Source organism: Elaeis guineensis, chromosome 11 (assembly GCF_000442705.2).
Source record: "Elaeis guineensis isolate ETL-2024a chromosome 11, EG11, whole genome shotgun sequence".
Lineage (NCBI taxonomy): Eukaryota > Viridiplantae > Streptophyta > Magnoliopsida > Arecales > Arecaceae > Elaeis > Elaeis guineensis.
Genome location: NC_026003.2, coordinates 17027746 through 17099834, shown reverse-complemented (window position 1 = coordinate 17099834; position 72089 = coordinate 17027746). Strand labels below are relative to the sequence as shown.

At 38.6% G+C, this 72089-nt stretch overlaps 1 long non-coding RNA gene and 2 other non-coding genes across 3 annotated transcripts in view; 1 reads left to right on the top strand and 2 right to left on the bottom strand.

The window, feature by feature from the left end:
* LOC140852615 (uncharacterized) overlaps window positions 1-52 on the bottom strand; it is a 1620-nt gene extending 1568 nt beyond the window's left edge. The window contains exon 1 of the long non-coding RNA XR_012135510.1: window positions 1-52. This exon is cut by the window's left edge and continues 111 nt beyond it. This is a non-coding gene — a long non-coding RNA (uncharacterized lncRNA).
* A 43363-nt stretch (window positions 53-43415) lies between these two features.
* Window positions 43416-43522, bottom strand: LOC140852717 (small nucleolar RNA R71). The gene has a single exon (XR_012135619.1). It is a non-coding gene; the product is annotated as a small nucleolar RNA R71 (small nucleolar RNA).
* A 6022-nt stretch (window positions 43523-49544) lies between these two features.
* LOC140852715 (small nucleolar RNA R71) lies at window positions 49545-49651 on the top strand. The gene has a single exon (XR_012135617.1). It is a non-coding gene; the product is annotated as a small nucleolar RNA R71 (small nucleolar RNA).
* Window positions 49652-72089: the final 22438 nt, after the last annotated feature.

Below are 72089 nucleotides of genomic sequence, written 5' to 3'. Positions count from 1 at the left end.
GAAAAGAGTTTAGCATCAATATGTAAGTATTTCATAAAATGAGTATAACAATAATAGAAATTGAGCAAATATAAGAAACGACATTTCATAAATAAAGATTACAAAGAACATAAGGATTAATATCCAACGATACAAAAGTTCATTACATCTTATGTTCATGCTCATGATATTGAAAGAATACAAACAACATAAGGATTAACAAGAAAATACATATAATACAAAGTTTCACTCGTTTTAAACTCATGTTCATACTCTGTTTGTTGGACATGAACGTCTGTCATATCTTTTTTGGCCACAAATCCAACACCTAGATCTATTGCCGACTTCTGTCCAATCCATTTCATTCCTAAGTTGTGAGGATCGTGGCCTTTCCTTCTATCGTAATCGTTGGCACTGTGGTACTATCAGCATTTCATTTGTTTGATGCGACCAATAATTAGCATGTAGGATTGGATGAAATTAATGACTGTAAGTGTGATGGTATTCATCCAAACTATAATAACCATAAACGTATTGTCAAAAATCAATCGACATATGAGCATAAGCAGCCATCAAGTGGGAGCACGACAAATGATAGCATTACCATTTTTGGCATGTACATGTACGGTCTGACAACCTTACCATCTGCGCATTTCAATTATAATCTTAAAAAATATATTTATTCATTTATAAATTTTTTTTTTACTAATACAATGAAAGTCTTGTATTAGGATTTCACCTGAGTGTTGTTGTCTTTGTTCATATAAGGTCCACGAAATTGCGTTTGCACTTGAAAGATCTCACTTGCTTTATCGAATCTTGTTACATTATGGGATGTGGCTTTGGATTGATTGGTAATCAATCGAGTTGTAGCAAAAGGAGTAAATCTTTCACCTCTATGTAATGCGTTCTTTGCTTGGGCACGTCTCCCATCAAAATATGATACAAGCCAGAAGAATATGAGTTATACCAATGAAGTTACCAGCAAGAAACGAGTATTTTTTAGCACTCCATTAAAGCATTTTGATAAATTTGTATTCATTATGCTGAATCTTTGGCCACCATCATGTGCAAGAGACCATTTGTCTACTAAAATTTCAGACAACCATTGGAATGCTTCTAAGTTCATTTTTTAAATTTTCTTCATGTATTTGTTAAACTTTCTAGGTTGTGTTTGCATACCAGTTCTCTTCAACAAATCTCTTAGTCTTGTATCCCAAAATCTGGTGTTAAAGTTGCCAGCAACATGGCATAGACAGTATACATGATGTGCATAGGGTGGCTGCCAACCAAGATGTTCATTTTGTGTATGTTGCCCAGCTATGCAACCCAAGAGGGAGAGGGTGAATTGGGTTTCTAAAAATTTTAAGCTTAACTTATGACTTATGAGAAGTGTTTGATAAAGCTAAATAAATAGGGAGAGTAGAATTAATTCAAGGCTAATAGCAAGAGCAAGAATGCAAGAGAATAATGAAGAGATAAAGAAGAGCAATTAGACACACACCAAACAAAAGAATTTATAGTGGTTCGGTGCCAACCTTGCACCTACATCCACTCTCCAAGCTCCTACTTGGGAATTTTAATCCACTAATCTTGTATTCAATCCGAATACAAACATCGAAAACTCTGACTCTAGCTATCCCAAGCTAGTCCACTTATTTCTCGGATACAAGCCAACCCAATACACTCCGATTCTAGGTTCGGATCAACCTTCTCTTATTTTGGAACCCTTCCAAAACAAAAACAATAACTCAAAATGAGAATAACAATCAATAGCACAAATAAGTACACAGAAAGCTCCTTTAATGAGCAAATATGACTTTAAATACACTTTACTCAAGAGAAGAAGACCCTTTTTGGATTTCCTCAAGGTGGTTGGAGACTTGAATGTGCACTTGAGGAGTTGGTGAGCTTGGATTAAAGGCTTCTTGAATGCTTTGAATGAGCTCTTGCTTAGGGCTGAAAAGTTAGCTTGAAATTCCTTTTTCAAAATCTCTCTACTTGAATGCTCTTCTTGATTCCCACATTTTTGTCCCTTTTATAGCTTTAAGAAATAGTGAAAATCATTCTAGACTGAAAAAGAGCCGTTAGACTGCATTAAATGAGCATTAAAAGTATTTAAAACGGGTTAAAAACTAGCAGTTGCGAAAAAATCCCATCACAGGGGTTGACTCATGAGTCGACTCATGCCTGGGGGTCGACTCATGGGTCGACCTCTGTGAAAAAACATCACAGAATCTAACGGGATCCGAGATTCTGTAAAACTGGCAAAAAGACCCGCAGAGGTCGACTCATGAGTCGACTCATGCCTTGGGGGTCGACTCATGGGTCGACTCACAGGGTGTGCCAAGTCTGTGCCGGCCAGAAATTTCAGCGTGCCAGTCATCTCATGTGCCATGAGTCGACTCATGGGTTGACTCATGATTTTCAATCATGCATACCTTTCAAAATACAAGTCTAAAATCAATAAAATTTTCACCATTGGATCACAAATTTTTTGTTCTATCATTTGATACTATCAAATCAGGATTTTGGTAAAATTACAATTTTGCCTCTGAAGAGCAATAAGACTTTATCCTATTATCAATCGTATTTTTGATATTTTAATTTCTCCCAATTCACTCATTTTATTTTTAAGTCTTTTATTTATCTTTCTTTTGATACTTTTGCTTAGCAATTTACTCATTATATTTTTAAGTCATTTAATAATCTTGCTTTTGATATTTTTCTTTAATTTCTCTCCCTTTTTGACATCATCAAACATTGTTAACTCCCCTCTTTTTTGAATACATTTTTTCTTTAGTATTTCTTCAAACTTCTTGTGCTAATCATTAATGTTTACTCCCCCTGAATACAGCAATCATAAAACAAAATATGCCATTGAGTACCATAGATATGAATTAGCAACAAAGAGAAGATATATAATCAAAAGATGATTGATACCATTACAAAGAGTAGATATATAATTAAAAGATGATTGATACCATAGTTGTTTCAATACATATTCCATAATATAAAAGTCAACCAATTAATATCATTACATGGCCCAAAAGATAGATCCTAGAAAGAACAACAGACAAGGCTAGCTACAAGGATCTAGTAGAGCTCATGACTAGATGGATCAGAATCAGATGTATCAGAGATGGGGTGAGGAGATGATGGATCACGACCAAGGACTCATCCTCTACCCCGTCTACCTCTGCCATGAGTGGAGGTGCTGGCATGAGTAGGTGGGCGAGATGATCCTGAAGGCTGAGAGGCCATAGACTGGACTGCAAGAGAGAGCCTGATGGAATCAAGAACGTTCAGAGCTCTCAAAATAGACTGAAGCAGTGTAGTGAACTGTGTAGAAGCATGCTCACTTGAGCCTCTGATCTCTCTCCTCAAGAAATCAAAACCACCCTCCAAAATACCTCTGAGTCTGCCAGCCTCCGCAGTTAGGTCTGTGACTTCAATAGTGCACTCCTGTAGCTGAGGATGGGCCAAAGCTAAGACTTGCCCCTGCAAGTCAAGTACTCTCCCAGTCAGTCTCAAAATGTAATCCTCGAGCTGCTGAATCCGAACTAACTGATCTGTGATCATCTGAAATACAATGGAGATATGGGAGATCAAGGTCTGATCAGATGCATCTAATGATGTGGATCCCGGTACAAATACAGAAGTGCTCCACTGACGAGAAAGCAATGAAGCCACACGCTGAGAAATCTGCTCAATCTGATCATCAGCCAATCTGAACTCTGAGGGAGGTGCTCTGCTGTCTGGCTGCTGAACTGGTGTGTGCCTCCTGGTGGACTCTGAAGGGCCAGCCTCTGGATCTGAAACAAATTGGATGTCTGGAGATGCTGCCCTGAAGTCATGGAGAGGTGATGAGGGACCTTCTTCCTCAGCTCTGTCCTCAATTCTGTCCTCAGCTCTCTCCTCAGCTCTTTCTTCTGTACCCTTGATCCAACCACCATCAATCCTAGTGAATCCCATGCGGTGCAGAGTGTGTTGGTTGATGGTGTCAGCGTGAGAAAGCCTAGAAGATGCCTCCCCCTCAAAACTGACTCCAAACCTCCTGAAAACCAGTGTGAGGGCCATACCAAAAGGCAGATGTGCCTTGGATCTATTCAGTGTTTCTCTCATGGCCTCAATCATTAAAGCAGAGAGGTTTAAGGGGGTTTGGGTGATCACATGAAACATTATACATATGTCTCGGTCAGAAAGGAGGTCATGTCTACCACTTCTTGGAAAGAAAAGCTTTGTCACTAATTGATGTAGAATTCTCATTTCAATTGACAATATCTTAGCTTCAAATTTATTTAGACTTCCCGAGTAGGTTCCTCCTAAAATTACATTGATCCCTTCTTCCTTCACTGGGAGTTCCATGTTAGAATATCCCTCACAGGGCAAATGCAGAATCTCTTCCAAAATAATAGGATCTAAGCAGATATCAATTTCCTTAACAGTAGAAGTTACTGTTCCATTGCCATAGTGCAGATTTAGATAAAACTCTCTAACGAAGTCTACATATATAACTTCCTTGAGAGAACAGTAAAATCTCCAACCTTGGTTTTTGATCTTTGACCCAAAGGAGAAACCTTCTTTTCCAAAGAATCTAAAGTCCACATTCTTGCCGGTTTCTACCTTTCTGTCAGAGAGAGAAATTTTGCTAGGGCTAAGAGGAGACTGAGAGGGATCCGGTGCAGACGCTGAAGCCAGAATGGGAGCAGAGGAGGTCTGAGAAGCTTGCCTTTTCCTGCGGACGCCTTCTTCCAGCTCACGGATTGATTTTCTTCTTTGAGGGAGTTTCATCTTTGGGGCCATTCTCACCACAAGAGCAAGCAAGGAGACTCGAAAGATCAAATGGGTGAGGAGAAGGAGGGTTATTAGAAGATGGAAAGGGATTTTGGCAGAGAGAAATCACGATTTTGAGAAGAACGGTGGAAGCTAGGGCACGCTCCAACTGCTTCAGTCAAGGGAGAAAGATGCGAAAAGCTCCTTTCCCAAGGGGTGATTTGAGGTGGAGAGGTGATGGGAGAATGATATTGGGCTAAATCCTTGGTTTTGGAGAGAACGAAGATGAGGACGATGAGTCTTGGAGGGAGGAAGACGAAGAAGAAGGAGGGGTCGGCTCATGAACGGACTTTAAGTTAAAAAGGAATGAACCCGTGGGATGTTGGCCAAGAATTTCAAGTATGCCATTGGGTCGACCCTAGGGGGTCGACTCATGATTCACAAAATTTCAGAAAAAATATGAATAAATTTCAAAAAAATTCAAAATTTTGGAAGAAAAATTTTTGCTCAATGACAAATTGTGAGAATGATAATCTTGAGCTTTTAGGTCCAAGAGAGATGATGAAAATTGAGCTCAAAGAAATTTTGACATCGATTCCTTGGAATTGGAGAACATTTAGGCAAATGGATCAAGAATTCCTAGATTTCTCCTAATTTCACAGAATCTATCCTCACTAAGGGCCTTTGTAAAGATATCAACTAATTAATTTTCAGTGCAAACATAGTTAAGAATTATATCTTTATTTTGAACATGTTTTCTTATAAAATGATGTCTTATTTCAATATGTTTAGATCTTGAATGTTGAATTGGATTTTTAGTAAGGTTTATGGCACTTGTGTTGTCACATCTTATGGGTGTTTCATTAAGTTTGATACCAAAGTCTTCGAGTTGTTGCTTAATCCACAAGATTTGAGCACAACAACTTCCGGCTGCAATGTATTCGGCCTCAGCCGTAGACAGTGCTACCGAATTTTGTTTCTTGCTAAACCAGGAGATTAGGTTAACTCCAAGAAATTGGCAAGTTTCACTAGTGCTTTTTTTGTCTAATCTACATCTAGCAAAATCAGCATCTGAATATCCTATTAAGTCAATTAATGAGTCCTTAGAGTACCATAATCCTAGAGTTTGAGTACCATTTAAATATCTAAGGATTCTTTTAACAGCATTCAAGTGAGACTCTTTAGGATTAGATTGAAATCTAGCACACAAACACTAAACATGATATCAGGCCTACTTGCAGTTAAATATAATAGAGAGCCAATCATACCTCTATAATATTTTAAGTCTACACATTTACCTTCTTCATCCTTGTCAAGCTTACATGAGGGGCTCATGGGTGTGCCAATTGGTTTGGAGTTCTTCATTCTAAATTTTTTGAGTAATTCCTTGGTGTACTTGCTTTGGGTGATGGAGATTTCTTCTTTTGTTTGTTTGATTTGGAGTCTGAGGAAGAAAGTAAGTTCTCCCATCATACTCATCTCGAACTCCCCCTGCATGAGCTTAGCAAAGTCTTGACAAAGAGATTCATTAGTAGACCCAAAAATAATATCATCAACATAAATTTGTATAACTAACATATCATTTTGATTTCTTTTAATAAAGAGGATTGTGTCTATATTACCTCTTGAAAAATTATTATTTAGTAAAAATTTGCTTAGCCTATCATACCAAGCCCTAGGTGCTTGTTTTAATCCATATAGAGCTTTATTTAATTTAAAAACATGATTAGAAAAAGCATGATTTTCAAAACCTGAGGGTTGTTCTACATAGACTTCTTCAGCAATATATCCATTCAAAAATATACTTTTGACATCCATTTGAAATAATTTAAATTTCATAAAGAAAGCATATGCAAGTAGAAGTCTAATAGCCTCTAATCTAGCAATAGGTGCAAAGGTCTCATCAAAATCAATTCCTTCTTCTTGATTATAACCTTTAGCAACCAATCTTGCTTTATTTCTTATTACATTTTCATGTTCATCTAATTTGTTCCTAAAGATCCATTTTGTGCCAATTATTGAATAATTTTTAGGTCTTGATACTAAAGTCCATACATTATTTCTTTCAAATTGATTAAGTTTCTCTTGCATTGTATTAATCCAATTATAATCATTTTCAGCTTCTTCAATAGTTTTTGGTTCAAGATGAGATACAAAAGTATAATGATTAAATACTTCTCTAAGTGAAGAACGAGTTTTTACCCCATACATAGGATCACCAATAATTAGCTCCTTAGGGTGATTGTGAACATACCTCCATTCTTTGGGTAGGTCATTTGTACCTTGAGGTTGTTTTTAATGTTCTTCACCTCCCTCATCTTGTTTGTCTTCATGTTCCTTATCCTCTTGAATTGTTGAATCTTTCAGAGTGATCTCTTTCATTCCTTCTATAAGAGGATCTGCATCATCAACACCTTCATTCTTCCTTGAAGGAAGATCGTTAGATTCATCAAAGACAACATGTATGGACTCCTCTACTACTAAAGTTCTTTTGTTAAAAACTCTAAAAGCTTTACGAGTGGAGGAGTAACCAAGAAAGATTGCTTCATCTGATTTTGCATCAAATTTTCCAAGTCTTTCTTTACCATTATTTAACATAAAACATCGGCAACCAAAAACATAAAAATAAGCAATATTAAGTTTTCTTTCTTTCCAAAGCTCATAGGGGGTTTTCTTTAAAATTTGTCTAATCAAAGCACGATTTAAAATGTAACATGCTGTGTTGATTGCTTCCGCCCAAAAATATCTTGGAAGGTTGCTTTCACAAAGCATGGTACGGGCTATTTCTTCTAAGGTTCTGTTTTTCCTTTCTACTAGCCCATTTTGTTGGGGTGTCCTAGGAGCAGAGAAGTTATGGCCAATTCCTTTTTCATCACAAAAATTTTCAAAGTCTTGATTTTCAAATTCAGTTCCATGATCGCTTCGAATATTTTGAATTGAAAATCCTTTCTCATTAGTGACTTTTCGGTAAAATTTAGTGAAAACATGAAAAATTTCATCTTTGTGTGCTAAAAAAAAAATCCAAGTAAAACGAGAGTAATCATCTATAATTACAAAACCATATCGTTTTCCTCCTAGACTTGTGGTTCTAGTAGGTCCAAATAAGTCCATATGCAAAAGCTCTAAAGGTCTAGAGGTTGAAACAATATTTTTGGATTTAAATGAAACTCTTGTTTATTTACCTAGTTGGCATGCATCACAAATTCTATCCTTTTCAAAATTCAATTTTGGCAAACCAAGAACTAATTCTTTCTTAATTAATTTTGAAAGAGAATGCATGCTAATGTGTGCAAGTCTGCGATGCCAAAGCCAACTAGTCTCATTAATTTTAGCATTCAAGGATACTAGGCATTGCATGTTTATTTTGGCTAAATCATTTAAATCTACCATATAAACATTACCATGTCTATGTCCAATAAATTTAATGCCATCATTAATAGGACTAGTTACAATGCAAACAGACGATTCAAAAACAACTTTATATCCTTTATCACAAAATTGACTAATGCTTAGTAAATTATGCTTTAAACCATCTACTAACAAAATATTTTCAATGTATTTGGAGGGAGTGATACTAATGTTACCTATACCGATGATCTTTCCTTTGCCATTGTCTCCAAAGGTGACCATCCCTCCATCCTTAGCATCAAGAGTGATGAATTGGGATTCATCACCAGTCATGTGTCTCGAGCATCCACTGTCAAGATACCATTTTCTGTTTCCTCCTTGGGATGCTAGACACACCTGCAAGCAAAAGTCAAGTTTTTGTTTTAGGTACCCAAGCTTTCTTGGGTCCTTTTTGGTTAGTCATAATGGTTCCTTTTGGAACCCATATTTTCTTTACAGTTGAGTTTGCAGACTTGTTAGAGAAGCAAGTGTATGACTTATGTCCGACTCTACCACATTTGAAGCAAGTAATATTAGAAGACTTGTTACTTAAAGAGTTTACATAAATATTTTTCAGATATTTTTATTTCTTCAAGGGGTTATAGCCAAGTCCAGCCTTATCATACACGGCTTTTTGATTATCAAGAATCATATTAAGTTTATTTGAACTCAAGGTGAATTTTTCTACTATTGGTTTTAGCTTGGCAATTTCATTCTTTAAACTTTGATTTTCTTGAAGCAGGGTGGATTTTTCAATTGAAATATTTTCATTTTGTTTCAATAAAGATTGATTTTTCAATTTTAGATCTTTGTTCTTCATCCCTAGTTTCTTTAATTCATCAACTAAATCATAAAAAGCTTCATGCTTAGCTCATGAGTCATCAATGATCCAAGAAGCTCTTTCAAGGGTAGAACGTTCAAGTCCTTAGCTTCTTGGATGGCAGTCACTTTGGCTTCCCAAGTTCTTGGTAAGGACCTGAGAATCTTTCTTACAAGCTCACTGTTAGTATAGGACTTACCAAGACTCTTTAAACCATTAATAATATCAGTAAAGCGAGTAAACATTCCAGTTATGGACTCATCATGCTCCATTTTAAACAATTCATATTTATGCACAAGCATGTTGATTTTAGACTCCTTTACTTGATTAGTTTCCTCATGGATTACTTCTAATCTATCCCATATTTCTTTAGCAAATGAGCAAGTAGAAATACGATTAAATTCGTTAGCATCAAGAGCACAATAAAGAACATTCATTGCTTTAGCATTTAATTGGGCCATCTTCTTATCAACCTCATCCCATTCTTTCTCGGGTTTGGCTGATTCCTCACCATCTATAATTTTAGTAGATGTGTGAGGACCGTTCACTATGATACTCCACATATCATAGTCGAGTGCTTGAATGAATATTTTCATCCGAGCTTTTCAATAGGTGTAATTAGACCCATTGAAAAGTGGAGGTCGGTTGGTGGATTGCCCCTCGGCTAGAGAAGTGCCGACATGAGTTGCCATAGATCTTTGGCTCTTTGATTGTTTAGATCAAAGAAGGGCTAGAGCACCGGGCTCTGATACCACTTGTTGCCCAGCTATGCAACCCAAGAGGGGGGGTGAATTGGGTTTCTAAAAATTTTAAGCTTAACTTATGACTTATGAGAAGTGTTTGACAAAGCTAAATAAATAGGGAGAGTAGAATTAATTCAAGGCTAATAGCAAGAGCAAGAATGCAAGAGAATAATGAAGAGATAAAGAAGAGCAATTAGACACACACCAAACAAAAGGATTTATAGTGGTTCGGTGCCAACCTTGCACCTACATCCACTCCCCAAACTCCTACTTGGAAATTTCAATCCACTAATTTTGTATTCAACCCGAATACAAACGTCGAAAACTCTGACTCTAGTTATCCCAAGCTAGTCCACTTGTTTCTCGGGTACAAGCCAATCCAATACACTCTGATTTTAGGTTCGGATCAACCTTCCCTTGTTTTGGAACCCTTCCAAAACAAAAACAATAACTCAAAATGAGAATAACAATCAATAGAACAAATAAGTACATAGAAAGCTCCTTTAATGAGCGAATATGACTTAAAATACACTTTACTCAAGAGAAGAAGATCCTTTTTGGATTTTCTCAAGGTGGTTGGAGACTTGAATGTGTACTTGAGGAGTTGGTGAGCTTAGATTAAAGGCTTCTTGAATGCTTTGAATGAGCTCTTGCTTAGGACTGAAAAGTTAGCTTGAAATTCCTTTTTCAAAATCTCTCTACTTGAATGCTCTTCTTGATTCCCACCTTTTTGTCCCTTTTATAGCTTTAAGAAATAGTAAAAATTATTCTAGACTGAAAAAGAGCCGTTAGACTGCATTAAATGAGTATTAAAAGTATTTAAAATGAATTAAAAACTAGCCGTTGCGAAAAAATTCCATCACAGGGGTCGACTCATGAGTCGACTCATGCCTGGGGGTCGACTCATGGGTCGACCTCTGTGGAAAAACATCACAGAATCGAACGAGATCCGAGGTTCTGTAAAACTGGCAAAAAGACCCGCAGAGGTCGACTCATGAGTCGATTTATGCCTTGGGGGTCGACTCACAGGGTGTGCCAAGTCTGTGCCGGCCAGGAATTTCAGCGTGCCAGTCATCTCATGTGCCATGAGTCGACTCATGGGTCGAGTCATGATTTTCAATCATGCATACCTTTCAAAATACAAGTCCAAAATCAATAAAATTTTCACCATTGAATCACAAATTTTTTGTTCTATCATTTGATACTATCAAATCAGGGTTTTGGTAAAATTACAATTTTGCCTCTGAAGAGCAATAAGATTTTTTCAAGTGAGAAATATTAGTACCCCTTCAACTGCTTTGTAATCATCAAAATCAATCTAAGGAGCAACAGTATAGCAGCTAATATACCTGCATACTGATCTGAAATCAAACAGATATTCCAACATTATCTAATAAGAGATTTCAGACAAACTAGAAACCAGCCCCATGATCTATCGACTCTTCATCTACTATTGCAAATGAAAGTGAAAAATCTGATTATTTCCATCCACAGCAGTTGCGATCATCAATTTCTTTCGATACTTTCTATACAAAAATGTTGCATCAATACTGATTATTGATCTACAATGCTTGAAGCCTTCAATCGATGGTGTAAATGCTTAAAAAATACGATCAAATATAGCGAATGATGGTTGATCTGTAGGAGTGCTAATAAAATGCACCCATGATCTAGGATTAAATTCTTCTACGGCATGCAGCCACTTGAACAATAAGTCATATGATTTATCCTAATCTCTGTATACCAAGGCCATGGCTTTCTGCTTCGTCTCCCATAGCTTACCAGCTATGTAATTGAATCTATTCTTTATGACTGCACTAATGCTGGCGATAGAAATTGTGGGTATTTCTTTTATAAGATCTCGTATTTCATTGACGATAAAATTTGAACTAAGTTTAGAATGATCTTGCAAAAGCATGACCGAAATACATGTATGCAGATCAACATATCTTATGATTTCAAAATAATCAGTCCGTTTAATAGCTCGAAGCTTTCAATTACATCCTGACTCCGTATTCTTATACTCAACAATCTAAAGATTCGGCTCTGACTCAACAACCTTAAATTCATGATGTGTGTCCACTAAATACTATCTTACTGCAGTTTGTAGATCTATCTTATCTATAAAATGGAGTCCTTTATGGAACTCATCATCTATTTTCAGACACTATAAGGTGCATGCAATCCAGAAGATATTAGTATATTGGCAGCTGTCCAATCAATGCTCCTGAATGTAACTGAAGGAGCTTCAAACATCGGATAATTTGGAAGCTCCACAATAGGTGGAAACTGTACATTATGAATGTACCACTTGTTGAGCATCATCATCCATATCTTCTTCAGTTTCTATATCATCTTCCTCAAAAAGTCGATTATCAATATGGATGGCATCATCGGCCACTATGTACAGTGAGGCTTGTCTGATAATAGGATCTGGCACATCACTATCCATTGCCAAATAAACTTGATCTTCCATATCCCTTTAACCAGTATCCAGTAGAACACTGGCCATTCAAGGACTAGAAGATCCAACCTGTTCACTCATCTGTGTTGTCATTCTAATATCCTGATCAGCTACTTCATCATATTCCAAATCAGGAATAGTTTTGGTGTCCTCAATGGATTGCATATCAATGTACAACTCCGCATCAAATAAACAAGAATATAAACTTACAGTTGAAAATATAATCCTCATATCTTCATCATCGATAATTGGAACAGGTTCATATTTTAGAATTGAAGGTTGCACAATAGTGGGATATCTATATATTACCATTATTCTATTTCTGCTTCTATCTATATGAAAAATTTTATATAATTTATCCTCCAACTCCTCAAATTTCATTCCATACTTTAGTCTAATGGCCGTTTGTAGTCGCCTACTATACTCTATTTCATACGGTCCTTTAACCATAGAACCATTGATATAACATAAAGCCGTCACTATTTCTGTCATTTTTACTACCTACACAATACATGTAATACGATTAACATAGCACAAATTATTCAAAATAATCAAATGCATAACACAAATTAATTTAACCCAGTACTAAATTAACAAAACTTAATCAAACTAATTTAATTCATATGACTTAATTCAAAGTAATCAACTTTATTCAAATTAATCCAAATAATTCAAACTAATCAAACTAATTAATAGTAATACAAATTAATCAAATTTCAGGCATAATTTTCACTCATATTAATCTAATTAATATTAATTCATCCAACTTTATTGAAATTAATCAAAATAATTAGAAAAATATTAATTAACACAACATGATCATTGCACAAATCAATCATGACTAACACAATTAAATCAAGTTTATGGCACAAAAACTTCAATCTATTTGAATTAATCTAAAAAAAATTAACTTTAATTATTCTGATTAATCAAATTTATTTAACTTAATAGACTTAACATAATCACTTAATTTGCTGTAATTAACATATGAAAATTGTATCACAAATCACTCTTAATAACACAAAATAAATCAAACCTAATCATATATTTTAAATTAAATTTTGGAATTATAAATTAAAAAAAAATATCTTGGATGGTTGGAGAAATGTGGAAGGAACATCAGGAGCATGCGAGGCTGATGGAGGATGGACGTCGGATAGGGAAGCCGGTGATCCACCCCATGTAAAAAAAAAAGATGCACATGCTTGGAGGGTGAAGAGGACTTTTGAATTAGAGGGAAAGGGGAGGAACAGGACCCGTTTAGGTGGAAAGGCAACAAAATCACCAGAAATGCGAGGAGAGGGTTGGAGCGCAGGGAGACGGGCGGGGACCGTAGGGGCTTCTGGAAAACTCTCTTGAAACCGCCACTAGAAGGGGCGATTTTAGTAAGATCACCTTGCCAAAAGGTGATTTCAGAAATCACCACTCCAAGTGGCAATCACGATGTGGCACGTTTTCACGATGTGGCACCACGTCTGTCATGTGGGAGGCATGCAAGGCATGAAATCGCCACTTCAAGTAGCGATTTCACGGACAGCCGCAGTTTTAAAAATAATTTACTAAAAAATAATAAAAAAAATCCGAGATGCTAGGCTAAAGGAAAAAAATACAGAGAAATTATATTCCTGAAAATGCCTTAAATAATGGTCATACTTTTTTTTTTTTTCTCCCTACATTGGGAGCATTCTAAGACGTATTTGACGGAAAGTAAAAAATGTGCAACACTTTTCATATCCCCCAAACTATTACTTACTATTATAATGCAAACTATTCTGAAACCTTTTCATGTCCCCCAAACTATTTTTCCACCAAAGTACTTCGGAGTTAGTAATTACTTACTATTATAATGCAAACTATTCTGAAACCTTTTCGTATTTGACGGAAAAGTAAGAATGTGCAACCCTTTTTACATCGCCCAATTTTTTTTTTTTTTTTTTTTTTAACTCAAGTACTTCGGAGTTACTAATTATTATAATACAAAACTATTCTGAAACCTTTTTCTGTGGTTTAAGCATGGCTTGTTATCGTTAGCCATTCATGAGTTCTATATGTATCTTTGTTTTTTTTTGATTGAAATACATCCCAGTGAGTTTGCTTTTACTTTAAAGAGAGGAACAAATAGGAATATATAGGTTAAAAGAGAAAGTACGCTTCTCAAACAAGAATCATACAGATCATAAGGAGAGCGGAAAACCCAGAGGATATCAAATCAAATACAAAATAAAACTCAAAATAAAAAAGCACAAAGGGAAAAAAAAAGTAAGTTGGAGATTTGGAGGGGCTAGCTAGACCAGAACTGCGGACAATTGGAGATATTGTTGGTTGCTACCAGTCTAATGCTCATGGAGACAGCTGGTGCACCAGTCGTACATCATAAAATTCCACCATTAACTATTGGATTTTACATGCAAAAAAGTAGCATTTTTCAATGTATGAAGATACTGTTTGAAAGTGGATTAACTTTGAAGAATAGATTTTTTTAAAGGGGTCTCGTTCAACGAGTTTATACACTAGAATTCTATGTAAAAGCAAGATGATAACTAAGGATGGCAATTAGATCAAAATAGATAAAATATAGGTCCGATCGGATACAAGATAAATCAAAAAATCTATCTGTTGCTCTATGAATTGATTTTGATAATTACAAAATATTTGAGGGAATTACTAATGATTTTGGCTTGAAAAAGATTTATTGTATTTCAGAGATAAAATTATAATTTTATCAAGTTCTGATTCGAAAGCTTCAAGAGGAAGAACAGAAGATTTGTGATCTATTGGAGGTAATTTCACATATTTTGGATATATATTTTGAGAGAAAATCAAGTTTAAAGAAAAAAGTCGACCCCTGTCAAAAGGGGCTGAACGGCACGTTATTTTTGGCTAGCACACCCAAAGGGGATGACCCTATAAGTCTGTTGGGAAATATGTCCCAAAAGTCAATCGTCAAGCTGTTGACGGTTGAGCAACCAAGTATTGTAATTGATTTGTTAATAAATAAAATATATTTTTGGCTTTTTCATCGTAAGCTTTCATCTTCTAATGAACTCCGTTGTTATGATGAAGTCCTTAGGACTATTTAAGTTCGATAAAGAAGGACTTATCGATTAGTCCTTAAAACTATTCACGACTAAATGATAGGCTGTTAATAAGGACGACAGCTTCTATCTAGCATAAGTCGCTGTAGGCCATATGGGTTGGTTGTCCTCTTAACCAAGGAGTGTGAGACACTGGTATGGCATACAGGTGAGATGTAAGGGTACATTATCATTGAACATGACCAACTCTAGAGTATTCTACTGTCGAGAATGTCTCTGATGGGATATAGATATAAGTGTCCCTTAGACCTGAGATCACCTCAGTGACTTGCAAGCAACTCACTGTGATTTGGTACTGGACTAACTGAATTTCTAATTCGATGACGGAAGGCTTTTGGGCATAGTCAAATACTTACGAAGTCAGAGTATGATCGAGATGGGATTGACCACTCCAAGAGTTGGAGAAGAATGAGTCACTGTATTTCAATTTAGTAAAACTTTGACCAGGGTAATCCATCAGATGGATTTGATATTTTGAAATACAATGTGGACAACCTGATCAGAGTTGACAGTTGAACTCTGAGGTGTCCTATGAATATTTTGGTCAAGGGATGAATTATATGGAAACTATATCCGCATGGGTTCTAAGGATGTTGTTCTACACATTCGATCTATCCGATCGTCAGGTATCATTACTAGATGGTCACTTCAATTGGTATAGAAATTTATTCCTGTACTACCGACTTAGGTTCGGACCTATGAGATCACATACATTAGAGTTCATGATCCGATCGGATGGTTGATCAACGATTAAGAATCGTTTTAGGGTAAAATGATCAATACGATTGACATTTAACCTAGTGCAAGTGTTGCAGGAGAATCGATTAGCAATTCGATTGCTAATTGGCTTAATTTGATTAAGCCAATGGACTGAGATTAAGTCTAATTGAATATGATTTAATTAGATTTGATTTGGACTTGATGAGATCAAGTCCAATTGATTTATTGGATAAGCCAAGTGCAAGAAAAAAACTAGTCCTAGTTCAATTAGGACTTGGGTCAACCTAATTTCTAATTTGATTAGAAAATTAAATCAATTTAAATCTAATTTAATCCAATTAAATTAGGTTCTTAATTGGGTTAAGACCTATTTTAATTGGGTTGATCTAATTTTGGTTTGATTTGGTTTGAGAAACCAAATTAAAATAAGTCATAAGATAGAATCCTAGTAAGACTAGGATTCCACCTTGCGCCACATAAGCCCCCACACGCCCTCTCTCTTATTCCATGCCAATCTCCTCTTATTTTATGCGACAAAAGCCCTCTCCTAGGTCCCTCCCATGTCCAAAAGGTTTCCTCTCTTCTTTCATATATGGAAAGTGGTTGTGGATCAAATCAAGGTAGGAATAAGTTTGATTTCAAATTCTATGAGATAGAGTTTTAGAAATCCAAAACTTTTTCTTTTTTGTATCGAATTTATTCAGATTTTTTTAGAATTTTTATGGCTTTAGGGCACACATTGTGCACCCTTTGCTGGTGGTCCATGCATGAAAATAAGGAGGAGGAGCCCAAGAGTTGGGCACCCCTTTTCTTGCCATGTTTGGATAAGCCTTGACTAGGTATTTGACCTAGACAAAGACTCTATCATATCTTTCTCTATAAAATGAGTTTCTTCATGAAATTTTTGAAGAATATAGAGATTTGAGAGACCTTTGGGGAATCCAAAAATCAGAGAGAAAGACCTTTGGGTCGTGGAGATATAATAGACATAAGACAGGGTGTCTAGGAGAGAGTAAAGAGAAGAAGAAGAGGGTTTTCTTCTAGGGTTGTTAGTTTCATCTCTTCCTTTCCTCCATCTTAAGTTTTCTGAGAGCATCTTAGATCTAAAACTTCTCCTATTACTTTTCATCTTTGGAAGAGCCCAAATCAAGAAGAAGGAGGCACCTGATCAACCATCAAAGAAGGATCAGCGAAGTACTAGCATATGGTGTTGATTTCCTGAAGCAGGACTTCTGATCGAGATTCGTGGGCTCGTGTGGATGACTCATTGAGATCGGACACATGTGTGGTTTGTAACATCATCCTCATACCCGGATTAGCAAGGTTAGAACGTCTAACTTGCAAGGTAATAGATCTGATCTATTGTTTAATACATGCATTAGATGTAGTATAGAAACATGTTGATATGATCAACATGTAGTTCATGCTCTATATATTTTAATTTTTGATTTAATCTATGTAATAATCATGTAATAGAATCCTAAATCTAAAATTTTTTGATTTTAAAAAATAAATTTTGATTTATTTTAGTCTTCCGCTGCCTGATCTTGAAAAAGTTTCAAGATCTAATCCTGAAACCCTAGATCTGGTTCCTTCAATTGGTATCAGAGCCTAAGATTGTTTATTACATGATTATTTATACATACTTAGATTATTTTTTAAATTAGATTTAATTTATAATCTGATTATTAAATCTAAAATTAAAATTTTAGATCAATCACGAACTGCTTACAGTGCAAAGGTTGTCCTGCTGTAAGGTTTACCCCTTACAGTGCAAAGGTTGTCCTAGTTCGTGTAGATCTATCTATAATCATAAATTTATTAGATATGATCTAGATTAAATTTATGATTTATTAGATTTAAAAAATATTTAAATCTAAAATAAAATCTTTTTGTTAATAATTTTTGTGCAAAGAAATTATTTAAAGTTAAAATTATTTCAATTACATGAACCTGTTTAGATTAGATCTAAAGTAGTTTCATATTTATTTTACTTACATCTTGATTATGAATCAAACATGCAATATGGTTGGTAGAATCATATTGTAAAATTATTTTACAAATATAAAAATTATTTTTGAAAAGTCGAACCCAACCCTTAGCCCAAAACTTAATTAAGAATTAAGAAGTTGTTTGATTAGGTTCTAGGATTGTGAATTGAAGAACCTAAGATACAAACCATAATACATTGGGTTAATGGGTTAGTGGGAATTAGGTCCATTAATTGGGTTAGACCTATAGTTAGATTAAAGATGAACTTAATTACAGAATTGACTAAATCTAATCAATTGTTGTCTTAGATTAGTTCAAGAATTCTCTAGATCAATTACAATAGTTATAGTTTGTCAAGTCCATGTCTTTAACGAGAACCAAATGGACTTGATTCTTGGCTAAGTGGTCTAGCACGAACTGTTAGGTTGATCTAATCGAAACTAATTAAACTAATTGGTGTCTAAGGTAAACCAGACCGATGGTTTTTAATTGGGAGCCCGCTTATCTGGTCATTTTTGATGGTGTCTAAGGCAAGCTTTGGCTGATCCTCCCGCTGATCGAACTTACCTGGCCTCTTGATGAAATTATATTTTGATCGGATCACTTGACTATTCAAGCTGACCCATGTCAGCTAGGTAAATCAGTGCGATTGATTTAGGTGCTCCTAGACCAGCCCTTTTAATGGTCTCCCTTAAGCTGACTTGGTGAAGCCAGTGGGAGGATCATGATAAGCTGGTTCATCTGACCTCATTCTCTAAATCATTTAAATCCTCTAAAATTATTAGGTCCTTAAAATGATAAAGTTATAGAGATAACTGAGTCATAGCCTCCCATTAAGGTGTTTGATAATGAGTCCATTAACTCAATAATCATTGCAGACCCAAAGGCCTGTTACTTGTTGACTAATGAAATTATCACTCATCATATGACGACTTGGAAGTGTCTCTCTAATGGTGGTTAGGTGAGCAAACCAAAGTTGGGCTTAATCATTCGTTGGTTAGATGCACCAAGTATGGTCATATTAATGGTTGGACCTAACCGGATCCTTACAGTGGAGACCAAAGTCTACTGATTAAGTTTCTGGGGTAAAATTAAAATTATTAGAAATTATTTAAAGAAATAATTGGTTATGAACCTATCCTTAGATGTACATGGGTTGGCCAACCAAAGTTGGACTTGTGTGCAGAGTAAGTGAATTCTAGTATCCACTAAGGAATTAGGGTAATTCCTCGAATTAGAGGTAGAGACAACCAATTCGAATAAAATAGTGGGAGAAACCTTTTGATTAAAGTCTAAATCTTTAAGTTTAATGAATCAATTACTAATTAGGTTATAGTTTTTCTTTGAGCAGATATGGCCACTTCCCTATCGCTCCTATTATTGTTGGACAATGATAAGTTGGTGGGATCCAATTTCGATAGTTGGTACTGAAAGTTGAAGATAGTCCTAGAGCATGAACGGATCCTATATGTGATAATGGATCCTGCACCTGAGGAGCCAGCTGCAATGCACGTGGAACAGTTAGAGACACTTACCAGAAGTGGCTCAATGACCGGACCACGGTGCGCTATATCATGCTGGTTGCCATGAGCGATGAGTTCAGTCGCAGATTCGAGACGGCTCAGCCAAAGAATATGCTTCAAGTGTTAGAGGATGCCTTTGGCACACCCGATGACGTGGAGAGACACAAGACTACTTGTGCCATCTTCAACGCCAAAATGCGGGATGGTGCCTCTGTCACTAATCATGTATTGTATATGATCGAGCTGATGGAGCGTTTGAGCAAGCTCGGCTTTTCCTTGCATGAGCAGCTTGAAAAAGATGCAATACTAAACTCGCTATCCAAGTCCTATCTTCCATTTCTCACTCATTATAGAATGACAAAACCTGAAGTAAACTACCACGGGTTACTGGGGTTGCTTCAGAACTTTGAGAAGGATCACCAACTCCACAAGGAGTCGGTGAACTTAGTGGGAGGTTCGTCTTCTGGTTCTCAACCCTTTGAGAAAGGGAAGAAGAACAAGAAGAAGAAAGTGAAAAAGGTGCAAGTTCGGCTGGGGCATCAATGTAGGGCCAGACCAAAAAGATTAAGTCCGATAAAAGTCAAGCTGAATACTTCTTTTACAAGAAGCAGGGATACTGGAAGAGGAACTGTCCCTAGTACATTGCCTCCCTGGACCCGAACAGGCAGAGAAAGCAACAAGTTGTTGCTGGATAAGATATTTATATGATAACTCCTTGTAATTTCTTTATTTGTGATATAACTGACTGGGTATTGTATACCGATAGCCCTTACCATATTTGTAATTCATTGCAGGGGGTTGCAGGTCAGTAGGAGATTCGAGCAAGGCGAGAGGTTCCTGAATGTTGGAGATAGAAGATCAGTTCTAGTTATAGTATTAGAAATCTTGAAATTTGTATTTGAATTGCATATCGTTGTTCTTAATGATTGTCATTTTTGTCCCAGTTTCTTTTTAAGTATCATTTATGTAGGCCTTCTGGCCAAAAATGATTATGAAATTTCAATAAAGAAACAAGTTTGTAATATCATTATGAATGGTGTTACTATTTTTTGTAGACATTTGAACAATGATGTGTATATATTATCACAACCTGTTAATGTAGTCTATTCAACTGGAAGCACCCTAGATTAGATAGTGTGTCAGATATCTACTTATGGCACTGTAGGCTAGGCCATATAAACAAGAACAGAATAAACAGTTTGACTCAAGAAAAAATTCTCGAAGTCAGTGATTGTGAATCACTTCCAACCTGTGAGTCCTGTCTTCTTGGTAAAATGACCAAGTCATCTTTTACTAAAAAAGATGAGAGAGCTACTGAGCTCTTGGGCCTAGTACATATTGATGTATGCGGGCCCATGAGCACAAGTGCTAGAGGTAGATATTTCTACTTCATAACTTTCACGGATGATCTATCCAGATATGGATATGTCTATCTGATGAAACATAAGTCAGATTCATTTGAAATGTTCAAACGATTCCGAAGTGAAGTAGAAAAATAAACTGGGAAGAGCATTAAAACTCTTCGATCTGATCGAGGAGGGGAATATCTTTCTAGTGAGTTTCTCACATATGTAGGAGAGAATGGGATTCTCTCCCAATGGACTCCTTCAGAAATACTACAGCATAATGGTGTGTCTAAAAAGAGAAATCGGACTCTACTAGACATGGTCCGATCCATGATGGATTTTGCCAGCTTGCTGATATCCTTCTGGAGATATGCACTCGAATCGGCCTGTTATTTATTAAATAGGATTTCAAGTAAGTCTGTAATTAAGACTTCATATGAGATATGGACAGGACGTAAGCTAGCACTTCACACCTTAGGGTTTGGGGGTGCCCAACCTATGTCAAACGATTAGTTACAGACAAACTTGGACCTAGGTCTGACAAATGCACATTCATCGAGTACCCCAAAGAGACCAAAGGATATTTTTTCTACCATGCTGATGAATAAAAAGTGTTCGTCAGCCTTAAGGCAATCTTTTTAGAAAAAGAGTTTCTTGGTGAAGGAATCGTTGCCTTTAAGGTTGAACTTGATGAAGTTTAACAGGTAGAAAGACCGACACCAATAACTGAACCTAAGTCGAATTTGATTAAATTAGATCCGGAGCCCAATTACCTACATCATTAAGGTCATCCATTAAGGCGATCTGGTAAAGTACCGCATCAGCCAGACAGATACTATGGTTTCTTGGTTCGGGATGGTGATCCCATCGAACTCGATGAGAATGATGAGGATTCGATCACCTATATGGATGCAATGCAGAGACCTGATTTCGAGAAATGGCTTGAAGCCATGAAATCCGAAATGGAGTCCATGAAGGTCAACGATGTATGAACATTGGTTGACCCACCTAAAGGGATTAAATCCATTGGGTGTAAATGGGTGTTCAAAAGGAAAAGGAGTGCAGACGGAAAGGTGGAGACCTATATAGCCCGTCTGGTTGTCAAGGGGTATCATCAACATTATAGTATTGACTATGATGAGATATTTTTTTTCGTGGCAATGCTCAAATCCATTCGGATAATGCTTGCAATAGCTGCCCATCTGAATTATGAGATCTGGCAAATGGATATAAAGACAGCTTTCCTGAATGGAGAGCTGACCGAAGAGGTGTATATGATACAACCTGAGGGATTTACATCCACAGATGAGTCTAAGGTGTGCAAGCTTTAGAGATCCATTTATGGATTGAAGCAAGCTTCTCGGAGTTGGAACATGCATTTTGATAAGGTGATCAAAACGTATGGCTTCGTTAAGAATGGAGAAGAGCCCTGCATCTTTAAATGGGCAAATGGTCCTGTTGTGGTATTCTTTGTTTTGTATGTGGATGACATTCTCTTAATCGAAAATGACATCTCTGCACTACAGGGAATAAAAGTTTGGTTGTCATCGTAGTTCTCCATGAAGGACTTGGATGAAGCATCCTACATCCTAGGGATGAAGATCTATAGGGATAGATCTAAAAAGATTCTTGGGTTATCCCAGTCCACGTACATAGACACTGTGCTGAAGAGGTTCAGCATGGAGAATTTTAAGAAGGGCTATCTACCGATAGATCATGAAATTTCTCTTTCTAAGAAGGATTGTCCGACAACTCCTGAAGAGAGAGAGCGTATGAGTAGAGTCCCATATGCTTCGGTTGTGGGATCTATCATGTACGTCATGACATGTACAAGACCAGATGTGGCATACTCACTAGGAGTAGTAAGTAGATACCAATCTGATCCTGGAGAAAATCACTGGAAAGTGGTTAAAGCCATCCTTAAGTATTTGAGAAATACTAAGGATCAATGGTTGGTTTATGGCGAGTCAGATCTAAAACTTGTGGGGTTCACAGACTTCAGCTTTTAATCTGACCATAATGACAGTAGAAGCATGTCAGGTTATATCTTTACTCTGAATGGTGGAGCTATATGCTGGAAGAGTTTCAAGCAGCATACTGTGGCAGACTCTGTTTATGAGATGGAGTACATCGCAGCATCGGATGCCGCGAAGGAAGCTGTGTGGCTGAGAAAATTCATCACTGAGCTCGGAGTAGCACCCTCCCTCGATGGTTCGATCCTGCTCTACTGTGACAGCACTGGTGCCGTAGCTCAAGCGAAGGAACCCAAAGCACACCAGCGGACAAAGCATATTTTGCGCCGCTTCCATCTGATCCGGAAGATCGTGGATCGAGGTAACGTCGACCTTCAGAAGATCGACGGAAAGGAGAACCTAGCCGACGCCTTCACTAAAGCTTTGACGATAAAGGAGTTCGATAACCACAAGTCAAAGATGGGTATTAGATACTATGCCGAGTGGCTTTAGGACAAGTGGAGTTGTTAAAAAATATATCCCAAAAGTCAATCGTCAAGCTGTTGACGGTTGAGCAACCAAGTATTATAATTGATTTGTTAATAAATAAAATATATTTTTGGTATTTTCATCGTAAGCTTTCATCTTCTAATGAACTCCGTTATTATGATGAAGTCCTTAGGACTATTTAAGTTCGATAAAGAGAAGACTTATCGATTAGTCCTTAAAACTGTTCACGACTAAATGATAGGCTATTAATAAGGACGACAGCATCTATCTAGCATAAGTCGCTGTAGGCCATATGGGTTGGTTGTCCTCTTAACCAAGGAGTGTGGAGACACTGGTATGGCATACAGATGAGATGTAAAGGTACATTGTCATTGAACATGACCAACTCTAGAGTATTCTACTGTCGAGAATGTCTCTGATGGGATATAGATATAAGTATCCCTTAGACCTGAGATCACCTCAGTGACTTGCAAGCAACTCACTGTGATTTGGTACTGGACTAACTAAATTTCTAATTCGATAACGGAAGGCTTTTGGGCATAGTCAAATACTTGCGAAGTTAGAGTGTGATTGAGATGGGATTGACCACTCCAAGAGTTGGAGAAGAATGAGTCACTGTATTTCAATTTAGTAAAATTTTGATCAGGATAATCCATCAGATGGATTTGATATTTTGAAATACAATGTGGACAACTTGATCAGAGTTGACAGTTGAACTCTGAGGTGTCCTATGAATATTTTGATCAAGGGGATGAATTATATGGAAACTATATCCGCATGGGTTCTAAGGATGTTGTTCTACACATTCGACCTATCCGATCATCGGGTACCATTGCTAGATGGTCACTTCAATTGGTACAAAAATTTATTCCTGTACTACCGACTTAGGTTCGAACCTATGAGGTCACACACATTAGAGTTCATGATTCGATCAGATGGTTGATCAACGATTAAGAATCATTCTAGAGTTAAATGATCAATACGATTGACATTTAACCTAGTGCAAGTGTTGCAGGAGGATCGATTAGCAATTCTTTACTAATTGATTTAATTTGATTAAGCCAATGGACTGAGATTAAGTCTAATTGAATATGATTTAGTTTGGACTTGATTGGATCAAGTCCAATTGGTTTATTGGTTAAGCCAAATGAAAGAAAAAAATTTGTCCTACTTCAATTAGGACTTGGGTCAACCTAATTTCTAATTTGATTAAAAAATTAAATCAGATTTAAATCTAATTTAATCTGATTAAATTAGATTTTTAATTGGGTTAAGATCTATTTTAATTGGGTTGATCTAATTTTGGTTTGATTTGATTTGAGAAACCAAATTAAAATAAGTCATAAGATAGAATCCTAGTAAGACTAAGATTCCACCTTGCGCTACATAAGCCCCCCCATGCCGTCTCTCTTATTCCATGCCAATCCTCTCTTATTTTATGCGACAAAAGCCCTCTCCCAGGTCCCTCCCACATCCAAAAGATTTTCTCTCTTCTTTCATACATGGAAAGTTGTTGTGGATCAAATCAAAGTAGGAATAAGTTTGGATTTCAAATTCTATGAGATAGAGTTTTAGAAATCCAAAACTCTTTCCTTTTTGCACCGAATTTACTCAGATTTTTTTTGAAATTTTGTAACTTTTAAGGCACACATTGTGCACTCTTTGCTGGTAGTTCATGCATGAAAATAAGGAGGAGAAGCCCAAGAGTTGGGCACCCCTTATCTTGCCATGTTTGGATAAGCCTTGACTAGGTATTTGACCTAGACAAGGACTCTATCATATCTCTCACTATAAAATGAGTTTTTTCATAAAATTTTTGAAGGATATAGAGATTTGAGAGACCTTTGTGGCATCCAAAAATCAAAGAGAAAGACCTTTGGGTAGTAGAGATATAATAGATACAAGACAGGGTGTCTAGGAGAGAGTAAAGAGAAGAAGAAGAGGGTCTTCTTCTAGGATTGTTAGTTTCATCTCTTCTCTTCCTCCATCTTGAGTTTTTTGAGAGCATCTCAGATCTAAAACTCCTCCTCCTACTTTTCATCTTTGGAAGAGCCCAAATTAAGAAGAAGGAGGTACCTGATCAACCATCGAAGAAGGATCAGCACAGTACAGCATACTGTGCTGATTTTCTGAAGCAGGACTTCTAATCGAGATTCGTGGGCTCGTATAGACGACTTCTAGAGATCGAACGCATGTGCAGTTTGTAACATCATTCTCAAGCTTGGATCAGCAAGGTTAGAACATCTAACTTGCAAGGTAATAGATCTGATCTATTGTTTAATACATACATTAGATGTAGTATAGAAACACGTTGATATGATCAACATGTAGTTCATGCTCTATATATTTTAATTTTTGATTTAATACTATGTAATAATCATGTAATAAAATCTTAGATCTAGAGATTCTCTAATTTTAAAAAATAAATTTTGATTTATTTTAGTCTTCCGCTGTCTGATCTTGAAAAAATTTCAAGATCTAACCCTAAAATCCTAGATCTGGTTCCTTAGAGTCGACCTCTATTGTCTGTGCAAGCTAAAGATACAGAATAATCACTTTCTGTTCTGTGCCATAGTGATCAACTCTTGTGCAAGGGATGACCCTATGAGTTGACCCCTATGATGAAAAATCTCCATAACAACTAGTTTTTCAGCTCATTTTGATCGTATTTAATACTCATTTAAAGCTCTCTAACGGCTCTAAACTTGTCCAGATTTATCTCTAGCATCTATTGAAGATATAAAGATACTTAAAGGAGGAAAAATATAAAAGATTCAAGTATTTATTTCAGCCCTAAGCAAAAAGTCCTCTTGAAGCAAAAGAAGCTTTAATTTCAAGTTCACCAACCCCTCAAGAGCTCATTCAAGTCTTCAACAACTTTGAGAAAAATCAGAAAAGCTTTTTCTTGTTGTGTAAAGTATATTTAAAGTTTTATTTACTCATTAAAGGAGCTAAATTTATATTTTTTTATCATTAACTCTTATACTCTATTTTTGTCTTGATCTTTAGTTTTGGAAGGGTTCCAAAACTTGGATAGGTTGATCCGAACCTTGAATCGAATTGTATTAGGTTGACTTGTATCTAGAAAATAAGTGTTCTAGCTTGGGATAGTTAGAGTCGGACGTACCGATGTTGTATTCTCGTTGAATATATTTTAGTGGATTTAAATTTTTAAGTAGGAGCTTGGAGAGTGGATATAGGTATAAGGTTGGCACCGAACCACTAAAAACCTTGATTGTTTATGGTGTGCTTACTTGCTCTCTATCTAAATTTTTTTATTTTTTTGCATTCTTGCATCTCATTTCTACACTTAGCTTAAATCACTTACTACATATAACTTGCTTATTATTAATTAATCTTTATGGTTCTAAATTAACTTTAAAATTTTAAAAACCCAATTCACCCCCCTTCTTGGATTGCATAGCTGGGCAACAAGTGGTATCAGAGCTTGGTGCTCTAGTTCTACTTTGATTTAACCATCAAAAAGCTAAAGATCTATGGCAACTCAAGTTGGTGCTTCACTAGCCAAGGGACAATCCACGAACCGACCTCCACTTTTCAATGGGTCAAACTACACCTATTGAAAAGCTTGGATGGAAATTTTTATTCAAGCACTTGACTATGATATATGGAGTATCATAGTTAATAGATCACACACACCCACTAAGATAATTGATGGTGTAGAATCAACCAAACTCGAAAGAGAATGGGATGAGGTTGACAAGATAATGACTTAACTCAATGCTAAAGCTATGAATATTTTATATTGTGCTTTAGATGCTAATGAATTTAATCGTATTTCAACATGCATATTGGTTAAGAAAATATGGGATAGGTTAGAAGTAACACATGAAGGCACTAATCAAATTAAGAAATCAAAAATTAACATGCTTGTGCATAAATATGAACTATTTAAAATGGAGTATGATGAATCAATAACTGAAATATTTACTCATTTTACGGATATTATTAATGATCTAAAAGGTCTTGGTAAGTCTTATTCTAATAACGATTTTGTGAGAAAGATTCTTAGGTCTTTACCAAGAACTTGGGAGGCCAAAGTGACCACAATCTAAGAAGCCAAAGATCTGAATATTTTATCCTTAGAGGAGCTTCTAGGATCGCTAATGACACATGAGCTAAGCATGAAACAACATCAAGAAGAAGATATCAAGAAGAAGAGGATAATCATTCTCAAATCCACTGCTCAACTCGATGAGAAATCTGATGAAACAGAAAATAAAGAGTAAGATGAAGAAATAGCCGTCATCATTAGAAAGTTTAAAATATTTTTGAAGAAAAAAAAATAAGGGATGAGAAAGAAGCCACCTACAAAAGGGGAGCATAGCAAGGAGAAGGATAAGGAGCAGCTTCTTATTTATTATGAATGTAAGAAGTCGAGGTACTTTAGGTCCAAATGTCCACAACTTAAGAAGAGCCCCAAGAAGTACAAGAAAAAGGCTATGGTGGCTACACGGAGTAATAGTGATGAGTCAAGCTCCGAAGAAGAAGATTCACATGAACAAGCCAACTTGTGCCTTATGGCACATGAAAATGAGGTAAATGTTGAAACTCTTAATGACTTTATTTTTGAAGAACTTCAAGAAGTATTTTATGATCTAGTTGATGATCTAAAGAAGTTAGGGGTAAAGAATAAAGAATTGAAATCAAAGAATCAATCTTTACTAAAAGAAAATGAGATTATTTCAAATAAAAAATTGATCTTGACACAAGAAAATCTGAACTTGAAAAATAAATTGTTAAGTTAAAATCTATGGTAGAAAAATTCACTCAAAGTTCAAATAAATTTCAAATGATACTTGATAATCAAAAGGCCGTTTATGATAAAGCCGATCTTGGCTACAATCCTTTAAAGAAACAAAAATTTTTGAAAAACATCTTTGTAAACTCATCAAGCAACAAGTTTTCAAATATTATTTGCTTTAAATATGATAAAGTAGGACACAAATCCTATACATGTTCCTCTAACAAATCTAAAAATTTTAATGAGAAGAAAATATAGATTCCAAAAGGAACCACTGTGACTAACCAAAAAGGACCTAAGAAAACTTGGGTACCTAAAGTCAAAACTTGATTTTTGTATGTAGGTGTATCTTACATCCCAAGAAATAAATTGAAAATGGTATCTTAATAGCGGATACTCAAGATATATGATCGGTGATGAATCCCAATTCATCACACTTGATGCAAAAGATGGAGGGATGGTCACCTTTGGAGACAATAGCAAAGGAAAGATCATCGGTATAGGTAACATTGGTATCACTCCCTCCAAGTATATCGAAAATATTTTATTAGTAGATTGTTTGAAACATAATTTATTAAGTATTAGTCAATTCTGTGACAAAAGGTACAAAGTTATTTTTGAATCTTTATTATGCATAGTAACTAGTCCCAATGATGAAGGCATTAAATTTGTTAGGCATAGATATGGTAATGTTTATATGGTAGATTTAAATGATCTTTTCAAGATAAATATGCAATATCTAGTAGCCTTGAATGTCAAAATTAATGAGACTAGTTGGCTTTGGCACCGTAGGCTTGCACATATTAGCATGCATTCATTTTCAAAACTTGTTAAAAAGGAATTAGTTATTGGTTTATCTAAATTAAATTTTGAAAAGGATAAAATTTATGATGCATGCCAATTAGATAAACAAACAAAAGTCTCATTCAAATCTAAAAATATTGTTTCAACTTTTAGGCCATTAAAATTATTGCACATGAATTTATTTAAACCCACTAGAACTACTAGTTTAGGTGAAAAATGATATAACTTTGTAATTATTGATGATTTCTCTCATTTTACATAGATTTTTCTTTTTGGCACATAAGGATAAAATTTTTCATGTGTTCTTAAAATTTTATCAAAAAATTACTAATGAAAAAGATTTTTCAATTCAAAATATTCGAAGTGATCATAGAATCAAATTTGAAAATCAAGATTTTGAAAAATTTTGTGATGAAAAAGGTATTGACCATAACTTTTCAGCACCTAGGACACCCCAACAAAATGAGATAGTAGAAAAAAAAATAGAACCCTTGAAGAAATAGCCTATACCATACTATGTGAAAGCAACCTCCCAAGATATTTTTGGGCGAAAATAATTAACACAGCATGTTACATTTTAAATCGTACCTTAATTAGACCAATTCTAAAGAAAATACCCTATGAGCTTTGGAAAGAAAAAAATCAAACATTGTATTTTTTCATGTTTTTGATTGTCGATATTTTGTTTTGAACAATGGTAAAGACAAATTAAAAAAAATTGATGCAAAATTCGATGAAGTTATTTTTCTTGGTTACTCCTCTTCTAGCAAAGCTTTTAAAATTTTCAACAAAAGAACTTTAGTAGTAGTGGAGTCAATATATATTGTTTTTGATGAGACTAATGATCTTCTTTCAAAGAAGAGTGAAGGTATTGATGATGCAGATCCTCTTATAGAAGGGATGAAGGAGCTCATCCTAAAAGACTCAACAATTCAAAATGAAGAAGAACATGAAAACAAACAAGAGGATGAAGGTGAAGAATAACAAGAACAACCTCAAGGTACAAATGATCTACTCAAAGAATAGAGGTATAATCACAATCACCCCAAAGAATTAATCATTGGTGATTTTACACATGGAGTAAGAACTCGTTCTTCACTTAGAGATGCATACAATCATTTTGCATTTGTTTCTCATTTTGAACCTCAAACTATAGATGAAGCTGAAAAAGATTATAATTAGATAAATACAATGCAAGAAAAACTTAATCAATTCAAAAGAAATAATGTATGGACTTTAGTATCAGAACCTAAAAATTATCCAGTAATTGGCACAAAATGGGTATATAGGAATAAATTGGATGAACATGAAAATGTAATTAGAAACAAAGTAAGATTGGTTGCAAAAGATTATAATCAAGAAGAGAGAATTAATTTTGATGAGACCTTTGCACCTGTTGCTAGATTAGAAGCAATTAAGCTTTTACTTGCATATGCATGCTTTATGAATTTTAAGCTATTCTAAATGGATATCAAAAGTGCTTTTCTAAATGGTTATATTGCTGAAGAAGTATATGTAGAACAACCCCTCGATTTTGAAAATCATGCTTTTCCTAATCATATTTTCAAATTAAACAAAGTATTATATGGTTTAAAACAAGCACCTAGGGCTTGGTATGAAAGGTTAAGTAAATTCTTGCTTAATAATGATTTTTCAAGACAAAATATAGATACAACCATTTTCATTAAAAAAAATCATGATGATATCTTAGTTATACAAATATTCATTGATGATATTATTTTTGGATCTACTAAGAAAACTCTTTGTCAAGATTTTGCTAAGCTCACGCAGGGGGAGTTTGAGATGAGCTTGATGGAGAACTTACATTCTTCCTCGGACTTCAAATCAAACAAAAAAAAGAAGGGATCTCCATCATCCAAAGCAAGTACACAAGAGAACTACTCAAAAGATTTGGAATGGAGGGCTCCAAAATAATTGGTACCCCCATGAGCCCATCATGTAAGCTTGACAAGGATGACAGAGGTAAAAATATAGACTCAAAACTTTATAGAGACATGATTGGTTCCTTATTATATTTAACTGCTAGTAGATCAGATATTATGTTTAGTGTTTGTCTATGTGTCTACTTTCAATCAAATCTAAAAGAATCACATCTAACTACAGTTAAAAGAATTCTTAAATATTTAAAAAGTACATAAACTCTAGAATTACGGTATTCTAAAGACTCATCAATTGACTTAATAGGATATTCAGATGCCAATTTTGCTGGATGTAGATTAGATAGAAAAAGTACTAGTGGAACTTGTCAATTTTTAAGAGTTAATTTAATCTCTTGATTTAGTAAGAAGCAAAATTCGATGGCACTGTCTACGATCGAGATCGAATATATTACAGTCGAAAATTATTGTACTCAAATCTTATAGATTAAGCAATAATTTGAGGACTTTGGCATCAAACTCAATGAAATTTTCATAAGATGTGATAACACAAGTGCTATTAATCTAACTAAAAATCTAATTCAGCACTCTAGATCAAAGCATATTGAAATTATACATCATTTCATAAGAGAATATGTCCAAAATAATGATATAATACTTGATTATGTATGTACTAAAAAATAATTGGCTGACATCTTTACCAAAGAGTTAAGTGAAGATAGATTTTGTGAAATTAGGAGAGAACTAGGAATCCTTGATGCATCAACTTAAGCATCTTTCTGATTCCAAGTTTTTTTTATCAAAAATTCATTGAATCAAATTTTTTGAGCTCAATTCTCATCTCTCCTTTCTTAAAAGCTCCAAACTATCCTTCATATGATCAATCTCTTAAATAGACACCCTTCTCTCAAGTTTCAAATTTTTTTAAAATTTTTTCATCATTTTTTTAAAATTTTCCTAGCCATGAGTCGACCCCTAGGGTTGACCCTAGGATAAACTTGTAATTTTTATTAAAACCCATCGGGTGCTCTATTTTATTGAAAAATCTTTGTTAGTTAAGAGGCCGACCCTTTGCCTTTCATCTTCCTCTTCCCACCAAACAAAAATCCCCTCCCTCTCCTCTCCCTCAACTGCAAAAATTCTCTTAAAATCCCTCTTTCCATCAGGTTTTTCCCTTCAAATAGCCCTTTTAGGAACTAAATTCTTTATCTTTTTCTTCTTCATTTGGGCGGATCAAGCTTACCCTAGCTTCAAACCCTCTTCTCCAAACCGACGGTCTATCTTCCCAAAATCTTTATTTTTTTCTCTAAAATCCTTTCCACTCTACCTCTCATTAAGTCTCTTAAGCTATTTGCAAGTCTCTCTTATCTGAAATGGCTCCTGAATTTAAGCTACCGTAGAGAAGAAAGTCTGCTCGTGGGTTAGAGGAGGAAGTGCGCAAAAAAAGAATGGCAACCGAGTCCTCTCCTGCTCCAACCCTAGTTTCAGGTCCTGCTCCAGCTTCTTCACAGTTCCCACTTAGTTCAAGCAAGGTACCTCTCTCCAATCGAAAAGTAGAACTCGAGAAGAACATAGATTTTAAGTTTTTTGAAAAAGAGGGGTTCTCAATTGGATCAAAAATTAAAAGTCAAGGATGGAAGTTTTACTGTCTATTGAAGAAAAATACTTATGTTGATTTAATCAAAGAATTCTATTTAAATTTAAGTTACTACAATAGAACAGTAAAATCTTTAGTGAAAGGTGTTAACATTGTTCTTGATCCATTACTTTTGGGATAAATCTTGCACTTGCCTTGTGGAGGTTATACTCATATGGAGCTCCCAATCAAAGAAGAGGGACTAAGTGTTATTTTAGGGAGAGCACTTACTGAAAATTTAAATAAACTAGAAGCAAGGATACTTTCAGTAGAGATGAGACTTTTGCATCACATGGTAACCAAACTTTTTGTCCCTAGGAGTGGCAGGCATGACCTCTTATCTGGTAGGGATATATGCATCATGTACCATATGATCACCGAGACCCCGTTGAACCTTCCTGCTCTGATGTTTGAGGCTATGAGAGAGATCCTAAATAGGTCTAAAGTTTACTTGCCTTATGGTATGGCACTTACCCTGATCTTTAGGAGGTTCGGAGTCTGTTTTGAGGAGAAGATAATCACCAAATTATCACACTTTGACATCATCAATCGTTACACACTGTACCGCATAGGTTTTTCAAAGACTGATGGCGGTTGGTCGAAGGATGTTGAGGAGAGAGCAGAAGAGAGAGTAGAGGAGGAGGGACCGTCTTCACCTCCTTGTGATCATAGAGCATCTCTTGATATTTAGTTTATGTCTGATCATGAGGTTGGTCCCTCAGAGTCAGTGAGGAGGGATGCTTCTGTACCACAGTCAGGGAGCAGAGTAGATCCTTCAGTGTTCAGACTTGCAGATGATCAGATTCAGTTGATTTTTTAGCAGGTTGCCTCTATCTTATTCCAGCAGTTTGCCACTTCAGGTTTTACTCAGAGGATGACATCTCAGGCTATTTCAGACCAGACTATGATCCCTCATGTCTCTACTATTTTTCAGATGCTTACAGCTCAGTCTGCATGACTTAAGGAGCTTGAGAGATGTATTCTAAGACTGACAGAAAGAGTTTTAGGTTTGTAGAGGTAGGTATTAGTATTAGCCCATCTCCAGCCGTAAGAGGACATCATGGAGGTCTCCAACCTATCTGCAAAGGCGACTAGACTTTGAGGCATTTTGGAGAGTGGCTTTGATTTTTTGAGGAGAGAGATCAGGGACTCTAGTGAGGCTGTCTCTACTCAGATTGGTACCTTGATGCAGTCTATGTCGAGAGCTTTGGAATAATTGGACACTATCAGACTTGTTCTCCTAGTAGAGTCCATATCTTCCCTGACTCCAGGGCCTTCTCACCCTTCTGCTCGTGCCGGTACTTCTACCTATGGCCGAGGCAGATGTGGTCGAGGACGTGCCTGTGGTTTTGATCCTGAGTCTCCTCATCATATCTCTGACTCTTCTGATTCTGATGCCTCTAGTCATGATATTTATTAGATCTAGCATAGTTAGTCTTTTATGTCTAGGATCTAACTTATGGCCTTTGTATTTGTTGTCTAATTGACTCATGGATAGCCATATTTTTTGTTACCCATGACTTTTGTATGGCCTATGTATTTTGACTTGACTCTTATGTATTGTGACACTTATGTATCTGATAACTCTTTAGTCATATTTTGGATATATATATATATATATATATATATATATATATATATATATATATATATATATATATGCTTTTAACTTCTATGAATGTCATTTGGGTTAATTTTTTTTGAATGGCATCAATTGAAATGTCTTAATTATGAGATATGAAAAATACCTCATATATGTGTTATGAAATATTATGAACGGTAATATCTTCTATATGAGCAAATTGAAATATCCTTTATGATTGCCATAGTGAGGGGGAGTCTTTTTCATTTTTCTTTAAAAATTTCTTAAGATCTTAATTGATGTTGTCAAAAAAGGAGAGTAGAGAAATAAGTAAAATCGGGCAATAAGCAAATGTGTCAAAGAAAATAATCTTATAAGTAATTTTTAAACTAATCTTTAAACTACTCATGATGTATTTTATTCAAATAATTGACTATAATGTTTAAGTGATGCATATTCATAAATTTAAAATTCTTAATCAATGCTTTATATATGTTATATTTTGCTTTTGCTCAAGTATTTTGTCATCATCAAAAAGGGAAAGATTATTGCTCATGAATTAATTTTGATGATTACAAAATATTTGAAGGGGTTACTAATAATTTTGGCTTGAAAAAAAATTTATTGTATTTCAGGGACAAAATCATAATTTTATCAAGTTCTGATTTGAAAGCCTCAAGAGCAAGAACAGAAGATTTGTGATCTATTGGAGGTAATTTCATATTTTTTAGATATATATTTTGAGAGAAAATCAAGTTTAAAAAAAAGATCGACCCCTAGGTCGACCACTGTCAAAAAGGACTGAATGACATGCTATTTTTGGCTGGCACACCCAAAGGGGACGACCCTATGAGTCGACCCTTGTGTCAGGGGTCGACCCTGGGGTCCACCCTTGTTGTCTGTGCAAGCCAAAGATACAGAACAGTCACTTTCTGTCCTGCACCACAGAGGTCGACCTCCTCTGTGCAGGAGACGACCCTATGAGTCGACCCTTGTGACGAAAAATCTTCGTAATGGCTAGTTTTTCAGCTCATTTTAACTGCATTTAATACTCATTTAAAGCTCTCCAATAGCTCTGAACTTGTTCAAATTTCTCTCTAGCATCTATTGAAGATATAAAGGTACTTAAAGGAGGAAAAACACAAGAGATTCAAGCATTCATTTCAGCCCTAAGCAAAAAGCCCTCTTCAAGCAAAAAAAACTTTCATTTCAAGTTCACCAACCCCTCAAGAGCTCATTCAAGTCTTCAACAACATTGAAGAAAATCAGAAAAACTTCTTTTTTATTGTGTAAAGTGTACTTAAAATTTTATTTGCTCATTAAAGAAGTTAAACTTATATTTCTTTATCATTAACTCTTATACTCTATTTTTGTCTTGATCTTTAGTTTTGGAAGTATTCTAAAACTTGGATAGGTTGATCCGAATCTTGAATCAGATTGTATTGAGTTGGTTTGTACCCAAAAAATAAATATTCTAGCTTGGAATAGCTAGAGTCAGAGGTACTGACGTTGTATTCTCATTGAATACATTTTAGTGGATTTAAATTCTCAAGTAGGAGCTTGGAGAGTGGATGTAGGTACAAGGTTGGCACCGAACCACTATAAACTTTGATTGTTTGTGGTGTGCTTACTTACTCTCTATCTAAATTTTTTTATTTTTTTGCATTATTGCATCTCATTTCTACACTTAGCTTAAATCACTTACTACATATAACTTACTTATTATTAATTAATTTTTATGGTTTTAAATTAACTTTAAAATTTTAAAATCCAATTCACCCCTCCCTCTTGGGTTGCATAACTGGGCAACACTATCAATCCAAATATCATCTGTTGGTTAAACATATCAAAAAATTAAATTCATAGCTAATCATTTTATTTAATAGACAATCTAATCCAATCGATAATGAGTTGAAATAAGTTAAATAGATTAACAGATAAGTGTTGCCATCCCTAAATTAATAACAACTATTTGGTATGGCATTATACATAGAGAAGCTAGTGGTGTACTAGGGCTGAAACTGAATCGAGCACCAGCATATTCGTATCCATATTTATTTTTTCTGATGAGTACAAACATAGATATAGATATTATTCGGATGTAAAAATTTATATCCATATTTGTTTTAAATGGACATGGATATAATTCAGATATTAGAAGTATAAAATATAATTATAGATATAACTTAAATAATTAAACTTATGACTACATATTTAAAGATACTACTATGTAGATGATAAATCAAATTAATAACATATTTATATGATTGTATATTTTTTTTAAAAAATTAATAAGTACTATATAAAATTATATAGGGTTATATATCGATTCGGATATTCAGATATATTGTTTATCCATATCTTTTTTTTTTATGGATATAGATACGGATATGAATATTAAGCGAATCCTTAAATTTCTATCCATATCTAGATTGATTCGGATATAAAAATAAATCCAGATAGATAATATCCATACTATTTTCATTCCTATGATGTACCCTTTCTTAAAGAGTGGAGAAGGGTCCATGATCTCTCTTTGCATGCATGTCATGGTAAAGTTGATAATCTTTTTTTTAATCCTAATTATTGCAAAAGACATCCTTTGTCCAATCCCTTAGTTATTATATATCTCAAGAAAAAAATAATCTTTGAAAAGGCAGAGGACGTGGAACAAGAGGTGGGTTAGGTTTCCACTGAGAATTAAATGAAAGTCCCAAGTGGACAATCATATCAGGCTTTTTTTTTTTTTCGGAAACGAAGATTATGTCGACCATATATCTCTAATAGATGGCTAGTCTGGTCCTCATAGATTAGTTTCTCAAGAAAGATTTTATCCGCTATTAAAAATTGACATGAAAGCTCTTTTTAAATCTCTTCCATAATGTCAAAGTGAGATACAATGCACAACTGTTGAATTTCTCCCAAAGGAAATACCATTTGGAAAACATTGACTGTACTAATAAGAAGGAAAAAAGAATATAGTGATCATACAATAATGGTGAAATAAAAATTAGTTTTCCAAAAATTGCTCATTTGATTAAGAATATTATTTTTTTGATCATGAAATTAATCTATCTTTGGAAGGGAAACTAATAAAAAGAGATTGAATTTTGAAAAACATATTTATTTGAAAAATAAAATAAAAATATCAGATATTATTTGTGTTATAATAAACTATCATAATGATAAATAGTTTAGGAATAATTATGTCAAAAATTTTGGACCATTTTAAGGTTTTCAATTTTCTTCTGAACTCTAATTTAGTACAATCAAGTTATCAAACTTTTATTTTTATTTCAATTCGGATCTTAGCTGGAAATTTCATTTGATTGCCATGACAGAATGGTCATATGCTATCACATGATTTGCCAAAGTTGCTGATCTATCTTGCTCATGGCTGCTATGGAAAAAAAAAACCTAAAGTCCTTCCATTTGGCGACTTGAGGCCAGTAGTGACCATAGGCAAGCAGCAAGAGTGAGAAAGAGAGAGGAGAGCTGGATTGTTCTTCACCATCTTCTTGCGATACTCCCTATGGTTGTACATCATTAGAAATTACTTTGCCATTTAAGCTATTCAATTGATGCTTAAGATTGATTATATTATATCACACCCCCAATCCGAGAACATGAGCTAGGGGCCGGTCACGACAACCGTCACATACTTGTGGTGCATACTTCCACAAGTATGCAAGTTATCTCATCACAATAACAAATGCATCACAGTGAAGATAATTATTTAAATAACTAAAAATTTAAATTTAATTAACTAACAAATCCAACTAATAAATAAAATTTGATAGTCTTACATTCATTGAACTTGAACCAATAGTCCTATAAAAACATAATAATAAATCCAAATATCAATAATGTTAATACTATCAAATCTCATTTTTGATCTCACTCCTAAAACAGTATCCATATCCGCAACTAAGCATCTGAATCTGAAAAAAGAAAGAAAAAGTCATAAGTTTAACAGCCCAGTAAGCAATGAATATTTTGACTATATAGTACATGTGATAATATAGGATATAATAGTCAAAATATAATTTATGATTAATTAGTTCACAAACATAATCAAATTCATTTTCAAAATATAAATTCACTAATGTTAGTATCTTTCAAATATTTATATACATAGTCATATATTTATTTTAAAATCAATCATATCTAATAATTTAATTCAAAATAAATTTCAATCAACTCATCAATCTTTAACTATGACCATACTTATATCTTCTGATCAGATCAGAATAACACATTTATACTTTATGGTGGGATCAGAATACCATACTTATATCTTATGATGGATTAGAATATTATACTTATATCCTGTGGTTGGACTAAAAATAAAATCATGAGCTCAATAATACTTAGAGTGCCAATGCATAATCCCTAATTTGTAAGATTCAAAATATAATGCGGCTGAGAGTCCAAATTCAATTCATATCAAAATTTTTTTCACAGAATAATACATACTTCATAATTAAATCAATATATATATATATGATGTTAGATCAATAAACAATTACAACAATATTACAACAAATATTACTTCAAAATTCTATATTAATTTTTATTCAAAACATATTTTTGAAAGATTTATAAATTATATATAAATCTATTAACAATTTATTTGATATTTAAAATAATATTATATAATAAAAAAATCTAAAAAAGATGGATTGTTACTTATCTCATACGTACTCCAAATTATTCAAATAATTTTATTTTTTTAATTTTTGATTAATAGATCACATCATAATATCCAATTTTTGATATTTTTTTGTCAAGACAACTACACCCTTATGAAGAGTCGAGTCCAATAATTAGAAATGATATGAATAATTAAGAACCATAGGATTAATGAATCATCATATCCAATAGTTCAGATCGATCTGGTCATTTAACTTCATCCGAGCAAAGTTAAATTGGGATACAGGTGGCTTAACAGTGATCGAGTGTGATCAAATTAGTAGTGACCGATAAAAATCAAGATGGAGGTTGGTCCATCGTCTAACAATTAAAGATCAATTTGATCAAATAATTTTATATGATCAAGATCACTAAAAATATAAGGACTGAATAGAGGCTAATAAAAACTAAATCTACTAATACTTGGCAAAGGCTCAGATGGTGCGGACATACTGTCCAAACAATAGGATGGTTCGAAGTTAGTGTACTAGATCTACTCAGATTTAAAATGATAGTGCTAGGGATCCTTCACTAAGTTCATAAATCAAGTAGAGAAAATATAAAAAGAGAGAGAAGTTAATAAGATGGAATAGGATTGATCATTCAACATTGCCTAACATTCTAATCAGTCTGATCAAGATGATTCAATTAAATCATGGCTAAACTAGAGTACAGATGGTCCAATAGAAATTATGAGTGATCAAATCTAGTAGATTCGATCTTGGCTAGGGTGGGTATCGACATATGCTGCTCGACAATCATGGATCCTTAATCCTTCACTAAGCTCGATCAAAATTATTGAGAAGAGCTCTTTGCTAGATCTAACAATCTTAGAGAGAGAAAATCTATATAGTAAGTAACTTTAGAGAAAAAAATTAGAGAGAAAAATTATAGAGAGAAAGTATAATTTTCTAAAGAGAAAAATAGTGAAAGCACGTGAAGAGAGAGGAGGAGAGGAAAGAGAGAGAATCTCTCTTTTTTTTCTTTTTTCTTTTGTTCTTTTCTCTTTTTCTTCTTTTCTTTTTTTTCCTCTCTTTTTCTTCCTTCATTAGGATGAACAAGAGATTCTTGAATCCCATTCTTCCTCGAGCCAAAAGTCTCACCTTACTGAAAAATGGTGGCTGAGGATGTGGCCCATAGAGGTGTAGCTAAGGGTCCCAGATCCAATGATCAATGGTGATGATGATGCCAGAATCAAGGGACAAATAGAGGAATTAGGGCCCAATTTCTTTCAATAAAAATTCAGTGACTTGCTAGCTTGAATTAATGCAAAGAGGATGTCCCATCAATCAAAAAATGAAAGAATGAAAAACTAAGGCAATCACCTCAACTCTGGCAAGATCTTGCAGGCAAATTTGGTGGTGCAGAATACTTGAAATCTTGGCTTCAAATCAAAGGATCTCATCAGCTGTTGGTCGGAGGTTAGGTGATGTATTGTATTTTTATAGTAATTATTATTATTAGTTTTTAATGATTTTGATAAAATTGGTATAATAATTAACTAAATAAATGTAAGAACCTGATATGTTTTATGTCAATTACAGGTAATTGAGCCAGATCACACCTAATTGGGCTTAACCATATTTTAAAGGTCAAATTAAGTGAAATTGGTTGAGTCCGATTCAGCAGGGTTTGTCATCCGGAGTCATCAGATCTTGCATCAAAATCAGAGTCCACCTCAAAGCAAAATAATCAAATCAAGATATCAATGGACCCCACACCTTATCCTTTTTGGCATCATTAGCTAGAAAAGAAACTAGAGGTGCAGAAAATAAATCAAGTAGTTAATCTCTCCCATCTAGTCAACCAATCTAAATTCTGATATTTTGATGTGAGGACCCCTAAAAGGCAAGCTACAGGACTCCAAATTGAGCAAGATTAGATCCTAAAGAATTTTGAGAGAAGCAAGAAAGGAACATAATTTATAGAATTAAATTTGGATTCCAGATGAGGTGGCTACAGTAGGTTGAAGTTGGTAACAATATTGGACACAACAAGAAACACCCGATACACCCAGATTTTTCTTAGTGTTTCTTGGCACAAAGATCTGATATGGCAACCAATTTTGGGTGGCAAAGAGCTATCTTGGAAAGAATTAAATGAAAAAAAATCAGAGTCCAAACTAATTCTGCATGAGGCAAACTTAGAAAGAATTGGAACCAATTCTTGGAAAACTTGATTTGGGCAGCTGAAATCTTACTTTGTTTTGCAGATTTTGTGGACCCAGGAAGGAAGAAATTCTTCTTATCTAATTAACCATGCCTCCTTTTCTTCTTTTACTATGGAAATCATAATAAAATCAAAAAATTTGGGCAGCATAAGGAGTAGATGGCTGGTGGTTGCTTAAAGCCTATCCAAAAGAGGAGAGATTCTATACCAAATAGAAAGAATGATATATAGAATAAAATCATGGGAAAAATACCACCTTAACCCTAGCCCTAGCCCTATTTAAGGATCAAAAAACACCAGCAAAAGGGAGAGGAGAATCATCTTTGAAAGCTAGAAATCAAGCAAGGAGAGTTTGGAGTATCTGGAAGATTTGAAGAGAGGATTCATTCGGCTCTGCAATTCCTTCAGAGTTTTTAATTTTTTCTCTTGTTTACTTTGAATTTATTTTCTAGAACTCATTGTTAGAATAATTTTAGAGTTTTATTCAAGTAAACTTGAGTTTGATTTTGATATGATGAAAAGCTAATTTCTAGCTAGGGTACCTGATGTAGCTTGGATTTAATTTCAATTCCAGAATCTTGTATTAATTTTCTTTGTTAATGCAATTGTTTTTATTTGCACTTAATACTTTTAAGTATTATTATCTTTGGTACTTGATTGATTTCTATTTATAATTGGTACTGGGAAGGAAGATTATAAATTAGAGTTAATAACAAACATCATCGAAATAATAATTGGAGCGGAAGCAGAAGATTTGACCTGTGGGATCTTGAAAATAATTACTGTGCTTATTGAACTAATTGAAATCTATTTTACTATTGGAAGATAGATTATAGATTTTAATTAGTATATTTAATAAGACTTCGGAGAGATTATTAAATAATTTAAGATTATTTATCCTTGCATTAATAATTAAATTTGGATTATTAATCGGAATAGCTGAAATTGATAATTGGTCCAAGTGAAATCAGATATACCTAGTACTTTATCAATCGAATTTTGATTCAGCTTTCATTGAGTTCTTTAGAGTTAATTTTATTTTCCACTGTCATTTAGTTTCGATCATTTAGATATTAGTAAAATTAGTATTCATTTTTAGTAATTAAACTCAGTCTTCGTGGGAACGATCTCTTATTTATCATTATATTACTTGAGCGATTTTGTGCACTTGCGAAATAGGCTATCAAGATTTTGGCGCCGTTGCCGGGGACTGGTGCTTTAATATCAAGAATAGTTGATTTTACTAGTAATCTAGATATTTTATTTCTTAGATATTTAAAAAAAAAATCACTGATATTTCATAACGCTTAACTAATATAGTATAACCAAAAATATATATAAAAAAAAAATCAAACTTGATTGAACATCTTGTTTCTTTGCATTGCATCTCCATAATTAACTTTAAGGGCACTTAACCCATTAATCAGATAAGGTGGGAATTTGATCACCCTTTCTTAGCCCAAAAATCACATCCTTCATCCTGCGTAACCTAGACCTTAATCTAAAATCAATTAAATATTGACCCTAGGATATTCAAGCTCAATAGGACAAGAAAGCCCTAAAATTAGACCGGGTTCGAATTGATTAATTGCTCGGTGTCTAAGGCAAGTGGTTTAAGAAGGTGGTTTTCAATTGGTTCCGTTGTCTGACCTGACCAACTCAGTTGGTGTCTAAGGAAAGCAACAAGCAGGGGACCTCCCATATCTTACACTTACCTGGCCGAGATAGTTAGTCAGTTTTGGGCTTGGAGTGCTTGAAGGCGATCTTGGAACAGTTAGGAGCTGTCTAGATCTAGGTTAACCCTAGGATAGAAAGTCCATTTTGTGCTAACTTGTTTGCTATTAAAATTTAAACCTAATTAAAATACTCTTCTCTTTCATTTCTAGATTTAGGATTCCTTAGGACTCATCTCTAGAACTCTTTTTTCTCTCCTTCCTCTTCTCTCTTCTCTTAAAAAAAAAAAAGGGATAATAATCTTTCAAAATTATAACTTGAAAAAGAGAATCGGGTCGACTTGTGAGAATTGAATCAAACCCCATTTCAAGTCAAGAAATTGAACGTACTTGTAAACAAAACATTAAAGCAGTCAGAGAAAGAAAGAAATCTGAGGCAAAAGTAGATCCAGAAATGGTTGAAGATCCAAGGAGAGAAGTAATCCTAGTAGGGAATAATGAGGTTGCTTGAGAGGCAAACCCCAGGGCACTGCGGGATTATGCCATGCCTACCGTGAATGGAGCTTCATCTAGCATCACAAGACCACCTGTGCAAGCAAACAACTTTGAGATCAAGCCTGCTTTGATCCAAATGATCCAGACAGCAGTTCAGTTTGAAGGATTGCCCAATGATGACCCTAATGCTCACATTGCAAACTTCTTGGAGATATGTGATACCCTTAAGCATAATGGAGTGTCAGATGATGCAATTCGGTTAAGATTGTTCCCATTTTTACTTAGAGACAAGGCTAAAGTTTGGTTACAGTCTCTTCCTGCTGGCTCGATCACCACTTGGAATGACTTAGCACAAAAATTTTTGACAAAATTCTTTCCACCTGCTAAGACTGTCAAGTTGAGGACTGACATCCAAACCTTCGTGCAATTCGATATGGAGACCTTATATGAAGCCTGGGAAAGATTCAAGGATTTGCTTAGGAGGTGTCCACACCATGGACTGCCTAAATGGTTGGTTGTGCAAACCTTCTACAATGGGCTGAACAACCATACCAGAATTAATATTGATGCTGCTGCTGGAGGTTCATTGATGGGAAGTCGCTTGATGAGGCCTATGATCTTTTGGAGGAAATGGCCAACAATAATTACCAATGGCCCAATGAGAGAAACATGGCGAGGAGACCGGCTGGGGTTCATGAGATAGACGCTATTACTGCACTCAATGCAAAGGTAGACACTTTTTTCAAAAAATTAGATTATTTGTCTATTAATGCTGTCAATACTTGTGTGCAGACCTGTGAGATGTGTACTGGGCAACATGCTACTCGAGATTGTCCGATTGACAGCTCATTCATGCCTCCAGTACAAGAACAAGTGCAATATGTGGCAAACCAAGGAAGGCAACAGAATAATCCATACTCAAACACCTACACGCCTCCTGGAAGAACCATCCAAATTTTTTCTGAAAAAATCAACAGCAACAACAGAATTATCAGAATAGAGGACCACCTGGTTTTCCACAGCAAGAAAAGAAGTCTAACCTGGAAGAATTGGTTGCAACTCTCACCAAGGCCACTACTGATTTCATGGGTGAAACTAAGGCAAACTTTCAAAACCAGCAAGCTGCCATTAAAAACTTGGAAATACAAATGGGACAGTTGGCCAACATGGTAGCTAACAGAACTCAAGGGTCATTGCCTAGCAATACTGAAACGAACCCGAAGGAGCATGTGAAGACAATTACCTTGAGGAGTGGAAAACAACTAGGGGAACAACAAGGGAAAGAGCCTGTTAAAAAATAAGTAAAGGAACAAACTCAAGAAGAGACTATGGTCAAAGAGAAGCTAAAAGAGAAAAAGGAAAAGCCAGTAAAGCCCTACAATCCACCAGTTTCTTTTCCTCAAAGGCTCAAGCAAAGTAAGGATGACAAGAACTTTCTGAAGTTTTTGGAGGTCTTCAAGAAACTACACATAAATATTCCATTTGCGGAGGCATTAGCTCAGATGCCTAGCTATGCCAAATTCTTGAAGGACATCCTTTCCAAAAAGAGAAGGCTAGAGGATCATGAGACAGTCATGCTCACCGAAGAGTGCAGTGCAATCATTCAGAACAAGTTGCCATCAAAATTAAAGGATCCAGGGAGTTTTACAATTCCATGCAATATTGGCAATATCGAATTCACTAAAGCATTGTGCGATTTAGGTGTTAGCATTAACTTAATGCCTTTATCTATTTTCAGGAAGCTTGGACTAGGGGATGTGAAACCGACCAATGTCTCATTACAACTAGCTGATCGATCGGTGACATATCCTAAAGGCATAGTGGAGGATGTATTAGTCAAGGTGGACAAATTTATCTTCCCAGTGGATTTCATTGTCTTGGATATGGAGGAAGATAGAGAGGTTCCTTTGATATTGGGGCGTCCATTCCTTGCAACTGGCAAGGCACTTATAGATGTCCATGAGGGTAAGCTTACTTTAAGAGTGGGACAAGAAGAGGTAATTTTTAACGTACTTAATTCTTCTAAATATCCTCTTGAGAATGATGAATGTTTTAGATTAGATGTGATTAATAAATTTGTTAGTGAAATAATTGACAATTCTGAATATGACTTGATTGATGGTGTTAAAAATAAACAGCATGTTGATGTATTAAATGATGTTGAGAAAATACAGGATTCAATAGAGGCTAAGACAAACCTCAAGCTTGAGCTTAAGCAGCTCCCTTCTCACTTAAGATATGCATTCTTGGGAGACTCATCTATTTTTCCTGTCATTATATCTGCTCATTTGTCTGCTGAACAAGAGAAAAAATTGTTGCATGTGTTGAAAAAGCATAAGAAAGCACTAGGCTGGTCTATTGATGATATTAAGGGAATTAGTCCCAGTATATGCATGCATAAAATTTTAATGGAAGAAAACTACAAACCTTCAATTGAGCATCAACGTAGGTTAAATCCTAATATGAAGGAAGTAGTTAGAGTTGAAGTAATGAAGTTACTTGATGCAGGAATTATCTACCCTATTTCTGATAGTAGTTGGGTGAGTCCTGTTCAAGTAGTTCCTAAGAAAGGAGGGATGACTATTATTACAAATAATAAAAATGAGTTGATACCCACTAGAACAGTCACTGGTTGGCGTGTGTGTATTGATTATAGGAAGTTAAACAAAGCCATACGAAAGGATCATTTTTCTTTGCCTTTTATTGACCAGATGCTTGAGAGATTGTCCGGATATCCCTTCTACTATTTTTTAGATGGTTATTCAGGATATTTTCAAATTTTTATTGTACCTGAGGATCAAGAAAAAACTACATTTACTTATCCATATGGAACATTTGTATATAGGAGATGCCATTTGGGTTATGTAATGCACCTGCAACTTTTCAAAGATGTATGATGTCTATATTCTCTGATATGGTTGAAAAATTCATTGAAATCTTTATGGATGATTTTTCAAGTTTTGGTCCTTCTTTTGATATGTGTTTGACTAACCTCTCCCAAGTTCTACAGCATTGTGAAGAAACTAATCTTGTGTTGAACTGGGAGAAATGTCATTTTATGGTGCAGGAAGGAATAGTTTTAGGCCATAAGATTTCATCTAGAGGGATAGAAGTAGACAAAGCAAAGGTGGAGGTCATTGAGAAATTACCACCACCAACATCTATTAAAGGAGTGAGGAGTTTCTTAGGGCATGCTGGCTTCTATAGAAAATTTATAAAAGACTTCTCTAAAATTACCAAACCTCTTTGTAATTTATTGATCAAGGATGCACCTTTTAAAATTACTGATGAGTGTTTGGTTGCTTTTAACAGGTTAAAGAGAGAATTAATCTCAGCTCCTATCATCACTGCACCTGATGAATCTACCATTTGAACTCATGTGTGATGCAAGCGACTATGCTATAGGAGCAGTCTTGGGACAAAGAAAGGAGAATAGATTTCATGTGGTGTACTATGCGAGTCGAACACTAAATAATGCACAGTTGAACTATGCCACCACAGAGAAAGAGTTGCTCGCTATTGTTTTTGCTTTTGATAAATTTAGGCCATATCTTATAGGAGCAAAAATAATAGTTTATACTGATCACTCAGTAATTAAATATTTACTTGAAAAGAAGGATGCGAAACCGAGACTAATTCGTTGGGTGCTCTTATTGCAGGAATTTTACTTGGAGATTAGGGACAAGAAAGGAGCAGAAAATCTTGTAGCAGATCACTTGTCTCGGTTAGAGTTAAGTAAAGAAATTGAGAACATTGAGGTACCCATTAATGAGTCATTCCCTGATGAGCAATTATTCGCATTACTCACATCTAGTACACCCTGGTATGCTGATATTGTTAATTTTAAGGCATGTGATATTATTCCTCCAGAATTTAATTACCAGCAAAAAAAATTTTTTTTACATGATGCAAAATATTATTTTTGGGAGATCCATATTTATATAAGTATTGTCCAGATCAGCTTATTAGGAAATGTGTGCCTGATGATGAAATTAAAAATATTTTAAAACACTACCATTCATTAGAGTGTGGAGGCCATTTTGGACCCAACAAAATAGCTGTTAAAGTATTACAGTGTGGTTTCTATTGGCCTAACCTGTTTAAAGATGCTATTGCTTTTGTTTCTTCTTGTGACCGATGTCAAAGAACTGAAAATATTTCTTTTAGATAGAAAATGCCACTAACCAATATCCTTGAAGTAGAACTGTTCGATGTGTGGGGATTAGATTTTATGGGGCTTTTTCCACCTTCTCATTCAAACCAATACATCCTGGTGGTGGTGGATTATGTATCCAAATGGATTGAGGTAGTAGCACTTCCCTCTAATGATGCCAAGAGTGTGCTCAAATTCTTAAAGAAATACATATTCACACACTTTGATATTCCAAGAGCTATCATCACGGATGGAGGTAAGCATTTTTGTAATCGTTATTTAGATTCTCTATTGACAAAATATGGTGTTACTCATCTGTAGGAACACCATATCATCCTCAAACAAGTGGACAAGTAGAGATCTCCAACCGTGAAATTAAAAGAATATTGGAAACTACTGTCAACTCATCAAGAAAGGACTGGTCCCTAAAATTAGATGATGCGTTATGGACATATAGAACAGCATTCAAAATGCCAATTGGGATGTCCCCGTATCGTCTAGTTTATGAAAAGCATGTCATTTACCTGTGGAGCTAGAGCATCGAGCTTACTGGGCAACTAGGTTGCTAAATTTCAATATGGAAGCTGTTGGGGAGAAAAGGTTATTACAGCTTAATGAACTTGATGAGTTCCGTCTCATGCATATGAAAATGCAAGAATTTACAAGGAGAGAACGAAAAGATGGCATGACAAACATATTGTGAGGCGTGAATTCTAAGCAGGTAAAAGGTGTTGCTGTATAACTCTCGCCTAAAGCTATTTCCAGGCAAGCTCCGGTCTAGGTGGTCAGGTCCATTTGAGATTATACAAGTTTTTCCACATGAAGCTGTTGAGCTGAAGAGTGGTGATAGGACCTTCAAGGTCAATGGGCAAAGGTTGAAGGAATACATAGATGGAGGATTTGAGCAACCAAAAACCTCCATAGCACTGACATAATGCATTGGGATAGTCAAGCTAATGACTATAAACTAGCGCTTCTTGGGAGGCAACCCAAGCAAAATTCTTTTTATTTTTATTTTTATTTTTATTTTTTTTTTGAGTCAATTTTAATCCTCACTATATTTTAAGGTTTGAATGGACGTTGTTCACTTTTTGTAGGCACATTGAAGAAGACAAGAGAGATGAAATGATTGAGGACGAGCTGCAAACTCGCACAAACGCATAGGCACGCTACAAAGGGGAGTACCCCTAACCTTTAAGAATGCCTTGCTATAATATGTATTGTGATGATGATCTTGTCATTGAGCACAATGTCCAATTCAGATTTGGGGGTGCATTTGCATGAGCATTTCGTGTTAATAATATAGGATTGCCATTATGTTTGCATCTTTGTCTTTATTTTTTAATAAAAAAAAAATTGGAATGTTGATTCATTGATCACTTGTAAGGATATAGAGGGAGATAATTTTACTTTTGTGTTATTGTTTGGCTATCTTAGCTTTAAATTTGGAAGTCAAATTCAGGGATTGACTGTTTTAAACTTGTAAATACTTAAATAAAATCTCGTATAGGAGATAGTTACTTTGCTTCGCCAATCCTATTTGTGAGCTTTGTTGCAATAAAATGTAGACAATTTACTTGGAGAAATGATATAGGCATTCCTTTAGCATATCCTTTTTGACCCCTTATATTTTCTTTTCATCCTATCTCATATCTACTGTTCATATTTTTTGAGAATAAATTGATTATAATGGTTAGAGCATACTGAATTTCTAGTTTTCCTTCCATTCAAAAAAAAAAAAAAGCACAATCTACTCCACTGTTTCAAGTTGCCTAGTAACTAGGAGCATTCATGAGCCCCATGTTTGCTTTTACGTCAAACAGTGACTTGAATTATGAGTATGCAAAGCACTTTGAATATATGACTTGCTGAGTAACCGGGTGCCTTCATCACCAATGAGTACGCAAGTCACTGTTTGGATGGTTCTTCCAGGCAGGCATGTAGGTGTTTGAGTATGGATTATTCTGTTGCCTTCCTTGATTTGCCACATATTGCACTTGTTCTTGTACTGGAGGCATGAATGAGCTGTCAATCGGGTAATCTCGAGTAGCATGTTGCCCAGTACACATCTCACAGGTCTGCACACAAGTATTGACAGCATTAATAGATAAATGATCTAATTTTTTGAAAAGAGTGTCTACCTTTGCATTGAGTGCAGTAATAGCGTCTATCTCATGAACCCCAGCCGGTCTCCTCGCCATGTTTCTCTCATTGGGCCATTGGTAATTGTTGTTGGCCATTTCCTCCAAAAGATCATAGGCCTCATCAAGCGACTTCCCCATCAATGAACCTCCAGCAGCAGCATCAATATTAATTCTGGTATGGTTGTTCAGCCCATTGTAGAAGGTTTGCACAACCAACCATTTAGGCAGCCCATGGTGTGGACACCTCCTAAGCAAATCCTTGAACCTTTCCCAGGCTTCATATAAGGTCTCCATATCGAATTGCATGAAGGTTTGGATGTCAGTCCTCAACTTGGCAGTCTTAGCAGGTGGAAAGAATTTTGTCAAAAATTTTTGTGCTAAGTCATTCCAAGTGGTGATCGAGCCAGCAGGAAGAGGCTGTAACCAAACTTTAGCCTTGTCTCTAAGTGAAAATGGGAACAATCTTAACCGAATTGCATCATCTGACACTCCATTATGCTTAAGGGTATCACATATCTCCAAGAAGTTTGCAATGTGAGCATTAGGGTCATCATTGGGCAATCCTCCAAATTGAACTACTGTCTGGATCATTTGGATCAAAGCAGGCTTGATCTCAAAGTTGTTTGCTTGCACAGGTGGTCTTGTGATGCTAGATGAAGCTCCATTCACGGTAGGCATGGCATAATCCCGCAGTGCCCTGGGGTTTGCCTCTCTAGCAACCTCATTATTCCCTACTAGGATTACTTCTCTCCTTGGATCTTCAGCCATTTCTGGATCTACTTTTGCCTCAGATTTCTTCCCTTCTCTGACTGCTTTAATGTTTTGTTTACAAGTACATTCAATTTCTTGACTTGAAATGGGGTTTGATTCAATTCTCACAAGTCGACCCGATTCTCTTTTCCAAGTTGTAATTTTGATAGATTATTATCCTTTTTTTTTTTAAAGAGAAGAGAGAAGAGGAAGGAGAGAGAAAAGAGTTCTAGAGATGAGTCCTAAGGAATCCTAAATCTAGAGATGAAAGAGAAGAGTATTTTAATTAGGTTTAAATTTTAATGGCAAACAAGTTAGCATAAAATGGACTTTCTATCCTAGGGTTAACCTAGATCTAGATAGCTCCTAACTGTTCCAAGATCGCCTTCAAGCACTCCAAGCCCAAAACTGACTAACTATCTCGGCCAGGTAAGTGTAAGATGTGGGAGGTCCCCTACTTGTTGCTTTCCTTAGACACCAACTGAGTTGGCCAGATCAGACAACGAAACCAATTGAAAACCACTTGCCTTAGACACCGAGCAATTAATCAATTCGAAGCCAGTCTAACTTTAGGGCTTTCTTGTCCTATTGAGCTCGAATATCCTAGGGCCAATGTTTAATTGATTTTAGATTAAGGTCTAGGTTATGCAGGATGAAGGATGTGATTTTTGGGCTAAGGAAGGGTGATCAAATCCCCACCTTATCTGATTAATGGGTTAAGTGTCCTTAAAGTTAATTATGGAGATGCAATGCAAAGAAACAAGATGTCCAATCAAGTTTTTGGCGTCATTGTCGGAGACTGGTGCTTTAATATCAAGAATAGTTGATTTTACTAGTAATCTAGATATTTTATTTCTTAGATATTTTAAAAAGGCAAATGATGACTTAAGGAAGAGTGCCAAAGTGTATAGGCTGTTCTAAAAGTATAAAATAAAACAAATAAAGGAAGGGATGTAAAGCATAAGTAATTGAGTATGCTATGATTTATTGTGGTTAATTTATTTTCACTTATGTGACCATAACCATCATTCTTGTTGCTTGCTTTCCATTTTTTTTACCCGAAAAAGTCCTATTGATCTCTTGAGTACGTTGTTTGCACTAGTGGAGATGGGCTGATAGGATTTTGCATTCACGATTGGATGTTTGAACTGAATTATTTTATTAAAACCTAAAGGAAGCAGGGTAGCTATTGATTGTGTATAATTTTGTTTGAGTATGAATGAGTTTGGAATAGTTAGCTTGTGGGTTTGCCTTTCGGTTGTTGGGGTGGTTAAGCCATGGCATTTGGGTATTACTCCTTTGTGTCTAGATGGATTTTGAGTATATTAATGTTAAATAAAGTTTTTAGCATTAATTTTTTGAGATTCTTCATTTTTGATTTGGACTTTTCTTTTGCTTGGGGACAACCAAAAACTTAGGTTTGGGGGTATTTGATGTATTATATTTTTATAGTAATTATTATTATTAGTTTTTAATGATTTTGATGAAATTGGTATAATAATTAACTAAATAAATTAAGAACCTGATATGTTTTATGTCAATTACAGGTAATTGAGCCAGGTCACACCTAATTGGGCTTAACCATATTTTAAAGGTCAAATTAAGTGAAATTGGTTGAGTCCGATTCAGCAGGGTTTGTCATCCGGAGTCATCAGGTCTTGCATCAAAATCAGAGTCCACCTCAAAGCAGAATAACCAAATCAAGATATCAATGGACCCCACACCTTATCCTTTTTGGCATCATTAGTCAGAAAAGAAACTAGAGGTGCAGGAAATAAATCAAGCAGTTAATCTCTCCCATCTAGTCAACCAATCTAAATTCTGGATATTTTGGTGTGAGGACCCCTAAAAGGCAAGCTACAGGACTCCAAATTGAGCAAGATTAGATCCTACAGAATTTTGAGAGAAGAAAGAAAGGAACATAATTTACAAAATTAAATTTGGATTCCAGATGAGGTGGCTACAGTAGGTTGAAGTTGGTAACAATATTGGACACAACAAGAAACACCCGATACACCCAGATTTTTCTTAGTGTTTCTTGGCACAAAGATCTGATATGGCAACCAATTTTGGGTGGCAAAGAGCTATCTTGGAAAGAATTAAATGAAAGAAAATCAGAGTCCAAACTAATTCTGCATGAGGAGCAAACTTAGAAAGAATTGGAACCAATTCTTGGAAAACTTGATTTGGGCAGCCGAAACCTTACTTTGTTTTGCAGATTTTGTGGACCCAGAAAGGAAGAAATTCTTCTTCTCTAATTAACCATGCCTCCTTTTCTTCTTTTACTATAGAAATCATAATAAAATCAGAAAATTTGGGCAGCATAAGGAGTAGATGGCTGGTGGTTGCTTAAAGCCTATCCAAAGGAGGAGAGATTCTATACCAAATAGAAAGAATGATATATAGAATAAAATCATGAGAAAAATACCACCTTAACCCTAGCCCTAGACCTATTTAAGGATCAAAAAACACCAGCAAAAGGGAGAGGAGAATCATCTTTGAAAGCTAGAAATCAAGCAAGGAGAGTTTGGAGTATCTGGAAGATTTGAAGAGAGGATTCATTCGGCTCTGCAATTCCTTCAGAGTTTTTAATTCTTTCACTTGTTTACTTTGAATTTATTTTTTAGAACTCATTGTTAGGATGATTTTAGAGTTTTATTCAAGTAAACTTGAGTTTGATTTTGATATGATGAAAAGCTAAATTTCTAGCTAGGGTACCTGATGTAGCTTGGATTTAATTTCAATTCCAGAATCTTGTATTAATTTTCTTTGTTAATGTAATTATTTGTTATTTGCACTTAATGCTTTTAAGTATTATTATCTTTGGTACTTGATTAATTTCTATTTATAATTGATACTGGGAAGGAAGATTATAAATTGAAGTTAATAACAAACATCATCGGAATAATAATTGGAGCGGAAGCAGAAGATTTGACCTGTGGGATCTTGAAAATAATCACTGTGCTTATTGAACTAATTAAAATCTATTTTACTATTGGAAGATAGATTATAGGTTTTAATTAGTATATTTAATAAGACTCGAGAGAGATTATTAAATAATTTAGGATTATTTATCCTTGCATTAATAATTAAATTTGGATTATTAATCGAAATAACTGGAATTGATAATTGGTCCAAGTGAAATTAGATATACCCTAGTGCTTTATCAATCGAATTTTGATTCAGCTTTCATTGAGTTCTTTAGAGTTAATTTTATTTTTCACTGTCATTCAGTTTCGATCGTTTAGATATTAGTAAAATTAGCATTCATTTTTGGTAATTAAACTCAGTCCTCGTGGGAACGATCTCTTATTTATCATTATATTACTTGAGCGATTTCGTGCACTTGCGAAATAGGCTATCATTAGGCATGGGACTAAGAGGGAAGAGAGGAAGGACATTTTATAGTTTGAATCTAGGGCTTCGATGAGCCCTAGAATCTTTTTCCCCATCTGACTCGAGATCGGAAGTCTTCTTCCCTGCTTCTTCTTCTTTTTTTTTTTGATATAAAAGGAGTCTATGGTGCATACGCACGATAGTCACCAAATTTATTAATAAACAAGAGAGTAAAAAGAAGTACAAAAGATAAGAGACCGCAGTACAGAAGAGAAAAGAAAACCCCCAGCAACAAACATAATTCAAATTTGAAATTTAAATTTCAAAAAGAGAAAAAAACACCCATCAAACTAACAACTGTGAAATTTAAATTTGAATTTCAAATAGAGAAAGATGTCCTTCATGCCACCGATGGGGAAGAAGCAAATCTGATTGTCAGAGGAGATTGTTAGATCAATTTGTCCCAGGAGAGGAAAGAGGAGACCGCATCAATGCCTCCATCAAAGTTGCTATGATCAGCCGTTCCACCAATGCCTCAACAAAGCAAGCAAAGAGAAGTGACTTCCGATGGAAGGCCCATAGTTGAGAAGGGCTGACAAATGCTCCAATCTCGATGCCAACAGTAGGATAAAAAGAGAAAGGGAAAGAGAGATAGAGGAGCAAGGGAGAGAAATAGAAGGGGAGAAGATAGGGGGGTCTAACCGGTGGATGGAGAGGCCGGCAACATCCCACGAGAGTCTGGAGAGGAAGAGGGAAGACAGTCACAGTACTAGTGAGAGAAGGCCGGCAACTCCCCTCAAACACCCGATAGCAAAGAGAGCAAGGGGAGAGGCTCATCGATGTGGAGTGGGGAACACCCCAAACATATATTAGAATTTGGGGTTTGAAGCATACATATATGTTTCAAAATTTAATTTTCTAAACATCGCAGTGGAGAATAAGATTAAAGTAATTTTAATTTAAATTTTGCATGCATAAAAATATAAAATCACATAGATCTATTTCATATGCTAAAATTGATATATGCTGAAATTTAAATTATGATCAAATCACATATCAAATCTGAATCTGAAAGAGATGAGATTTTCTGTTAGCCACACAAGTATCTGACCTCTATGAGTATCCACTCGGGATCAGCCCTCTAAGATTTGAATTTTGATTCTCTAAAATTCAGTCTGCTAAATCTGAACGAAGCCTAGATCGCGATCAACATTTGATCTTTCTCTTGATCTTCTTCTTCTCCTCTTCTCTAGGCTCTTTCTCCTTGCTCTTTGCTACTACAAAACACCAGCAACTAGCCAAAAAGTGGGATGCCAACACCTTGGGCATGAGACAACTTGGTGAAGGAAAAAATCACCTTTTTTCTTATAGGATCTTCCAGATCTAATGAGATCTGGGATAGAATATTTTTTTAAAAAAATTATTCTACTTTATTTTAGATCTAAGGTCTATTAGATCTAATTTTTATTATCTGATATTTAATCTAAAATTAAATTTAAAATTTGAGGATTAGAGAAATACCTCTAGGGTAACTCGATTACCCTGTAGATGATCGCAGCAATGCCCGAAGTTCAAAAATAGCCACGCAGTCATCTGGCCTCTACCAGTATCCACTCAAGTAGGATCTAGATTGTCTTCTCCTTGCAAATTTTACTCTAAAAATCAGATCTGGATCTGATCTGAAAGATCTTCAAAAGATCTTCTGAAGCTAGAGCAGCTGCTTCTCGATAAATCCCTGCAGCCTTCTATTCAGAGGACCACCACGCCTTGGACAAGCACCAGATGGATGTCCAACTTCTTGGAAGTGAAGAGGGGAGAGAGAGGAGCAGATGGGATGTGGAAAGTGGAGGAAAATCTCATTTTTTCTGGGTATTGAGTAGAATCTCTAAACCCTAGGCACAGACAGGGTTTAAATAGATCTTACTGCGTCATGCAGTGCCACATCATTCGACCCATCAAAAAATTTTAATTAATTCTAAAAAAATTTTGATTGATGGAGTGATGTCATTTGATCATATCAGATAAGAATCTCCTCAATTTCCATCACTGTTGGTGCCAACACTGGATAAGCACAGTGAGATTGGCGCCCCACAGTCCAAGTCGATCAAGGGATCAGAGTCCTCATCTCATGGGACTCTATCCTTATCCACTTGGGGTGCACACCCAATCTGATCTTGGTGCCCACTTTGAGGCCTAGTTTAGCAGGTAGACACTCTACAAAAACTCTCCAATGACCTCTTGCCATGTGGCCTTCATTTTAAGATCCATAAGTCAATGTTTGATCGATGTCCTAAAATAGAAATGGCACGTGATAGGAATTAGCAGGTGTTGTCTTAAATTCATCTCATAAATTAAGACAAGATTTTTCTAAACTGGACTGGCTTCAGTCAGATGAGAAAAATCTTCTCAAGGTTCTCTGTGTGAGTTAAATCACATTTGGCTTAGTCGAGATGAAAAAGATTGCACAAGGAGAAAGTTAGGCTCAATCGTATGCTAGCATGCTTTTCTTGAACCTAATTGGATCTAATCCAAATCAATCGAACTGGACTAGCTCAATTGATGACATTCAGACCCTAACTCTTATTTGTGTGATCTAGTTAGGTTTATTTTTATATGATAATGAGATATATCGTGATCTCATCATTGACATCATCGAAACTCCTTTCGATGGATCAGAACTCTTCTAATTCAGACAATTAGAATGATCGATTATCAATATCATTCTAATTGCTCCAAAATCTATCAATGACACCTAGCAGTATATGATGGCAACCCATCAGAAATGAAGACGAACCTCTCGGTGCAGCTACCTGTGTGATTGAGTTCCTCTATCATGAGTCCCGACTGAATTAGGGTTAAGGTGAACTCGTCAAACCCAACTAAGTCATATGAATCAATCGATCGATCCGAGTCCGATGTGAAACCCCAATGGAATTTTTTTTTTCATTATTTCACTCTGCCATAGCCATGGGCTTAAGGACTCGATCTTTCGATCATCATAGAACTACTCCTCTCATCTACCGAGGTTGATAGATCCCATCTTGGTGCAATCTGGTTCCTACAATGAATATGCTACAGCCAACATACACCTCAAGATTTCGAATGGCTAAGAGACTGAGTTATTGTGTAGTCAAACTATAACATACTTAAGGTGAACTGTCGATGTACCTCAGGTCAAAGAACTAGACACACAGCTGCAGCATCGAGCTAGTCATCGATGAAAAGGTAGACTTCCTTATGACTGCTCGAGGTGGTCATGCTCAGTACTCTCATTCTCAATGAATTTCTGTACTCTTACTCTGGTGTCTCCACACCATAGACTCAAAATATATCTACCCTAAGAAAGCGATCATACATCAACCTTCTGGATCGATCACCATCCTCGTGATGATCCTATGGTCAGGAGCTGTTTATGAGTTAGTTATGTAAATTCATGCCTTAAATTTTTAACTCTTAAAAATATGAATTAACATTCCTACTAACTCAAAGGATGTATCACAGACATAATGTACACAATGTGATAGTAGAATAACCCTTTTATTCATTTATAGTCAAAATTATAAATTTGCCCTCATATTTGTACAGAAATGTGTCAGCCAATCTGGTATTTAGGGCACACATCTAACAAACTCCCACTTAATCTAATGCCAATTGGCTACATATCTAAGTCCCATCTTCTCAAGTTGGGTTTCGATCTTCTGTTGGCTTAATGGCTTTATCAATGGGTCTGCCACATTGTCTGTGGAGTCGACTCTCTTAACCTCGATATAATCTTTTTTGAGGTAATCATGGATCAAAAATATCATTCTAATCACTCAAGCTCTGCGGCAAACTTTTTTACCAGAATACCTCCTTCGCAGCTTCCGATGCAGCAATATACTCTGCCTCCATGGTGGAATCAGCAATTACCGTCTGCTTGGAACTCTTCCAGCTAATTGCACCACTATTGCAAATGAATAGACTCCCAGATGTCGACTTTGATCATCTATATCAAACATAAAGTCTGAGTCTATAAATCTCTGAACCTGGAGTTTTTTATTCCCAAAGAATAGAAACATATCCTTAGTCCTTCTCAAGTACTTAAGGATACATTTGACAGAAGTCCAGTGCTCTTCTCTTGGATTCGACTGATATCTGCTTGTGACACTCACAGCATGGGCTATATCAGGTCGTGTACATAGCATGGCATACATGAGGCTTCCTATTGCCGAAGCATAAGGAATCTTGCTCATGCGTTCAATCTCCTCAGGTGTTCTAGGGCACATCTTCTTGGAGAGATGAATGCCATGTCTAAAAGGTACTAAACCTCTTTTGGAGTTTTTCATGCTAAATCTTTTTAGCACCTCCTCTATGTATATCTTCTGTGAAAGTCCCAGCATCCTATTTGGTCTATCTCCATAGACCTTAATACCCAGTATAAAGGATGCTTCTCCTAGATCTTTCATAGAGAACTCCTTAGACAATCATATTTTGACTGAGGTTAATATAGAAATATCATTTTCAATTAGGAGGATGTCATCAACGTACAGTACGAAGAAGACAACTGTACTCCCATTGACCTTTTTGACTCGACAAAAATGCATTCGAGTCGAGTAGCTCTCAATTAAAAATTGTTGGTGCAAAAATCCGCCTGCATCGGAGAAGCTGGAGTCGAGGGAGTCGCGGTCACCGTCGGGACCTACAAAAGAAGTCTAAATTGGAGGTGGGGTTCCTCCGGCAAGACCCTCTGACGCTCAAGTCAGTTCTCTGCCTCAACAAGAATGGAGTGCTCGAACAAAAATTTTAGCAGAGTTTTTAGGTAAGAAAATGAGAGCTTAGAGAATAACGTATTTGGGGTCTCCCTTTTATAGATGGAGGGGGCAACAGACTGATAGCAATGTTTGTAACCATCTGGCAGTGGGCTGCCGAGGTCTGGAGGAGTTTGTTGCGAAGAGTAGTGGAGTGGAATCGTGGCTATCATCCGGACATGCCACGTGGAGTCTGTTGCGGGGAGTGGAGCGGCATCCGTTGTCGCGACTTGCCAGAGGATGGAGGATCTACACGATATCCGACATAGGAAGTGGAGCAGGATCGTGGCTATTATTGTGGTCTGCCAGGGAGTGATGGAGCCGCATGGAGTCCATCGCAGGAAGTGGAGCAGAGTCGTGGCCGTTACTGCGACCTGCCAGAGAGTGATGGAGCCATGCGGAATTCGTCGCAGGAAGTGGAGCAGGATCGTGGCCATTATTGTGGTCTGCCAGGGAGTGATGGAGCCGCACGAAATCCATCACAGGAAGTGGAGCAGAGTCGTGGCCGTTACTGCGGCCTGCCAGGGGGTCCAGGCCGTCGGTCGAAATTCGGTTGGAGTCCGATCTCCGTAGAAGCCCAGACGGAGATCATTTGTCGAGGAGTCTCAGCCAAGGCCGCTCGTGGTAGGAACTTGAAGTAGTTCGTTTGCAGCGGTAACTCGGAGTGGTTCGCTTGCAACAGGAGCTCGAAGTCCGACTCCCGTAGGAGTTCGGACGAAGTCTTCCTGCAGTCGAAGTTGGGGATGAAGTCCGGCTCCCGTAGGAGTCCGGACGAAGTCTACCTGTAATTGAAGTCGGGGGGCGAAGTCCGGCTCCCGTAGGAGTCCAGACGAAGCCTACCTGTGATTGAAGTCGTGGGCGGAGTCCGGCTCCCGTAGGAGTCCGACGAAGTCTACCTGTGATTAAAGTCGTGGGCGGAGTCCGACTCCTGTAGGAGTCCGGACGAAGTCTACTTGTGATTGAAGTCATGGGCGGAGTCCGGCTCCCGTAGGAGTCCGGACGAAGTCTACCTGTGATTGAAGTCGTGGGTGGAGTCCGGCTCCCGTAGGAGTCCGGACGAAGTCTACCTGTGATTGAAGTCGTGGGCGAAGTCCGGCTCCCGTAGGAGTCCGGACGAAGTCTGCCTGCAGGTGAAGTCGTGGGTGGAGTTCGGCTCCCGTAGGAGTCCGAACGAAGTCTACCTGTGATTGAAATCGTGGGCGGAGTCCGGCTCCCATAGGAGTCCGGACGAAGTCTTCCTGTAGGTGAAGTCGTGGGCGGAGTCCAGCTCTCGTAGGAGTCCGGACGAGGTCTGCCTGTAGCCAGAGTCGGGGATGAGGTCCGGCTCCCATAGGAGTCCGGACGAGGCCTTCCTGCAGCCGGAGTTGGGGATGAGGTCCGGCTCCCGTAAGAGTCCGGGCGTAGTCTACCTGCAATTGGAGTTGGGGGCGAAGTCTGACTCCCATAGGAGTCTGGACGAAGTCTACCTATAATTGAAGTCGTGGGTAGAGTCCGGCTCCCGTAGGAGTCCGGACGAAGTCTGCCTGCAGCCGGGGTCAGGGACGAGGTCCGGCTCCCGTAGGAGTCCGGGTGAAGTCTTCCTGCAGTTGGAGTTGGGGACGAGGTCCGGCTCCCATAGGAGTCCGGGCGAAGTCTACCTGCAATTGGAGTGGGGGCGAAGTTCGGCTCCCGTAGGAGTCCGGATGAAGTCTACCTGTAATTGAAGTCAAGGGCGGAGTCCGGCTCCCGTAGGAGTCTGGACGAAGTCTGCCTGGAGCCGGGGTCAGGATGAGGTCCGGCTCCCGTAGGAGTCCGGGCGAAGTCTTCCTGCAGCCGGAGTTGGGGACGAGGTCTGGCTCCCGTAGGAGTCCGGGCGTAGTCTACCTGCAATTGGAGTTGGGGGCGAAGTCTGGCTCCCGTAGGAGTCCGGACGAAGTCTACCTGTAATTGAAGTCGTGGGTGGAGTCCGGCTCCCGTAGGAGTCCGGACGAAGTCTGCCTGCAGTCGGGGTCGGGGATGAGGTCCGACTCCCGTAGGAGTCCGGGCGAAGTCTAGAAGATGGTCGATCATCGTGGAAATTTTGGTGGAGTCCGTCCGTCGTGAAGAATTCGATCGACGCTGGTGGGGGCTTATCCATCAGCAAAACTTGAGAGTGTTGCGGAGGCTCGGCTGCCTGGGAGGTTTGAAGAGACATGTCGGAGGTCGGAAGTCGGTTGGATCCTCGGAGGATCACTCCTGTCACGAACTTCAGTTGGGGGGTATTTTATACCCAACACCAGTCCCCCTACTTTCGAGTTCGAATTTCGAATGAAGGAAGTACCGAAAAATTTTCGCAACCGAAGTTGTCCCCTTGAATCCTGTGCACGATCGCCCCCAGATATTTTGGCATTAAATGCGCACGTGCTGGAGTCTTTTCGAATCGGGGCGATTCGAAGGGATCTTTCAGAATTTCCGCTGGTATGTTGGCCCAGGTACGGTGCAGTAATGGCTCTGTCAGCTGTCAGCCGCTTTTAGCCGCCTGCCATGGCGAGTGGGACACGTGGCGAGCGTGGGTCGGCCTAGGGAGATCCGCGATCATTATAGCGTCGGATCCCAGGGTCTATTTAAACCCGCCTTTTCACCTTTAGAGGCCTCATCCTACCTGAAAGTTCTGTTGGTGTCTGCCTTCTCTCCGAAAGCTCTGACCCCTTTTGGCTCCGCCTTGGCCCCAAGCGTTCTTCGAGTCATCCCTGTCCTCGCCCCTCTGTATTTTTCAGAGCGATCTAGGTTAGTCCCGGAACCTTCATTTTTCTTCTTCCATTTAGGGGCCTTTTCTCCTCCATTTTTCTTCTGCCGCATTCCTCTGATTTGGTCTCCCGCAACCCCTCACCCCTTGTCCCGCCTGATTTCTCCGGGATCTTTAGGGTCTTCGTTTGAAATATCTTCCGATACCTCCGCCTCTAGTGGTTCCAGGAGTTCGTCCGCGTCAGCCCCCCAGGACCCCCACACTGTAGATGAACCCACATCTATGGCTGGGCCTCGCCCGATTTTTGCGTCGGATGTCATTCCCTGTTCTCTGACTCTGGATAAACTCCTACTGATAAGGGTTCAGTATAGAGTTCCTTCGAAGTACGATCTGGAGCTCCCTAGTCCTGCCGACTGGGCTAGCACCCCCCTGCCTGGCCACTTCTGCCTGTATCAGGAGGCCTTCCGTGCTGGACTTCGACTTTCACTTTCGCCTTTCGTTGTCGCCCTCTTTCGTTTCTTAGATATTTCTTTAGCTTCAGTAGCACCGAATTCCTTTAGGTTTTTGATAGGGTTCCTCTCCCTTTGCCATGTAGTCGAAGTTCAGCCATCTCTTTCTTTATTTAGGCACTTCTACACCTTCAAGCGTCACCCTTCAGCAAAGGACTGGTGGTATTTCTCCCTCCAGTTTAGCAAGAAGGGGTTGCTGAAAGGCGCTCCCTCTTCAATCCATAATTGGAAGGGAAAGTACCTCTTCGTCCATTATCCGACCCTGAGGTTGGGATTGCCCCCTTGGGGCTCCCTAAGGGACTCTGTCCGCCGGGCTCCTAGCCTGGGGGAGGACGACCTTCAGGCCGCCCGGAGGCTTCTTGGTTATTCGGCTCCTTCCCTTCCCAACCTTCTGAAGGAGCAATTTTTGTTCAACATCGGTCTGAGTCCACTGGATCCTGCGAGTATCCCATCTTTCCTTTCCTCTTCTCTCCCTTTTTTTTTTTTTTGCACGCCACTTCTTCCTTTTTTACCCCGTCACTAATTTTTCTTCTTTTTTCTCTCTTTTTCTCTTCTTTTTTTTTTTTTAGGGATGGACGCCGAAGCAGTACGGATGCTCGCCAGGGGCCTCAAGGCCCACAAAAGAAAAGGCGCCGCGGCCTCCGGATCGGCGAAGAAGGCTAGGACGGAGGAGACGAGCTCGGCCACGCATGCCAGACGGCCTTCGCAGTCGAAGTTCCTTCGGACGCCGAACCTCCGTCTCCCCAGACTTCTTCCAGGAGTCCCCCTACTGAGGTTCCCATTCTGGGGGTCCGTTCCGTGGAGGTGCCCGAGGTCGAGAGGGGGAGGAGAAGAAAGTCAGTGGCCCGCAGGGTGAGTAGCCGTCGGGCCGCCATCGAAGAGTCCTACGGTTCTGAAGAAGAGCAGAGGGAGAATCCCTTCAATGACAGGGACTTGATAAAGTGGCTGATTGACGGCTGCATCCTGCCCGAGGTCGTCCAGAGGATTGATCGCGCTGATCTCGAACAGTGGGTTTGGGACTCCCTAGGGTCCTTTCTTGAGGTAAACAGATTCACCTCCCTCCTTCCTTTCGCACCTTTGTTTAATTAATTCTCCAACTCTTATTCTGACCTCCTAGCCGCCCTTGCAGATCGAGCACCAGCTCCTCGCCAACATCGAGGTGACGAATCGGGTGAGAAGGGATGCCATCCAGGCGGAGGAGCGTCATCGGACCGAAGTTGCCCGCCTCCAAGAAAAGGTTGATGAGGTAGCCAACCTCCAAGAGGCCCTGGTGAAAGAAAAGCAGGCCCTGGAGTGAGAGAAGCGGACCTCAGAGGAGACGGCGAGGAAGGCGGAGGCTGAGGTCGCCAATTTGGTGGAGCAGATCTCGGTCCTGGTCTCGGAGGTCAGGGTTCTGACGTTGGAGGAGTTCAAGGTCTCTGCGGAGATGAGAGACCTGAACGTCAAGTTCGGCCAAGAGGCCTTCATTAAAGGATTCGAGCTCTGCCAGGAGAAAGTGGTTCAGAGATTTTCCGAGCTCGACCTCAGCTTCTTGGGCGAGGCGTCTGAAGATGAAGCCGGTCCCTCTCCCACTGCTATCGCCACCGCAGCTCCTCTTCCGGGGACACCGAGCTCCCCAGCCCCTACTTCAGAGGTCTGAGACCTCTGACTTTGTATTTTTCTTTTATTGTAATTTTTTTTTTCTCTCTTGTCTTTAAGAAATATTCAATCAATAAAATCGGATTTCTCCTTTTGGAGGGCTTCTCCACTTTGCTCCCCCTCTCTCTTTTTTTTTTTTGCAATGGGATGCGCCTTGACGCTTTTGCCTCCCGATGGCAGTGTCCTGCCGAAGCGCTTTCCCTGCCACAGGAAATTTCACTGAAGTCCATGATCCAACGTCTGAAGAAAAAAGTTCATCATTTGACAAAGAGGTCGAAGAAGATGGATGGCGAACTTCGCAGGTTAAGGGAGAGCCACTCTGAAGCCACCGCGGAGGCCACCCCTTTCGGAACCTCCACGTGAAGGGGATCATGGAGTACAGTTGGAGGAAAGCGAACTTCGAGAAGGAGCTCAAGGAACACAAAAAATGTGCCAGCGATCGATCCTGGGCTCAAGCTGCCAAGATCAGTTCTCTCAGAGTGGAGCTGTCGGCTGCACGGGAGAGGATTAGCCAGCTGGAAGGAAGCTCATCCCGGCTTCCTACTCGGGCCGACAGCGATCGGGAATGGTCGAAGAAGGTCTCCGACCTTCAGCAGCAGCTTCGAGATGCCGAGGCGAGCTATGACGCATACCAGGCCGGCTGGTGCAGGCAGGTGGACGAATACAGGGGGAAGCTCAGGATGGCGACCGATGAAGTTGCCCGCCTTCAGAGGCAGCTAGCTGGAGGGGCTCAGCTTGCCCCCGCTCTGGATTCCAGCGAACTCCAATCCCTGAGAAGAACCATAGAAGAGCTATCTGTCGCCCTTGGGGAGGGGAAGGCCGAGCTGCAGCAATTGAAGATCCAGCTGGTATGCGAGCAGCAGGCCGTCAAGGACGCAGAGGCAGAATCCGAGGTCCTGAGAAAAAGGCATCGAGAGGTGGAGAATGAAAGCCAGCGACTTCACCGAAGATACATGGAGATACTAATGAGAGAGAGGAAATTGGAAGTAGAAGTCGAAGGTTTAAGGCGCTCCCTGACGAGGGTCGAAGCCGAAAGTTCGAGGTCGGAGGAAGTCAGGCCCCCTTAGGGCTCTTTTCGTCTTTTGTTTCTCTAAGTGTCTTCTTTTGTCGCTTGTCTGTTTGTCGTCGCCGTTGTCGTTGTCGTTGTCGTTTTTGTTGTTTTTTCTTCTTCAGGCTTCCAGGCTCTGTAATGCATGTTTTGCTAATGAAATGAAAAGGTCTTTGCTATCTTACCCGTATGTCGTGTTGAACTATCGTGTGTCGGACTTCTTTCATTTTTGTCCCGTGTGATGTCGATGTTGTTCGAGGATTCCTTGCTCATCTGTGCATTAGGTCGTCATTGCTGAGTTTCTGGTTCAGTGTCGATGCCGCTTGGAGGTTCCTGGTTATCACCGTGTCGGTTTGCCTTTCGTTTGTGACCGTAGATCTTACTTTCTCTTCCTCCCTCTTCATAGAGACGAGGTCTTTTGTGCTTTTAATGTAGTTCGGCCTCCATTTTTCATTGGGGTAGGGGGTCGCGGTGGCGTAGAGGGGTCATCGTGAAAGTTTTCTTTTTCTTACCGGATCTCGAACGGTCGGACCTTAGTCGGCGTCACGATGAGGTTCTTCCCCTATTTCTGATGTGGTCGGTTTCAGCTCAGGTTAGGATGAGGTTCTCCTTCTGCTCCTAATGGGGCTGTAGGGGCACATGTGGGCGCTGTATGGCCTCTCCTCCCACCCGATCTGAGTGTAACCGGGCCTTCGACTTTGCTCATGTTAGGGCGAGGTTCTCCTCCTGTCCCTAACATGGCTGTGGGGGTACATGTGGACGTTGCAGGGCCTCTCCCCCATCCGATCTAAGGAGAATCGAGCCTTCGGCTTTGCTCATGTTAGGGTGAGATTCTCCTCCTGTCCCTAACATGGCTGTGGGGGCGCATGTGGGCGCTGTTTGGCCTCTCCCCGCATCCGGTCTAAGAGGAACCGGGCCTTCGAGTTTGCTCATGTTAGGGCAAGATTTTTCTCCTGTCCCTAACATGGCTGTGGGGGCACATGTGGGCGTTGCAGGGCCTCTCCCTCCATCCGATCTAAGAGAACCGGGCCTTCGACTTTGCTCATGTTAGGGCGAGGTTCTCCTCCTGTCCCTAACATGACTGTGGGGGTGCATATGGGCACTGTTTGGCCTCTCCCCCCATCCGGTCTAAGGGTAACCGGGCCTTCGACTTTGCCCACATTAGGGTTTATTTTTGTTGCCCGAAGGAGTCATCCCCTGTCGTTACAAGTCCGTGCCAAAAAGGAAAAGATGTGTAGATCTGAAAGAAATTTGATTTAAAATAGAGTCGTTCGTTATACATTTACAAGTTTTCAAATCCTAGCGCTGTGGAAGGTCTGCTCCCTGTCGAGGTCCTCTAGAGACAGAGTTGATGATCCCGATTGGAGGCCGATCTCCGGGCTGCTCTTCCCTCCTTGGCGGCTCAGGCTGCGGTAGGACCCTTGGCCGATCTTCTCTACCCTCAGGCCGGCGTCGAATGAATCTGTCGAGCCGACCTCATCGGATGAGCTCCTCGATCTCGTCTCAAGCTGGATGCATTCCTCCGTGTCGTGGCCGTGGTCGCGATGGTAGAGGCAGAACTTGTTAGGATTGCACTTTTCGAGGTGCGTGCGCATCCTCTCTGGCCTAGAGAGCTGCTCTCTGACCTCCATCAGCACCTGGGTTTTTGACGCGTTGAGGGGGGCATAGCTGCGGAATCTTTCTGGGGGAGAATCCCGTCGAGCCCGACGATCCGGGCTTCCCTGCCTGTGTACCTGGGGAGGAGTCTGGACACGCTTGTGCCCGAGAGGAGTTCGAGAATGTGGCCGAGCTTCTCTCCGCCCATTTTTGACTGCGGGCTTACTCGAGTCTCCCGCCTGCCGCTCTCTCGCGGTCTCCTCATCTTCATTTTAAAGGCTTCTTCTGCTCGGGTGTACCCTTCGGCCCGAGCCAACAGATTAGCAAAATCTCTGGGGTACTTCTTCTCCAGGGAGAACAAAAGGTCGTTCTTCTGAAGGCCGCCCTTCAGAGCGGCCATCGCTACCGACTGGTCCAAGTTCCAGACCTCCAGCGCGGCGACATTGAAACGGTTGATGTAGGCCCGAATGGACCCCCCTCCCTCTGCTTGATGTTGATGAGGGACTCCGAGCCCTTCCGGGGATGCCGGTTGCTGACAAAATGGGCCACAAATTGGTGGCTCATCTGATCAAAAAAAAAGATGGTACCCGGCTTCAGCATTGAGTACCAGTTTCTCGCCGCTCCCTTCAAGGTGGATGGGAAGGCTCGGCATAGAATGGCGTCAGGCGCGCCATGAAGCAGCATCATTGTCCGGAAGGCCTCTAGGTGGTCAACTGGGTCTGAAGTCCCATCGTAGCTTTCGAATTGAGGGAGTTTGAAGTTCGGCGGGATCGGTTCCTGCATGATCATTTGAGAAAAGGGAGGGTCAGTACAAATATCCTCACCATAAGCAGGGGGAGCGTGGCAGAGCTCTTCGATCCGCCTGTTCATCTCCTGGAGCCTCCGGTCCAGAAAATCTTCTCGACTGCGGGTCTCGAGGGTCTTCTGGCAGAATGGAGGTAGAGATCTTCCAGGGGTGGAATCATGGTCTGATTGAGGGCTCTCCACCCTTGGATTCATCTTTTCGGGAAAGATGGGGCGGCTGGTCCAAGTGGTCCGTCCTACCGTCAGATTTTGGGGTTCCGATGATGCTCTTTCCAGTCGCACTGATGCCTGCGGCTGCTGTTGCATGGCCTGCACAGTTTCAGTGAGGCCTCTGACCTGCTGCATCAATAGGTCGAATTGCTCCGCGCCAACCGCCGTTGCCGGAGGAGGCTGGGAAACTGGAGGTGAGGTCGGAGCCTGAGATCTGGCCGCGGAGGTTGTGGATCGTCACGTGGATGCTTTGCGGGGAGGCATCGGGCAAAGACCTAGTGGGGGAAGGAGGAGTGGATGTCGGAAAAGATGACCAGAGACGGTCCCATTGAGCGCTCCTTTAAGAACAAGGGTACTACGAAGACACAGCCCTTCCTCTAGTGCCAATCCTGTTGGTGCAAAAATTCACCTGCGTCGGAGAAGCTGGAGTCGAGGGAGTCGCGGTCGCCATCGGGACCTATAAAAGAAGTCTAAACCGGAGGTGGGGTTGCTCCGGCAAGACCCTCCGACACTCAAGTCAGTTTTCTGCCTCAATAAGAATGGAGTGATCGAACAAAAATTTTAGCAGAGTTTTTAGGTAAGAAAATGAGAGCTTAGAGAATAACGTATCTGGGGTCCCCCTTTTATAGGTGGAGGAGGCAACAGACTGATAGCGATGTTTGTAACCATCTGGCAGTGGGTTACCCGAGGTCAGGAGGAGTTTGTTACGAAGAGTAGTGGAGTGGAATCGTGGCTATCATCGGGACATGCCACGTGGAGTCTGTTGCGGGGAGTGGAGCGGCGTCCGTTGTCGCGACTTGCCAGAGGATGGAGGATCCGTGTGGTATCCATCGCAGGAAGTGGAGCAGGATCGTGGCCATTATTATGGTCTGCCAGGGAGTGATGGAGCCACGCGGAGTCTGTCACAGGAAGTGGAGCAGAGTCGTAGCCGTTACTGCGGCCTGTCAGGGAGTGATGGAGCCGCGCAGAATCCATCGCAGGAAGTGGAGCAGGATCGTGGCCATTATTGTGGTCTGCCAGGGAGTGATGGAGCCGCATGGAATCCATCGCAGGAAGTGGAGCAGAGTCGTGACCGTTACTGTAGCCTGCCAGGGGGTCCAGGCCCGTCGATCGAAATTCGGTTGGAGTTCGGTCTCCGTAGAAGCCCAGACGGAGATCATTTGTCGAGGAGTCTCGGCCAAGGCCACTCGTGGTAGGAACATGAAGTAGTTCGTTTGCAGCGGTAACTCAGAGTGGGTCGCTTGCAACAGGAGCTCGAAGTCCGACTCCCGTAGGAGTCCGGATGAAGTCTTCCTGCAGTCAAAGTCAGGGATGAAGTCCGGCTCCCGTAGGAGTCCGGACGAAGTCTACCTGCAATTGAAGTCGGGGGGCAAAGTCCGGCTCCCGTAGGAGTCCGGACGAAGTCTACCTGTGATTGAAGTCGTGGGTGGAGTCCGGCTCCCGTAGGAGTCTGGATGAAGTCTACTTGTGATTGAAGTCGTGGGCGGAGTCCGGCTCCCATAGGAGTCCGGATGAAGTCTACCTATGATTGAAGTCGTGGGCGGAGTCTGACTCCCGTAGGAGTCCGGACGAAGTCTGCCTGCAGGTGAAGTCGTGGGCGGAGTCCGGCTCCCGTAGGAGTCCGGACGAAGTCTACCTGTGATTGAAGTCGTGGGTGGAGTCCGGCTCCCGTAGGAGTCCGGACGAAGTCGCCTGCAGGTGAAGTCATGGGCGGAGTCCAGCTCTCATAGGAGTCCGGACGAAGTCTGCCTGCAGCCGGAGTTGGGGATGAGGTCTGGCTCCCGTAGGAGTCCGGACGAGGCCTTCCTACAGTCGAGTTGGGGACGAGGTCCGGCTCCCATAGGAGTCCGGGCGTAGTCTACCTACAATTGGAGTTGGGGGCGAAGTCCGGCTCCCGTAGGAGTCCGGACGAAGTCTACTTGTAATTGAAGTCATGGGCGGAGTCTGGCTCCCGTAGGAGTCCGGACGAAGTCTGCCTGCAGCCGGGGTCGGGGATGAGGTCCGGCTCCCGTAGGAGTCCGGGCGAAGTCTTCCTGCAGCCGGAGTTGGGGACGAGGTCCAACTCCCGTAGGAGTCTGGGTGAAATCTACCTGCAATTGGAGTTGGGGGCGAAGTCCGGCTCCCGTAGGAGTCCGGACGAAGTCTACCTATAATTGAAGTCGTGGGTGGAGTCCGACTCCCGTAGGAGTCCGGACGAAGTCTGCCTGCAGCCAGGATCGGGGACGAGGTCCGGGTCTCGTAGGAGTCCGGGCGAAGTCTTCCTGCAGCCGGAGTTGGGGATGAGGTCCGGCTCCCGTAGGAGTCCGGGCGTAGTCTACCTGCAATTGGAGTTGGGGGCGAAGTCCGGACGAAGTCTACCTGTAATTGAAGTCGTGGGCGGAGTCCGGCTCCCGTAGGAGTCCGGACGAAGTCTGCCTGCAGTCGGGGTCGGGACGAGGTCCGGCTCCCGTAGGAGTCCGAGCGAAGTCTAGAAGATGGTCGATCATCGTGGAAATTTGGGTGGAATCCGTTCGTCGCGAAGAATCCGGTCGACGCTGGTGGGGGTTATTCGTCAGCAAAACTTGGGAGTGTTGCGGAGGCTCAGCTGCCTGGGAGGTTTGAAGAGACGTCGTCGGAGGTCGGTTGGATCCCCGGAGGGTCACTCCTGTCACGAACTTCGGCTGGGGGTATTTTATACCCAACAAAAACCATTCGATCGCATCTGCCCAACTTACCTTAGACACCAAATTGTCGAACCAGAACCAATTGGGTTAGCCGATAATCCAGACTCTAACCACTGAGCCAAATTAGGTCTTAACTTGATCGAGTCACATATGAATGTGATTCGACCTTGACCTACACTTAATCCTATTAGGTTGGTCAATTATTAGCTTTCATGATCCCACCTAACCAACTTTTGATTCGGTTTGATCAACCGCTAGACCTAATTGAGCTACCCAAGTCCGAACCCAATTTTATGAAAATGACTTAGATATGAAATTCTCAATTTTAGACCTAATTTAATTTCATAAGCTTAATGCATTAATTAAGTCTTGGGTTCATAAACAAAATATGTAAAATAAATCTTAGGATTTCAGGATCTAGGGTTTTGCAGAAAAGTAAGTTTGATTTCTGATTAAGGATGAATGTGCAGCATCCCTACACGCCATAAGAACACCCCATTGAATGGGAGGAGGGGGTCTTAAACCTACATTATTCTTATGATCGGACGGCCATGAGGAACACCTTAATCAGAAATGTTGATTTAGCTACAAAACTAGTTAGATCTAAGTTACATATCACATATATAATTTCAGATATAACTTATACATGCTTTGCATACATCTCATGTATTAAAATCTGATCTAATTAGCATGCTTTCATATCTGATACATCACATGCAATATCTGAAAAATAAGATTTAAATTGAACTATTCAATATAAAATCTATTCTAGATAGTTACTAGAACAATTCTACAACTAGTCTAGACATGCAGCAGATCAATCTTATGAATTAATTAAATTTTATTTTTTATTTTTTGATCTGAATATAATATTTATAACATCAAAAAATTAAAAAATAAATTAGATCTAATTTATATTTTAATCATATTAAAACATAAAACTTCAAGACTATTCATAGTTTAAACTATTCCTAGTCTAGTCATGCATCTCATACATGTTAGATCTACTTAGATTTAATTTTAATTTTTTTAAATTTTAGATCTTATCACATCTGATATGATATCTAAAATCTATCAATATTAGATAAATAAAAATAAAACTCAGATCTAAATTAGATCTAAAATAGAGCTATTAATCTGGCTCTGATACCAGTTAAAGGAAAAAACTGTCTTTTTTCTTGTAGGATCTTCCAGATCTAATGAGATCTGGGATGGAATATTTTAAAAAAAAATTATCCTATTTTATTTTAGATCTAAAGTCTAATAGATTTAATTTTTATTATCTGATATTTAATCTAAAATTAAATCTAAAACTTGAGGATTAGAGAAATACCTCTAGGGTAACAAGATTACCCTGTAGATGATCGCAGCAATGCCCGAGGTTCAAAAATAGCCATGCAGTCATGTGGCCTCTACCGATATCCAATCAAGTAGGATCTGGATCATCTTCTCCTTGCAAATCTCTGCTCCAAAAATTAGATCTAGATCTGATCTGGAAGATCTTCAAAAGATCTTCTGAAGCTGGAGCAGCAGCTTCTCGATAAATCCCTGCAGCCTTCTGTTCAGAGGACCACCATGCCTTGGACAAGCACCAGATGGATGTCCAACTTCTTGGACATGAAGAGGAGAGAGAGAGGAGCAGAGGGGATATAGAGAAGTGGAGGGAAATCTCATTTTTGTCGGGTATTGAGCAGAATCTCTAAATTCTAGGTACAGATAGGGTTTAAATAGACCCTGCTGTGTCATGCAGTGCCACATCATTCGACCAATTAAAAAATTCTAATTAATTTTGAAAAAAATTTGATTGGTGGAGTGATATCATCTAATCATATCAGATAAGAATCTCCTCAATTTCCACCACTGTTGGTGCCAACACTGGATAAGCATAGTGAGATTGGCGCCCCACAGTCCAAGTCGATCAAGGGATCAAAGTCCTCATCTCATGGGACTCTATCCTTATCCACTTGGGGCGCACGCCCAATTTGATCTTGACACCCACTTTGAGGCTTAATTTAGCAGGTGGATACTCCATAAAAACTCTTCAATGACCTCTTGCCAAGTGGCCTTCAGTTTAAAATCCATAAGTCAATGTTTGATCGATGTCCTAAAACAGAAATGACAGGTGACAGGAATTAGCAGGTGTTGTCTTAAATTTATCTCATGAATTAAGATAAGACTTTTCTAAGCTGGACTGGCTCCAGTCAGACTGAGAGAAACCTTCTCAAGGTTCTCTAGATGAGTCAAATCATATTTAACTCAGTCGAGTTGAAAAAGATTGCATGAGGAGAAAATTAGGCTCAATTATGTGCTAGCACGATTTTCTTGAACCTAATTGGATCTAATCCAAATCAATCGAACTGGACTAGCTCAATTGATGATATCCAGATCCTAACTCTTATTTGTGTGACCTAGTTAGGTTTATTTTCGTATGATAATGAGATATATCGTGATCTCATCATCGACATCATCGAAACTCCTTTCGATGGACCAGAACTCTTCTGATTCAGACAATTAGAATGATCGATCATCAATATCATTCTAATTGCTCCCTAAATCTATCAGTGATACCTAGCAGTATATGATGGCAACCCATCAGAAATAAAGACAAACTCTCGATGCAGCTATCTATGTGATTGAGTTCCTCTATTATGAGTCCCGACTGAATTAGGGTTAAGGTGAACTCGTCAAACCCAACATCAGTCATATGAATCAATCGATCAATCCGA